Below are 70711 nucleotides of genomic sequence, written 5' to 3'. Positions count from 1 at the left end.
GATCTAGAATGAGCACCCAAATCACAAGAATTCTCCGTCCTTACATCCGAATCAACTCTCTGAAGTTCGGTGAAAACTAGCAGCAAAAAAGTCAGAAAGAGCCAAGCTGCCCAAGGCCCCAAGCAATCAAACGAATCGAAATGTGCTGGAAATGGAAATGGCCAGAAAACCACGGGCTCAGCAGCCGAGTACGGCCGCGCGCGCTTGTCTCACGCTATCCTTTCGCACTGCCCAATGCTAGAAAAACAACAGCCGTTGCGATCATCTTTTGGCCGTGGCCGCCATCGGTGACAAAACGCCGTGCCGGTGGCGCCGTGATGACATATTCAAGTACCACCGTGACCGCGAGTGCGACACCAGCGGCAGCGCCATAGCGCTGAGGTCAAAAGAAAAGAGAGATATGCTCACTTCGCTGTCACGGGCTATACTAAAATGGCTCGTCCAGTATAGGCAACGGTGCCGTGACGCTGGTGCGTCTCATGACGTTGAATGATTGCTCGAGTCTTTGCAACATCGCACTCCAAGGTTACAACGCACAATAGACTAAACAGCACACCATTACTGCTCACGGTTTATGTACTTACCAGTACTAAGCTAGTAGGAGTACTAGAAATTACAGTAACTACTAGTAGAGCTCGAACTATGTTACAGGGTACGCCAAGTCAAGTCACCAACAAGACTAGCAAAAGCGACAGAATCTTTTTTTTTCCGGAATAGAAAGTCTTTTATAAATAAATACGGCAAAAATACACATACACGAATGATTCAAGTTTAAAACAAAAGTGAGGAGAAAAGAACACTAAATATATTGATGTTAAAAAATTCCTCTCCTGGTCTAGTAGCCAGTTATTTGTATTTATATTGTCATTCGAAATATAAACATATAAGTATGTTCTTACAAAAATAATGGTACAAGTTACCATCGTACTACAAGATCTAGAACCGATTGAATTTACATAGCTCGAGTCTCGGTAAAAATACTTTTATCTCTAGCTAGAAGATATTATCTATTATAACAAACATAATAGTGCAAGCAACCATAAGGATGCAATGCTAAGACGATCGTCAATTGTGGTACGATACCGTACTGTCCCGGGTGTCAGGATATTTTTTACTTATATTATTATTAACTGTCGATCACTTTGTATCAGATAACTAAAAGATATCTTTTTTTACTAATATTTTCTCTCAAAATATATAGAGAAAGAGCAATCTGATAAGCTTTTACGGTCTCCGAAGATTGTAATCTCGATGAGAAGCCTCGACCGACGACTTTCTGATAATGCATATGGGCTGAAGCATTTCCTAACACTTTTTTTACTGTGACAGCGACTGTTTTATTCACCTTCCGCCGGAGAGGCCGGACACGGCAGAGAAGCCGCTGGAGACGGGCCTGACGCTCGATGTGGCCATGGACGGGAACGACATGACGAACGAGTCGAACCCGTCGTTCTGCATCAGCGCCAGCATGGTGTAGCTCACGTACGTCGGCGCCACCTCCGGCATCGGGGCGTCGCCCACCAGGTACTGCACGACCTGGCGCATGCTGGGGCGCGCGTCGGGTAAGGGGTGCGCGCACATGAGACCCAGCTTAATCGCCATCCGGGCCTCGTCGGCGTCGTACTTGCCGCACAGGCGCGAGTCCACCGTGTCGAGGGCCGCGCCCTTGCGCTCGTGATCCTGCACCCAGTCTAGCAGCACGTTTTGGTCGTCGGGCGCGATGCACTGGAGCGGGCGGCGCCCGCAGGTGACCTCCAGCACGAACACGCCGAAGGAAAACACGTCGGTGACCGGCGTCGCCTTGCCCGTGCGCAGCAGCTCCGGGGCGAGGTACCCCATGGTGCCGACGACGTGCGTCGTCTGCGGGTCAACGCTGTGGTCGTACAGCCTCGCGAGGCCGAAATCGCCCAGCCTGCCGTTCATGTCGCCGTCGAGGAGCACGTTGCTGGCCTTGATGTCCCGGTGGATGACGACTTTCTCCCAGTCCTCGTGGAGGTACAATAGGCCGGACGCGATGCCCTTGATGATCTGAAATCTCTGATCCCAATCGAGAACAGGCTTCTTGTTGTCGTAGAGGTATTTGTCGAGGCTGCCGTTCGACATGTAGTCGTACACCAAGAGCAGCTCCCCTTGCCGCCGGCAGTATCCGAGCAGCTGCACGAGGTTCCGGTGTCGGAGGTGCCCGATGCTGACAACCTCGGCGATGAACTCCTTCATCCCCTGCTTCGAGTCGTGCGACACCCTCTTCACGGCGATCTCAAGCTTGGACTTTGGGAGGACGCCCTTGTACACCCTCCCGAAGCCACCGGTGCCCAGAAGCTGCTTGTTCTTGAAGCCCTTGGTGGCCTGGTAGAGCTCTTTGTACGAGAAGCGGTGTGGGCCGAACTCCACCTCCCAGTCCTCGCGCACCTCGGCGTACCTCATCCGCCTCCGCACGAACAGGAAGACGCCGATGAGGAGCGCCAGGACGAACGCCGCGGTGGCGATCGGGAGCACGATCTCCAGCACCTTGGACCGGGGCTTCGGCCCGAACCGCGGCAGAGCTGGAAGCTTCGAGGTGTCCAGCAGCGGGGCCGCGCCGTTCACGGCGAAGCTCCAGCCAAGAACGTAGTGCCGCGTGTAGACGACGCCGGTGGCCGCCGAGAACCCGATGTAGGCCGTGTCGGTCACGACCGCCGAGAGGTTGACCGGCGCGGAGATGAGGGGCTTCTTGGGCTTGAGCACGCCCAGGGGCGCCATCGTCACGTCGAGCTGCGTGGTGGCGCCGTCGTAGTCGACCCAGACCTGCATGGGCTGGCGGCTGATGAGGCTCAGGTTGTTGAACGCCCCCGTGGCGTCGTCGTAGTACCCGGCGCTGTGGTTCTGCAGGGACTTCATGCTGTTGACGTTCACGCCGAGGTGGTTGCTGTTCATGTCCTGGAACTCCGGGTTGAGCATGGTGTCGAGCTCGACGAAGAAGACGCGGTTGTCGGCCTTGCCGTTGTCGCTGACGTTGAGGATGCCGAGGTACTGGCCGGCGTTGAAGGTGGAGAGCCTGGTGCTGGGCGCGACCAGGAATGCCATGCCGTTGTCGCTCAGCACGGTGAAGTTGGACACGATGGCGAAGACGAACGCGGCTGAGAAGGACCGGACGGCGCCCCCCGCGCCGTCCCGCAAGCGGAGCGGCTGATGGTGGAACGCGTGGCCGGCCATCTGGTTGGTGCCGTTGCTGAGCACCAGGAGGCCGTTCGGCGCCACGACGGACATGCCGTCGAGCGTGAGGCCGGCGCTGCCGAAGCCATTGTAGGTGAACTCGTCGGCGGCGAGCACGGCCGCGTGGTCAAAGCAAACGACCGCGAGGAGGAAGCATGGAAGGAGGATGAAGCGGAGAGACCCCATGGCGTGCCAGCTTACGGCGTCCGGTAGCTGCAAGCGGCTCTCCACGGAAACAATTGGATTGAAGTAGTAGCCAAGTAGTTTACGGCGAGCTCAGTCTGGCACTCTGGCGTGTAGTGAAGGCACTAGGCAGTGTGAACGATGTGATGCTTTGACCCGTAGTCCCGGACGGAGAGTCGTCGTTTCAAAAGCTGCCGAGTGCCGATCAAGCTCTTGAAGGGCGCTGGTAACTAGGGCTGGATAACGAGCCCTAGTTTTTTTTTTTTTGAGTGGAATCATGAGATTTATAGATTAAGGAGAACTATTGCACTCCGGAACAACTAGTTGGGCAATACAAGAGGGCACTTGCCTCAACCAGACAGCCGAATGTACATTCCTTCTAGCCAACTGAGCTAAGACATGCGTTGCTGAATTTCGCTCACGATTTACCTGAACGAACTGCACCTCTTGAAGCAAATGTACCAGTTCTTTGCCTTCTCTGATCTGGAACGCAATCTCAGACCTGTCCTTCATCGTGCTTTTAAAAGCTTTGACCACTCTTGAGCAGTCGGATTCTAGCAAAACCGGCAGATGAACCCATTGAGACGCAAGCCTCAACCCTTCAACACAGGCTCGAGCTTCCGCTTCGACAGGACCCGAACAGTGGAACATGACACGCCAAGCAGAAAAACAGACCGTACCTGTATGATCTCTAGCCAGCATACCAATCCCAGCCTCCCCAGTTTGCTCAATGTACGCGCCATCAACATTTACTTTTACCCATCCATGCTTCGGGGGTATCCATGCTTTCCTAGAGAAGTCCACCAAAGGTTTGTGCATCAGAAGAGGATTTCCCCCTGAAATCCAAGCTAAACCTTTACCTTTCACATCCTGGGAGACGTTATATTGGCTTATATTCATTAGAGATTCCCGATACGACAGCAGGGAATGGATTGAACTATCAACTGAAGTAGGACCAGAGTTATGCACAATATTGTTGTGAACTGTCCAAGCTTTCCAGAATAAAAGTCTGAGCAGGTCACGTTGTTCAACCGACACATTTTGGAGGAGTAAAAGAAGCCAATCAGGGCCCGAGGAGTTGAATAGCTCTTCATCCGGCAACGGCCAAAGCCCCCTCAAAGCCTGCCGGAGTGCATGCGCCCTAGGACAACGGACAACAGCATGGTGACTATCTTCAATTGCAGTACCACACAGATTACAGATACTATCCACTTCTAACCTTCTTTTATATTTGTTATGCTTCGTTGGAAGGGCATCTCGAGAGAGTTTCCAAGCAAAATTTTTGATTTTCTGTGGTAAGTGACCAGACCAGACATGGTGCCACAACTTTCCATCACCAGCAACTGCAGAAGTGGAACTCCCAGCCATGGAGGCCGCATTGCGTAGCTGTAGGCCCAGATTATAAGCACTGCGAACTGTGAAAATCCCCGTTCTTTCCATATGCCAAGCAATGAAATCTTCAGATCGCCTTTGTGGGAGAATAATTTTTGAGATAGCCTCAATATCAGCCGGGTTAAAATATGCAGTAAGCCGGTCCTTATCCCAGTCTGTTCCATTTGAATCCATCAGCTCGGAAACCCAGTGAAGTCTGCATCTCCGTCTTGTTGTTGTGACCCGAAGAGTATATTTCCTTGGGGTCCAGGGGTCACGCCATATTCGAACCTGAGATCCAGAACCAATGCGCCATATGACTCCTTATTTCAATAATTCAAGTCCATGGATAACAGCCTTCCAAGTACTTGAAGCATTTGAGCTGAAGGCTGTGTCGATTAAGGAGCCTCGAGGATAATACTTGGCCTTTAGAAGTCTTGCACACAAGCTGTCCGGAAAGTGAATAAGACGCCATGCCTGTCTTGCAAGCAGAGCTTGATTAAACAATCTTAGGTCTTTGAAACCAAGTCCACCACAACACTTCTTCTGAATCATACGATCCCATGCTACCCATGGCAATTTCCTATGGCCATTTTGTGTCCCCCACCAGAAGTTTCGGATTACACCTGTTAACTCATCACAAAGACCTTCTGGGATATGGAACACAGACATGATGTAAGTTGGTAGGGCTTGTGCTACTGATTTGATCAAAACCTCCTTTGCTCCACTTGACATGCACTTCTCGGAATAGTCACTGAGTCTCTTATCAAGACGTTGTTTGATAGATTGAAATGTAACCTTTTTCATGCGCCCTGAAGGAGTGGGAAGGCCTAAATATTTTGCTTCAAAAGAAGATATCTGCACCTTTAAGATTTGTTTAACCTGTTCCTGAAGCACCGTATCACCGTGTTGATTAAACATGATAGAACATTTGGTCGGATTAACCAACTGACCAGTGCACCTAACAAAGGTGTCTAGCACTTGCTTCACCATCAAAGCTTGTTCTGAGTTAGCTTTGAAGAATAAAAGAGTGTCATCCGCAAATAAAAGGTGAGAAATACCCGGCGCGCCGCGACATATTTGAAGCTCCTGTAAGGCTCTCTCTTGGATTTTCTTATGCAGAATAGTAGTTAACCCATCAGCCACGAAGAGGAATAAAAACGGAGACAGAGGATCACCCTGGCGCAGACCACGGGTTGGAGTAAAGGATGCCATCGGCACCCCATTGAAGCGAACTGTGTAACGAACAGAGGAAATGCATGACATTACCCTCTGAACCCATTGACCTTGAAAGCCCAGCTTCAACAACACCTTTTCTAAAAAACTCCAATCCACACGATCATAAGCTTTGGATAGATCCAACTTGTAAGCACAAAACTGACTTCTTTCATCTCGGGTAGTATGAATTGTATGTATGCATTCAAAAGCAATAAGGGCATTGTCCGTAATCAAGCGACCCGGAATAAATGCACTCTGATTTTGGGAAATAATATCCTGCAACAACGGCCTAAGTCGATTGACTATGCATTTAGAAACCACCTTATAAATAACATTGCATAAACTTATCGGCCGGAAATCCTTCAAGCTCTCTGGAAACACCACCTTTGGTATTAGCACAATGGCCGTATCATTAACCCCCAGAGGCATGACTCCAGTGTGGAAGAAATCTTTGACCGAATTAACAATATCATCCTTCATGATCTCCCATTAGTTTGGAAGAAACGAGCAGGGAACCCATCAGGGCTCGGGGCCTTAATCGGTCCGATTTGGAATAGAGCATCACTAATTTCTTCATTGGAGTAAGGTTTAGCTAAGGACAAATTCATATCCTCTGTTATCTTTGATTGAAACAGGGCGATCAGCTCCTCAGGTTGAACGCTGTCATCCCGAGTAAACAGCTCACAAAAATATTTTTGTGTCATGTTTCTCATTTCAGATTGATCTTCACACCAGGAGCCATCATCTTTCTTCAACTTCTTTATTCTATTTTTTCTTGAACGCCAAAGAGCTTTCCTGTGAAAATAATGTGTGTTTCGATCACCTTCTTTCAACCATGAAATTCTTGAACGCTGCTTCCACATCATTTCCTCTCTATAGAGTAGCTCATCTAGTTTGAAAATTGTATCTCGAATGCTATCTCGGTTGCCCACCGGGTCTGCTCTTTCCAAATGAGCTAGCTGAACTTTCAATTGAGCAATCTGCTTTGTGACGTGACCAAAATTGACATGACTCCAGTTGCGCAAAGCACCCATCATTGATTTCAGATTCTGTGCCAACACACCTAGATCAGTACCTGGGTTTCGGCGCTCCCAGGAATGCTCCACCTCCGTTGCCAGAGAAGCAGACCGTTCCCACATAATTTTGTACCGAAATATTCTAGAGTGGTGAGAAGTATTTTGCTCTTCTTTCATCCGTACTAGCAGCGGCTTGTGATCAGAACGGGATGAAACCAAATGCTGAACTCTCGCTTCTGGAAACAAATTAATCCAACATGTATCTGCAACACACCTATCAAGACGCACTCTTACATTCCTCCGTCCCGGTTGATTATTATTATATGTCCATGGAATCCCAACAAAACCCAGATCATGCAAATCACAGTGACTCAAGACCTCTCTGAAATCTGTCATCTGACGCTCCGCCCGAGGAGTTTCAGAGAAATATTCATATTGCCACATCGCTTCATTGAAATCTCCAATCACCATCCATGGTTCCGGCCCGACCCCCCTAAGTCTTCTCACCAGGTCCCACATATGTTTGCGGTTCTCTACTCTTGGCTCACCATAGACAAAGGTAGTCCGCCACCAAACCTGAGTAGGGTCCTCACGAATCATGACGTCAATGTATCTTTCCCCTAACGTCAGCAGGTTGATAGAAATGCTCTCATCCCAAAATAAAGCCAGACCACCACTAAGACCATTGCTGCTGACAGCTAAACAATTATGCAGGCCCAACCTCCACTTTAAATTCTTAACACGACTTTCACTCATCCTCGTCTCTGAAAGGAAGAGGACCTTGGGGTTTTGGGACCTAACAAGGCCCAACAGCTCCTGAACTATCCGGGGAGTCCCCACCCCCCGGCAGTTCCAACATAGGAAATTCATTGCTCCTGACAGGGCTCATCCTGAGGCCCCGTCAGTTCCTCGGTTTGACCCATCAGTGCTTCTGTGTTCAGAATTACCAACCTCTTCTTGTTTTGATTACTAACATGTACTCCCTGTTCAGCCTCCATTTTCCTCTTTCCTCCTTCCTGAGCAGGTAGAGGAGGGTTGCTTGTACCAAGTTGTCTCACTATTTTCTTATATGTTCTTACAAAGTGTTTTTCCTTTTCCAAATTCAGAGTGTTATTTTGGTCCAGGTAAACGCTTTGCTCCTTCAGGTGTAGGGCATTAACAGCATTGTCCCCTGGGCCAAAATTCTCTACCTCCATTGGTTCCACCTGCACATTATCATTTGACATAATGAGACTTGTCTTGTTTTGTTCCCTCTCTGCCACCCATGTTTTATTATCCCTGAAATTTGGACCCACATTTTTACAGATTGGTTCGTCTGCTTTGTCCTCTTCGCACAAACCGGCCGAAGATTTATGCTCTGACTCCTGTACTGAGCCACCTGTGCCATTAATCCTCCCATCGTCATCTCTCTCCAAAGGCCAAGATCTTCCTGAAATAGTATGCTCTGTCCCCACCTTGGGTTGGAATGAATGAATTCCGGTTGTCCCATTAGAGTGCTTATTTACCTCATTCCTGCGCCAAACACCATCAGCCTTGCTCCTGATATTATCACCCTTTTGACCCCAAGTTCTCCCGCCTTCAGTCCAGCCCGACCTTCCATCACTGCTCGTCGGCATTGGAGCACTTTGTCGACTGAAACTTTCAGGAGGTCACCGGCGAGCAGGTGAAACACGCAGGTCATTGCTGTAGAGCTTTTCTTTGTTCTTCCAATCTTGCAGTTCGCAATCACGGTCAATGTGGCTGAGGATTCCACACCCATGACAAAAATTTGGAAGGAATTCGTACATGAGGGGGCACCAGATGCTTCTGCTCTCTCCCGCATCCTCTCCTTCAACCACCATCGTAACACCTCGAAGCAGGGGAACTCGGACATCTATCCGAACCTTGATTCTAAGGAAGCGCCCAACCGCCAATTCATCCGCATCCGCGTCCACCTCCAAGGTTTTCCCCACATGATCTCCGATCTGCTGGCCTGTGACCTTGTTCATCATTCCAAGCGGCAAACCCTTCACTCGGATCCACACCGGAATCGACGTGAACTCGAAATCCTCCACCCTCTTCGATCCCTGATAATTGGTGACCACAAGAAGATCATATCTGAACTCCCAAGGTCCATCCTCAAGGGCACGCCTGAATCCCCCAACACTTGGAAAAGTGAAAAGGAAAATATTGTCACCCAGATCTTTGCATAATAAATCCTTCCCTGGACACCAGGCTCCGCTTAGAGCTTGAGCTATCCCGTCTGCAAAACCTGGTTTGCCTGCATATAGCTTTCCCACCACCTGGAAGACCGCGGCCTTCTTGCTCCCTTCTGGCATCTTCCCCACCCGAATCTCCTGCCGTTCTGCTTCAGAGAGACGGAGGTTGCCCAAAAGACCATTGAGGCTTGACTCCCCATCCATTCTTGACTTCTCCTCCAAAGGGAAATCACAGGGAAAAATCGCGCTTCAAAGATAGATCTCGATAAAGAAGAAACTCTTAGAGACTTCGAACAGATTACTCAGCTCTTCCACCTCTATGTACTTTTTTATTTTCTTTTTTCCAGCTTTTGTTTTGTCTTGTTTTTTTCTTCTTTTTTATTTTTTCTAGTCCACTGTACCCCCGGCGCCGCCGAGGAAGGCGGCGAGGACAGCGGAAGCTCAGCCTGATGAGGTCACGCCGAACAGAGAGCTAGGCGGGCATCAGAAAAGCGAGAAGCGAGGAGAACGATGAAAAAGGGGAAAGACGAAAACGACCGGCTCTGAGTCGCGTGGGAACCGCCCAGTCGCCAGACACAAATCGTGAAACGGAACTCCGCTCACGCACTCCATTAACGAGCCCTAGTTAACAGGCTGGTTTAAGTAACGAGCTGCCTCGTTTGGCTGGTTACGGTTCGACTCGTTTGGCTCGTTAACAATGCTGGTAACTGGACGAAGAGTCGCGGTTGTTATGGTTCGGCTCATTTGTCTCGTTTAAATAATGAGTTCGTTCGGCTCGGCACAAGAAAAAAGCTAGTTTAGTTCGGTTCGTTTGGCTCTCGAGTCAGCCCGTTTAGCTTATAAATGGCTTGTTATTAAGATAAAAAGAATATAAATATTTATTAAAAAAATGTATCGATAAAATCATATAATAATAGTAAGACATCTAAAAAATAATACTTTTTGCATGTTTTAATTAGAGGTATAATTGTTGTAAGCTGAATCTCTTCTAAATATTTTTCAAATCCATATATAGCACAACAGCAGACAAATCCACCTATATATGTTCTGCTACTGGAACAAAATATTCCTCCAAAAAACATATGAACAATGTCCCCCCCCACATTCATCTATACATGCAAAAGCTGAATGAATGATCAATGAAAGAAGACACAAGATAAGAGTCACAACGTAATGAGAAGCTAACTAATAGAAAGTAAAGTAGATTGGTAAGGAGTCTCTCTATCGAAAATGAAGATGACCAATGAGCAAACTGATAATCACAGTAAAAAGGAGCGATATGATGCAGACGATGACCCTAGCTCGTTTGGCTCGTCAGCAACTCACGAGCTAGCTCATCATCTAAATGAGCTAAAACTCTGACTCAGCTCATTAGATTTTGGAACGAGCCGAGCCGAATCGAGGCGAGCCAGATACAAGCTGAGCTAGCTCGCGAGCTTTGAGCTTTTCGTCCAACCCTACTGGTAACCATGGGGTAACAGTTAGGGATGGCAATCCAGAGCACGGCATGCGCGAGTAGAGCTATTCTATACTCGTACTTGTCAAAAATAGAATAGCCTGTAGGTATGCTTGTTAATAGAGACGAGTAAAGAATGGAGAATATAACTATCACCCGCGCGCTCACCAACATCTCCCAAAGCGTCAACGGCCATCTCCACCGATGAGCTCTACGGCCATATCCTTTCGTATGCGCACCGCGAGAATATTTTGCCCGACGTCAACATGCCCGTGGTAACCGCCAGCACTAGGGGTTCTGATGGCCATGCAGCGAAACACAAGGTGTATACCTGTACAACGAATACTTTGATCTCGATGGATGGGCGACAGACTGTAGATGGGAGGTGAGAGGGTCCTCACCAAATGACTCACCTCTGAAATTGTCACCCGGATTCGGCCCCTCCGCTAGCCCTGCCCCCACCCAACGAACAGTAATAGCCAGAACACCACCGATAGTAACACAGCCACACCACCCTTCCTCCGCCACCGCTCGCGTGCCCTGTCCGATGATTGCTACTGCGCCTCGCCAGTGTCATTCCCCATGCTGCACTATCTCAAGCATCGCAGTCGGCAACTGTTGTCGCAGTCAACAGCAGCCACCGCCAACAATGAAGAGATGGGGCACCCCGCCATTGTCGTCGCCGAGAGCACCATCGATGGGGTTTGGATTAGGGATTGGGATGGTGGTAGTGGGATTGGATTGGAGAATGGAATGGGCGGCGGAGGGGCGGGGGTTGGATTACGGACTAAGCCCACTTGTCTCATATATATATATATATAATTTATAGCTAGCTATAAAATATGCTATCCTACATCCAGGGTTCCTATCATGGCTCTCCTGGTTCCTGGAAACTGATTCCGCATCGAGCTAGTCCTGGTTGCGTTGTAGTCGAGTCAAGCCGATTATAATTTACTGAGATTGGTCATCATAACTTACGAGCGCCGAAGAAACCATATCTGATTAGGCGGTTCAACAACCGGACATTTTTTCATGCCTTCTATTCACGAGCTGAGCCAAAGGGATCCCGCTAATTGGCGCTCGCTAGCAGCGCTCCGCGAGAATCTCAGGTAGCAAACCGACAAAAAGCGCTTGAGAGTTTCCCGCCCCCTTCCGTTACGTGGTCGTGCACATCGGTGTCTCATGGTCTCACTCGTCTCACCCGACTTGATTGGCAGCCAGCAAAGCAACAGTGTGCCGGTGGCTCAAAAGTTTTGCCTCAAATATTTTGAGAAAAAAATTTGGCTGAAAAGAGTTTTCAGAAAAAAGTTTGTATCAAAAGTTTGTCTCAAAAGTTTACCTAAAAATTTCAAGAAAAAATTTGGCTCAAAAGTTTTGATCAAAAGTTACCGAGAAAAGTTTGGCTCAAAAGTTATCGAGAAAAAGTTATTGAGAAAAGTTATAAAAAAAGTTTTTTAGCAAAATTATCGAGAAAAAGTTTTTGAGAAAAAATTATCAAGAAAAAATATTCAGCACAAACTTTTTTCAATGAAAATATCAGCCCAAGTCCTCTACTCCTTTAGGCCAGATTAGCCGCGCGCGTTCTGTTTTTCCCTCTTCGGGCCGCAGCAGCCCAAGCCAGCTTAGAGGCCCCCCTCCACCACTCCTTTCCACCATCGCCCGAGCTGGCCCATAGTTGGTCCCCCAATCCAGCACAAGTTCGTCCGTGGGTTGCTCGGTCAGCGTCGTTCGCGACTTGGCCGCTCGCGGGCACGCTCAAAATGGTTTTTTCGAGCCAACGCGAGCCGATGGAAACTGGTGGTCCAATCATAATTGTCGTCCTGATCGTGAGGATCAGTTAATGCTTGATTGCCGGGTCTACATGAATCAAATCAGGGCCCCTAAAATTGCCGACTATATTTAATTGTGTCTGCTGCAGCAACGAAACCAATGTCGACTATATTTGGATCGTAACTATCTAGCAGCATTTATTATCCTGCTGGCCACCGTAGCTAGCCCCATCTATGAAACAAAGAGATACATTGATTGTGTCACCGTAAAATTTCCGCACCTGTTACCATGTACTGACAATAAAATATTTCTTTTCCTACTACAAAATGCTGCTCCATTTACTACAAAAATGTAATAGTATGGTTTGAATCAAATTAGCATAAGCACAATATACATAACGTACATAAGTCATTAAGCATCATCCATGAACCATGAACATAAAAAAAAAACCAGACTTCCGTTTTCGTCCGACTCAAACCGTGACCAACTCGGCCTCAGCTAGTCTGATTGCCGCACACCACCAATATAGACCAGTTGAAAGTCATCTGATATTTTATTTACCACAAAATGTATATCAGTTTACCGTATAAAGTGAAGTGAATTATGATATTTAAATGCAGTCATGATAACAATAAAAGCTAATATCAATTACGACAATGGAGTGTGGTAGTTACTACATTTTATGTAGTGGTTGTATTCGTTTTGGATGTATATAGGATACCACGGGAATGAATTGGGAATTGAGTTACTACAAGTGATATGTTGATTGACAATAAAATGATATATCACTTACAACAAAAATGTTGTAGTGGTTTGGATGAAGAGTGAAGCTAGAGAGAATATATTTATGAGAACATCATATAGTGTTTACTACATTTATGGTCGGGTAATTATGACAATAAGTAGTAATTCAATTACATGTACTCCGTTCAAATATTGCTCTGAGTAACATATTTTAACTGTTAGATGTTGAATAAATTATTATAATAGAGTGCATTAGTTACGACAGTTTTATATTAGAAATAGTTTACACTGCCATGAGATGCAGGACGAAATTGTGTCCAATTACCAGCTATGATGATAAAAGATTTGCCATAACTGCAATGCAGAATGAATGTGTAGTGATGTAAAATGGACAACAATTGCTAAAATGGTAGTAATGAAAATAATAGAAACGTGCAAGAAAAAAATGCCATAGAGAGGATGGTAATTGACATTTAAAATTAGAAGGGGTTGTGGACAAAATAAAGTGTATACACAAAGTACGCGGATATACACGACACACAATAAAGTAACTAGAAAGTTGCATTACAATCATATGAAAATTTTAAATAAAGTTGTGCTATGAACATTGTTGAGGGATTTGGAGCATAAATGGGATCAAGGTTTGGGCCTAATTATCTCCTGGCCACTAGGAAACTTCTTTATCTCATTCAGGGGTGGTAAAGCATGTAGAACAGAACCTCAACTCTGAACAGTACGGCCCTATCCTGCAATAGTGATGTAACTATACTGAGATGAATAAAAATTAAAACTACAAAAATGGATGAATATAAACTTCGTTGAAATGAGAGGAAATACCAGAATTATTAGTGTCTCGAAAGCTTTGACCCTCCCGTAGAGCTGCTAGGGAGGATTCATCCCTAAAAGAAAATTATGATATAAACAATAGTGTTGTGCTAAGCTCCCTAAAGACAATCAAGTGAGTTGCGCACACATTGTATGTCTGAGTAATGAACCAGCACTATGCAGCACCTATAATTTGGAGGGCAAATTACTGTAACAGAACAATGCTTTTTTCAAAAGCCCAATTTTAGATTACGACAAATCAAATTTACTAGAAGTATATAACATCGAGGTAGAGATTTACTATAAGCCTAATCTAAATTACAATATTGTTCAAAAATTAGGATTCTCCACATTCACAAACCAATTGAGCCATAAACACAGTTGACATGCAACTAATTAATCGGAAAAAACAGCGAAACTAATATGACCAGGTGACATGAAAAAGAAAGAAGTACAATGGTAGGCTTAGATCTCCAAAATCATCTTGGCGTAAAGTAATCTGTTCTATGCAAAATCTAACAAGAACAACGAAACAATAGATCAAGAACCTAACCTCGCTGAACAATAGTGTTAACCTAACCTCCCTGAACAAGAAATCTAACAAGAACAACAATAAAATTGAGGTTGTTGTATGGGATGCGCTTATGCGCGCATACTCACCTAGAGAGGTTTTGGATCGAATCCGAGATGGCGGTTGGCCGGGCACCCTAGCGTCAAGGATGATGGCAGCCATATGCTGTGGGTGCTTGAATCCCATTGCTTCCGGGATGGAATGGCAGACGGAGGTGACGCGACTTGGAATATGGAAGGCGTTGGTGGAAAATAGGGAGGATGGAAGGTCCACTGCCGTGATGAATTGATGTCATGGCCTCAGCGGTGCGATTGCGGTGGTTCTGAACAAATCGAGGTTTCTGAGAATGGGGGCTCAATTTGAGGAGCACTCAGCTGGTTCCTTCGTTATGGATGAGGAAGATCGAGAGAACCAAGCCGAGTCAGGATGTAAAAGTACCGAGTCGAGCTGGGATGAATGGATCAGAAAAACAACGAGTCTGTTAGGTGGTTGGGCTAGGACAGGATAAGATCGATCAGTCAAGTGAGCTCGCTTTGGGTGGCTACAAAATTGGTTATTCTACAACCGGGTATATATATATCACGAGTAAACAGATGCCACATGTATAAATAAGTCTTATCTATATCCGTACCTATGTCTCCATCAGATAGTAATTTGATCTAGGACCATTTAACTAAGCCGTAAATAAAAAATAAATCTGATTCTATTAAAATATATATCTATAGTTAAACAGTTAAAACTGCCCTCTATATACCGCGAGGATACGGAAGTCATCTGATCGTCGTCACAGACTCACAGTACGAGGACAAATAATACGACGCCAGCTGCTTACCTGACGGGTACGTAATCGCAGAGTCACGCTCCTTTCAAGCGCGTCCCATTAAATTTCGAGGACACTGCTGATCAAAGTCAAGGAAACGCCGATAAAATATCTTAAGCGGAGATGACAGGACTGAGTGGTTAAGTGTCGCCGTAGTACAATACGGCATGACAGGGCATTAGGCAGCGAGTAATCGTGGCGAAATGGCTGAGTTGGTGTCATCTGGTGAGTGGGCTCTTTTGACTCATCCCCAACTCGCTTTATGTATCTTATCTTATTACTCCTTTCCAATCCCAGGGTCTTTAAGGTTTCTCGATACGATTCAGGACCGCAGACAGTCAAAAGGCCTGACATATTGTACGGCACTAAAATCTCGAAGCAAATCGATGTGATTGTGAATCTCTTGGTGGCCTTGTGCTGACTCTGCGTCTTCAAGCACCAACCATCAGCCAACAGAGAAAAACGAGCCGAGCGGAAACGGAAACAACGGCAAGTGGGGATGCGAGGAAGCTTCCTATGACCACGAGCGCCGCAAGCCGCGCCACGGCTGCCAGTGGCCTGTGGACCGGCGCGGTGGCCCGCGCGCGGCAGGTGAGCGAGCCGGCGAGAGGGTGAGGCCAGGGGAGTTATTGTGCTCGCGTAATCGCGCCTCCCGAGTCGCGCCGTACTCGATGACTTGGATCCGTGTGGACGCGACAACGGAGGCTGGAAAGGTTGACTCGGCTCACCGCTGACCTCTGGGATCGGATCAGCGTGTGAGGACTGAAGGACAAGGCACATCCGCATCACGGCGCAAGGCAGAGGCGTCCACACCACCACACCTGTTGCGATCGCAGCATGACTTCGCAAGGCAATCTAAAGGGGAGCAACTGCGGCGGCCGGAGATGATAACTTAGAATAATTCCAGCCCACTTGCTAAATCTCACTTTTTTACATCTCCATATAAAGAATCTTTTTAAAAATTATATCCCTATTTATCTACACGCTCCAACTAATCCCTGCATCCCGCCATCCGCCAGCACGGCCGGAAACGAGAATTTTTACTCCTGACGGGCACGTCTGGTCAGTTTGACACCGCCAAAACCCAAAAGGTTCGTGTTAAACACCAGGAGCACTGACGCAATAGAGGCCAAACCATTCGGCGTTTGCTTCAGCACTCTTCGCAGTTAGCTCTGGTCCAAGTGTGGACAGAGGCCAGCCATGCCGCTCCTCGTCTTGCTTCTCTTCCTCGGCCTCGGTGGGCTCCTGCCCGCGGCGTCGGGCGCCAACGAGCAGTTCATCTTCAACGGGTTCACCGGCGCGAACCTCAGCTTCGACGGAATGGCCACGGTGACGCCGGACGGGCTGCTCATGCTCACCAACGCCACGAGCCAGCTCAAGGGTCACGCGTTCTACCCCGCGCCGCTGCAGTTCCACAGGGCGCCCAACAGCACAGCCATGGAGTCCTTCTCCACGGCATTCGTCATCGGCATTATCGGCGCGTTCGAGGACCTGAGCAGCCACGGCATGGCGTTCATCATCGCCAAGAGCAGGAACTTCACCTCAGCGCTGCCGGGACAGTTCATGGGCCTCGTCAACTCCGCCACCAACGGCAACGCGAGCAACCACCTGTTCGCCGTGGAGTTCGACACCATCCTCAACTCGGAGTTCAACGACATGAGCGGCAACCACGTCGGGATCGACGTGAACGGGCTCAACTCCGTCGACGCAGACAACGCCGGGTACTACGACGACGCCACCGGCGCGTTCAGGAACCTCAGCCTGGTGAGCCGCAAGGCGATGCAGGTTTGGGTGGATTTTGACGGCCAGAGCATGCAGGTCAATGTCACCATGGCGCCCCTGGATGTGGCCCGGCCCAAGAAGCCCCTGCTCTCCACCACCGTCAACCTCTCCTCCGTCATAGACGACACCGCGTACGTTGGCTTCTCGTCGGCGACCGGCATCCTCTTCTGCCGGCACTACGTGCTCGGCTGGAGCTTCAAGATGAACGGCGCCGCCCCGGCGCTTAACATCTCCTCCCTGCCCTCCCTGCCGGTCACGAGCCCCAAGCCGCGGTCCAAGACGCTGGAGATCGTGCTGCCGATAGCGTCTGCGGTGCTCGTCTTCGCGGTGGCCGTTGTCGTCTTCGTTTTCATGCGGAGGCGGCGCATGTACGCGGAGGTCAAGGAGGATTGGGAGGCCGCGTTCGGGCCGCACAGGTTCTCGTACAAGGACCTGTTCCATGCCACCGACGGGTTCAGCGACAAGCGGCTGCTTGGCATCGGCGGCTTCGGGAGAGTGTACCGGGGTGTCCTGGCGTCCAAGATGGAGGTCGCGGTGAAGAAGGTGGCGCACGGGTCGAGGCAGGGGATGCGGGAGTTCGTGGCCGAGGTCGTCAGCATCGGCCGGCTCCGGCACCGCAACCTCGTGCAGCTGCTCGGCTACTGCCGGCGCAAGGACGAGCTCCTCCTTGTCTACGACTACATGCCCAACGGCAGCCTTGACAAGTACCTCTTCGACCAGAGCAAGATCGCCCTGAGCTGGGGGCAGAGGTTTCGCATCATCAAGGGCGTCGCGTCCGGATTGCTGTACCTTCACGAGGACTGGGAGCAGGTGGTGGTGCACCGGGACATCAAGGCCAGCAACGTGCTGCTCGACAAGGAGATGAACGGGCGGCTCGGCGACTTCGGCCTGGCGCGGCTGTACGACCACGGCACCGACCCGCACACGACGCACGTGGTGGGCACCATGGGTTACATGGCACCGGAGCTGGGGCACACAGGGAAGGCGTCCAAGGCGTCGGACGTGTTCGCGTTCGGCGCCTTGATGCTGGAGGTGGCGTGCGGGCGGAAGCCCGTCGTGCAGGACGCGCGGGACAACCGCCTCGTGCTGGTGGACTGGGTGCTCGACCGGTGGCGCGCCGGGTCGGTCACGGACACGGTGGACTGCCGCCTGGTCGGCGACTTCGTGGAGCACGAAGCGAGCCTGGTGCTGAAGCTCGGCCTGCTGTGCTTGCACCCGCTGCCCCGCGCGCGGCCGGGCATGCGGCAGGTCATGCAGTACCTGGAAGGCGACGTGCCGCTGCCGGAGCTGTCGCCGACGTACCAGGGCCTCAATATGCTGGCGCTCATGCGGGACCAGGGCTTCGACCCCTACATCATGTCGTTCCCAGTGATCTCGGCGAGCGTCAGCACCATGTCCGACCTCTCCGGTGGGCGATGAGTCGTGGTCCTCAGGGTCCTTGTAGTTACCCGGTGTCTAACTGGAGTTTCCTTTTGTTTTGTGAGTTCAGAACCTTCTTCCTAGTTCGTCGAGCATGTTAAGTTCAGAACCTGGTGCGTGTGCTGTACATGTATGCTGTGTGGATGACCTGAATTTTAAGCGCTCGTGATAGCCTGATATTTAGGTATATTTGACAGAGCTCTAAAATCAGTGAAATTAGTAAGGTTAGAGTTATAAATATATTGATGATGTTTGGATAAACTATTTTATTTTTATTTTAGTTTAAAAATAAAAACTTAAATTATTTTATTTTAACTTACAAACTCAATATCTGATATAAAACTAAGAGCAGAAGTCCTGCTAATCATGGCCTTCGATGCGAAACTACTGATCACAATCGGGTTGGAGCTTGATCTCCAAAATCCCAGCTTTTCTCCTAGTGAGCTTGCCTTGAAGCGAAACTTCAGAACTTACTACACACGTCATCTCTTTGGCCTGCATTTTCTGGCTTAGTGGCGGTTTGCCACACGATACTTTCCGATGTGGGGTGGGGCCATTTCGATCCAAGAAAACTGAAGGGTAGGTTTGGCTTGTCGACAAAGTAGGTCATGAATGATGAAAGATACTTAGGTAGATAGTCGCGCTGCCCCCTTGTTTTTATTATACAAATTCATAGATCATAATACGAAAGTATAAGAAAGATTAATAGCGTTAAGTGTTAGATTGATAACGTTAAGTGCTAATGTATATCGTAGTTGGTACAACCGTATTGTTGATGATTTTAGAAAAGGACGGGTAGCGGGTTATCATAACTGATTCATATAAAAAAACCAATAGATCCATACCGGTTTTTAATATAGCTAATAGTGATATGTGACTGGATCTGAATTTTATTTAAAATACAATTTTGCTCTCGGTTAGCGTGTCCGAAGCTAGTAGGTTATCTCTCCCCCTTATCTCTCTCCACAAGCACGCGCTTTCTCTCTCTCTCCCTTATCTCTTCTCTAGAGACGTGCGCTCCCTCCCTTATCTCTTTCCTCCACATGCACTTCTCTCTCTCCCTTATCTCTTGCTTCTCTCTCTCCAGCAGAGTCCAGCGCAAGCACCAGCCCTCTTTTCCCCGATGCCTCTCCTCCCGTGGTGGGTCCACACCGGTCCTCTCCTCCTGCGCCAGCTTTCCTCCCGTGGTGAGTCCGCGTCGGCTCTCCTCACGTGGCTGGTTCGCGCCGGCCCACTCCTCCCGCGATCGGTCTCTTGCTGCGCTGGATCCGTGTCAGTGTTCTGCTCCTGCTGTGCCCTCGCCTCTCACACATCGGCCCTCTTCTCCCGTGGTGCCCTCTCCTCTCGCCTGCCGGCCCTATCCTCCTGCGACGGTTCTGTGCGAGGCGGTGCAGCCTGGCAGTGACAAAGCGGCGACACGAGGCACGACGGAGCAGGGCTCGAGGATCTCCGTGTGTGGGTGGGTCGGCGGCGGTAGCGTGTGGCCGTTTCTGTGATGTGGCGGTGACCTTCGTGCCACTGCGTTTCTGCATGGAAGGTGTCGCAGTGGTGGGTTCCACGATGGCGAGCACAGAATCAGCAACAGTCGCATCCTTGTCCTCAGTGGCAGTAGTACCTGTGGCGAGGAGAGCAATGTCTTCGATGGTAGCAGCGTGTGTGTGTTGTGGTAGTGGCCTTCGTGCCACCGCAATTTTCTGTGCAGGTTAGGGTGGTGTGTCGAGCACGACGACAGCGGCGATGCAAGAGGTGGCGGGGGTGAGAGGATGCGTGCGAGAGAAACGTGGAAGAAGGTGGTAGCATGCATGTGTCCACGACGACGGTGTCAAGGCTCGTGCGGCGTGGGGCCGATGGTGGTCAAGTGCGTCCACTACGGCGATCAGGCATGCAGCCATGTGTGCGTCCACTGCGGCGGTCAAGCGTGCATCCACGGTGGCGACCAGGCATGCATCCACGATGACGACGGCTGGGCTCATGCGACGTGAGGCGTGCGTGGCGACGACGGCATCTAGGCATGCACGACAGCATATTGTCCTGTGTGGCAAAACAACCGGCATGTGCCGGTTCAAGAACTATGCTCACGAGCCAATGATTAGTTGAAACGTGGCAATATGCCCCTTTTGTGTAGAGCTAAACCGATGACTGGCGTTGGTGAAAATCTAAGTTGAGTAACCGTGGTCATAGTTGAATGAGCGTTAGAAACTGGGTCCTGCCTATCATAGGTTTGCTACCAGAAACTATAGTAGCTCAACCCCCTTGGAGGGCACAGAGGCCTAGACTTTAGTATATAGTATATATTTCTGCTTCTTGAAGATGGCTTCCACACCAATAATTATTTGAATGAGATAACGTTACCTTGTGAAATACTTAGCTATTACTCTCTCTAGTTAGATATTTGTTGTTTTGATCCATATACAGTCAAGCTTTTAAAACTTTAACTGTAATAGTTTCCAAAATATTTAGTTTGAAAACATAAAAAATCACATATATGGATTTGTCTTGAAAAATACTTTCATAGTATTATATTTTTATTAAATATTATAACTATATTATAATAGAAAATAATAATCAAAGTTGCACATCAAAAACCGAAAAAAGTCACAAAGTATTTATGCTTGGAGGAAGTATATAACACGTGATGTCATGGCTGATGAATGCATTGCCCATCCAGATCCAGAGCATGGGAGGTAGAATTGAGCCCCACCAAAGATGATGTGCTGTGAGATCAAGTGGATTGAATTATTTTCCATTTTAAGCAAGCAGGTAGCAACAAAGGTTGGGTACAACTGTTTAGGGAGTAGAGTGCCAAAACATCTCCCCTTCAAAGTTAGTTAAGCCTAGTTAAAGAGGAAAAATGCAAGTCATTGTAAAGGACTGGCTTTGACAAGTACACAAGATATAAGCTCTGAGCAGACATTTCGTATAAGCACACTGCTTGAGGTGAGGCGCAAACAATAAATAGGCACCAGGCTAAATACCATGAAAACTTTAAACATTTGGGACACCATCCGACCGTAATAATACAAACAACATATCATGGTCTACTTGAATTACCAAAGAAAATTATTTCCACCAATAATACATGACCCACAGGCCACAGCCTTCTATGCTCCGAAATGCCGAAATAATTTAATATTAGCATCAGAAAAGAATGGTTGTTTCTTAATTCCAGGTATGGACCTATCTATTACCAGTACAAGAGAGAGATCAACAGCCCCTGTCCCCAAAAAAAATCCACAATTTGTGAATCCTCACTGGACCTAGATCAGATAGCTACAAAGCACAACCAAAACAACAAACCTCGTGTTCTTTGGTGGCAGGATGGATTCCTCCGAAGTCCATTAATAAAAGTGAGATAGGAATCCAAGCAGGAGCTGCAAGGGAACTTTCGACTTGGAAATATAGCAAGCAAAACGAAAAAAATCGTTAATAAGTTAAGGGGCCTATAGGACTTCCAAAAAATGGCAATGCAAATAAAGTACATGACTACATTAGCCAATCTGGAGCTAAAATACCAAACTTCTAACCCACAGTTATTCACAGGATGGGGTGCCATTCGTAAGCTGGGGTTTGCAGTTAAAAATCATAAGTACATCTCATGGCAAGTAATGCAGGTAAATTTGGACTTGTAGAAGTGGTGCAATGCAAGTTGTATTATGCATCGGTGCTTGTATTTGTACATGTACATGAGAGGCCGGAGGTCACAACTGACTAACAAACTCTAACCGAGTCAGCTGAAAGCTAGGATCGTTGCTGAAGAATAGGTCTTGTACAAGTTCGCTGGCAGGACTTGTCACATTGAGCTCAGCCATTACTTTCTGTTGTTCTTCCTAATACATTTGTCGGAGAGCCTCAGATTGGTTAGGCAGGCATATAGGTTCACTCGTTCATGAAGTTGAGAGCATTGCTCCATTTTGCAGTGATCGCTGAACCGCTTTTGTAAATATTTTACTGTCTGTCCTTAAGAAACTTTTTAAAGTTGCAATTTCAGAAACTTCTGATACAACATTAAATGTATTATAGCAAACAATGTTCACAACAACTTTCTTCAAGTTCCAGATAGATTTCACCAGTTTTGCTTGGTTCTGGGGAAAATACCATAAAGTTGAGCCAGTTCTTAATCAATATAAGGCAGCCACAAACTCTACTTCCAATTTATACATTACAGAGACTGGCAGGGACCAGTTAAGATGTCATGGGAAGAAAAGGCTGCCTGGCCGTGCAACAGGAATGGATACAGTTTAGGTTTTGAAATCCTGGTCAACAAACATGATTTTTTGTGCACATAATTGTTATTTGCAGGAACGAACTTCCACACAACACGAAACTATAAACTTTCAACAACGTTCCTATAACATTTTCTTTCCTTTTCACAAGTTTTAGAACAGATGTATATGAAAATAGATACCTGGTTCACATGAGAGTTTGCAACATCAGATTGTGTTCATTTTCTATTTGAAACAACAAAATTATAGTAGTCCTCCTCCCTGTATAGTCTCCTGAAACATTAGAAGAAATTGATCACTTAAATGAACTGACAAGGATATGTGGACAGTACATATTACAAATGAGCAAGATAACTCCAATAATGCAGAATAGAACGTGATATCATGAAAAATCATCAATGTACGAGTATTTAATAGAAAATTCTGCTGAGTTTTCATATAAATCGAGATCACATATAACGACAATTCCAGGCTTTATGATATGGGTTGCAAAATTCAAGGAACTAAGACAATATGAAGCCACTAGTTTCAAAGAGGGAAGAGTACAAGAAAAATGCCTTAAACAGGTTGCTAGCATCCAACAAATTTGGATCCAGATAAATGGAATAATGGCATAACAAAAAAAAAGGTATTTGGCATGGGCGCATGGCACGTATTTTAGTAATGCGAATGGACCCATCCTAAGACAACAACATGGACAACACTATCCATGAGTCAACTAGTAATGAGTTGCAAACCTTCTAAGTAATGTCAAAATATACTGCTTAGTGAACACGTCATGTGCAAAAGAAAACAAATAAAAGTTGGCTGAACTTACGCTAAATCTGCTGATGTATCACACTTAATAATAACTTTCCCTTCAGATAGTTCAAGGCAAGAATAGTGCATCATCATTTCTTTCAAGGTATGTTTCGTGCTCTTCACATCATTGTCCCACAATATGCTCTGCTCCACAGAGTAACAGTGTAATATGATGTCAGTAATCAATGCAAGCAGAAAAAACATGCAACTACTAGTAACTTTAATGGAAGCTCATAGAAGTATAAAAGTTTAATATGCTTTTGCACCCATGTGAAGTAAATAGGACGTCCTATAACAAACACGAAAGCAAAATCAAATACATTCCTTACATACTCTCTTTTGACATCCTCCCAAGGTGTTTTTTGCCTTTGGCACAAAAGATAGAGGCATTCCACATGGCACCTCTAGCAACCATCACAGAAGCAGCACCTAACAGTTATAGAAACCAAGATATCAACTATCACCTGAAATAACAACAAACAAAGATCCATCTGCCAATGCACTCCAAGTTATTGGTTACTTCAGATGTTTAATATCATATAGCGTTTAGGAAATGATTGAAGTATTGCAGCAGTCCTAATAAATGCATATTTGCATTTGGGCAAGAGAAAAGGCAATTTCAAGATTGTTAACTGATATAGGTGAAGCAACCCATACTGAACAGAGCAAACTGACAAATGACAGTGTTAATTGAAACACAAACCTGTAGCATCTTTAATTCTTTTAAAATCCTCATAATCAAAGACATCTCCATTTGCTATAACTGGAATCGACAGTGTGGACACAACATCGGCAATTTCATCCCACTTGGCAGGATCTCTTGGCCTGTCTTTGATCTTTCTGCATTGTTAAAGGAGACCAACATAAGGGAAACCAAAAATGAAACATTGATACTTGACATTATTCCACGTCATATTCAGTTTCATTATTGTAAAAGTAATGACTCGAAAAAGAAAAATACTAGATAGTCAATAGAAAGCAGCTCCCCCCCCCCCCCTTTTTTTTTGAGGACTTTTACAGTACACCTAAATGAGTGCATACCGTCCATTTTCTTCATCCGGTGGTTTAGATTGGCCCAATGATACTCTATCGCCCATCAGTATCATGAGTATCATTAAAGAGTATCATGTGTATCATAAGGGTAGGATTGGAAAAAAAATTATGATAAACTTGTAAATTATATGTTTAATTAGGGAATGTCAAAATATTAGTTTATTCTTCGCATAAGCTTTCACTTATTCTGTTCATTTCATTTATTAGGGTTTCCATCCTCCGTCGGTCGGTCGATGATGGGTAGCGAAGGTCCGAAATCCGATCAGTCAATGACGTCTATACCCCTAAGGGTATCAAGATAATTACAATAATACCTACTAAAATGGATGGTTGGATCACAACAATGATACTCTCTACTATCTAGTATCATAGTGTACCGTAAAGGTTCTCTTTTTTGGGGGGGTATGATATATATATATATATATAAGCATGAACTCTGCCATTCATTCGTGCAACGTCCCGCACCCCCCAGGTCTCCAACGAAGATCGCGTCGTGGGGAAGCGCCAATAAAATTGCGGACGAGCATGGAGGCATGGAGCTCGGTGGCAGCGCTCCCGGATGGAGCTGAACCGACAGGGGTTCGAGCCCCCGTCCCGCACCCCCTAGGTCTCCGACGAAGACCGCGCCGTGGGGAAGCGCCGATAAAAAAAATCAAGGAGAAGAGAATAGAACACCAAAAATCCGGGAAGGAAATACACCGAAACACCCACCCCAAGAGGAGCAACACCTAAATCAAGAAAAAACAACCAAACACAACCACCTCACCCACTTTGCCACGCATTTGGAGTCTCATACCCAAGAATTTAACTAGGTGGACATATGGATATAATTGGAAAATGGAGATGGTAAATTGCATGCTTCTAGACTGAGTGTGAGAATGGTTATAGTTATCTACCAGAACTCAAAAGTAACTCTATGTGTCTTTACCTTCCATGGACAGCAAGAGCAGGAACACCAGTTTTCTCAATCCGACGTGCCAACTCTACAGTGTCCTGAGGTGTGCTCAGAAGACGGATTTTGCATGTCACTGTTGCGATCAAAGTCCTCCGCAATGCTGTCAAAATCTACATGGCATACTATGCATAGCCTGAATAAGTGCAGTGAATTTACGGGGTAAAAATTAAAATAAAACAATAAGAGCAAGTACATCATGTATAAGCTCAGGTTTGGAGAGTAATGCGGCACCCATTCCTCCACTACGAGAGAAAGATTTTGGATAACCCATGTTGATATTTATAGCAGCAACATCACGGCACCTTGTGAGGATGAAAACATATGATTAAAGAAAGAAGCAAAGCAGATTAAACAAATTTAGGTAGCAACCCTGGCTCTAATAACCCAGAGTAATTTCAGTTAACATACTTCAGAATTTGGAGACTAAATAGTTCCAGAAATAAAGCTTACACTATCTGAGCAGCTTTAATTGCCCTAACAGCATCTGATGTGCCCATTTGGAATACAACTCTACCCCTTTCTTGTGGGCAGGTTCGAAAACCACATTATCAGTTCCTTTCTCCAAAAAATCAGTAGTCCCAAGAGATTCTGGACAACATAGCACAACATTATTTGGATGAATGGAATCATACCACACAAAGCACAAATCCAATAAATCTGACAACACATGAAACAAAACAAAACAAATCCTGGGAGTGCTAGAAGGTGCCTAGCCTTATGTGTAAATGAGCTTTTACTTTGCTTCACAAAGCATTACTAAAGTTATCCTAACATCTATTCAATCCTTCTCCACTACAAAGCTTTTATCATCCAAGAATCATTTAACATAAATATTTCCAACCATTGACTTCAGATGCAATATTATTGGGGTAAAGTTATTTGCAATGATACTATGATATGCATCATCCTTAACGGCAATTGATGAGTAGGCTTAACCACTATTGAGGACATAGTTGTAAGATCGATAGATTATATAAAATGCCAAATATCAATTGAACTATAATACCATTTGTAACACGTTCACACTTCAAGAATTTATGATCGATTATTTCTTCTCCATAAATAATATCAGCACCATATTCAGCAGACAGTAGCCTAAATGGTAAGGTGCCCTGCAAACATAATTAACAAAATGAGGCAGATGCTAGATAAGAAAGTAAGTTTGGAAAGGAAAATTCAGACACAGAATAGATCAATCAAAAAGTTTCTAGGCATGAGATATACAACATGACCCATGCTAAAGGGAGTTCTGGTGCTCTTGAGCTCAACATGTTGAGCAAATCCTCTGAGATCGTGGAGGATTACTACTCTATTCGCAGCAATTGTAGCATGGGAATTCATCGGTCAAGGTAAATAATGCCAATTCATTTAGTGAAAGGTATCGTCAGCCCACATACTTATTCAGGAGCAGAAATACAGGAGAACAATCTAAAGGCCCCTGATATTAGCATCGGCAAAAATAGTAATCACCTAACTTTTATTTGATTAATTCAATACTTGTTTGATACAAAATTAATTGGGCAGCAGAACAACACAATTAATCGTCTCAAGTTTTTCGGTCAAGGCATGAGAAAGGTAAATTTGTGTAATCAAATAAAGCTGCAGGCCTGCAGCCTAGATACCTTAGCTCTAGACACCAAGGGCCTGTTTGGACGCGAAGGACTTTGATCCAAACCGTAATCCCGTAGCAATCCCACGAGTCCAAACGACCCCTAACTTGTTGTTTCTAATAGCTTACTTGGGCGCCAGAATCCCACATGTCCAGCCATCAACGGTTTGCAGTTTCAATACGTTTTTTTTTTTACAAGTGCGGCCCCAAATGCACGCCCTTCATTGGAGGGCAGGGGCAGGTGCGGAACGGGTGCCAGAATCCCACATGTCCCATGGAGCGCTCCCACTGCGCTATGCGCACGTCCGCGTTTCAATACGTATTCACATTAAATATACTTCCAGTGTCACATAACTGATTCAAATTATATGAAAGCTAAAATACAATCGAAGAGCTAAAATCAATACACTATCCCATAACTGCAGTCATCAATTGGACAGCACGCCTACCTACTTCTGAAACAAAACGAAAAGTGAACACGATCATCTATGCTATGTGCTTCCAACTCTAGATCCTGAGAAATTAACTATTCATCCGGAATCAGAGACCCAAAACTAGAGATCCAGAAGCTTGAGAGCAAAACTCAAACCCAAACTCGAATTCATCCGCCCTCGAAGGGGAGAGAAGGCTAGTAAATCCAGTGCACGGATTCGAGGGGGAGCTCGGGTAATGAGGAGATACCACGCGAACCATGGGCGCGAGCACAAGCTTGTTGCGGTACTCCATGTCTCCATCCCCCCGCGCGCCGCGGCTGCCTCCGCCTCTGACTCTTACCCTTTCCCCGCGAAACCTGGAGGCGAGCTTGGAGACGTACGCGGTACGCGCTTGTCTACGAGGACAGCCGGACGGGGCACCCGTCTTCTCCAGTCTCTTCGTCCCGGTCCTTGGTTGGGCCGGGCCTCTGAAAAGTCTCCAGTCTCCAGAGCACATGAACAGTAATTCGCGACGAACAGTGCTGTGAAATTCAATTTCCTCTCATATCTTCTCTATTTAAAACAATAATGTTCTGTTGCTCCAAAACTTCTATTTTTTTTACATGTTCCATAATTAATTTGAAACCAATTTTAATTGAATTCACCAAAAAATTCTGTGTATAATTTAAACTAAAATTCTCCAAAAAATGCTACTTCTATAAATTCTAGCAATTGTTAGAGCTCAAATAAATTTTTAAAAATCTGGTAAAATTCACTAATATTCTTCTTGGATGATTTGATAATTTCTAAAATTGTTTTCATCCCTATATTATATGGTAAAAAAGTGGATTCCTTTCTAATGCACCATTTATATGTATTTTTATAATTTTATGTGATATTCTTCTTTTAACTTAATTTGAATTAAAACATATATAAACCTACTACTAAAAATAATTTTAGAAATTATCTCGTCACATAAGAAGAATATTAGTGAATTTTACCAGATTTTTAAAAATTTATTTGAGCTCTAACGATTGGTAGAAGTTATAAAAGTAGCTTTTTTTTGGAGAATTTTAGTTTAAATTCTACGAGGATTTTTTGGTAAATTTAATTAAAATGGGTTGCACATGAATTATGGAACACGTACAAAAAAATTAGAATTTTTGGAGTAACAGAACATCATTGTTTTGAATAGAGAAGATAGGAGTAGAAATTGAATTTCACAGCACTGTTCCCCGCGAATTACTGTTCATGTCGGTAAGAGCCGGCTACCTTTGCAATTTGTTCCATCAGAGTCTATTTATTTAATTTTTTAATCGAAAAAATATAAAAATAAAAAAACCTCGAGCTTGGGAGCTATGTGAAATTGATATTTTGTAATTTTTAGTTCTTAAAATTATTTTATGAGAGTTATTACTTAGATAAATTAGATGTCGTGAGTAAAAAAAACAGCTCCTCTTAATACACTTTATACATAGAATCGCTTTCTTTATAAAATTTAAAATTTAATTAAAAAATTACTTTGAACTTTAGATTCACTTTCCACATAAAATTTAGTTCACTTAAAGCTAAGAGTAGCTCCAAATTCAAGCAAAATTACACGTGTCTGTGACTCGTGTTGTAGTATGGCCTATGTACCTGGATGCAAGCTATCCCATGTCGTATCGTCTGAGTCATGTAATTCTGGTGCGGATTGTGATCTGCCTATTGAAAGACCGGTAAAAGTTAACGTGAGACCGATGGGGTCAAAGTGGTGGACAGCAGCAAAATGCGGTAGCACCGCTTTTGAAACTTTCAGTGTGGTGCAATGCAAGCAAGGTAGCTGCATTGTATCTACAGGGTCGTAACAAAACTGATCGGCTCATTCCACCGAGATATCGGTAACATTGTGACCTCATGGTGATGGACTGTTAGCATCGGATCATAGGAAATGACCACGGACCACCCAAATGTTGGCTTTGATGACTCCAAGATAATGTAGGTAACCAGTTTACATCCGATCACACAAGCGACTCGATCAGGTGAGCGAGCAGTAGTTACTCGACCACCTTACCCAACTAGTCTGAGAGAACAGCAAATCCAACCATATGAACATCTGATGACACAAACATTGCGATCATGTGAGTCACCCAGTGAGAAAGCAAGCGAACAACATGTCAAACAAGAGCAAAGAAACTCGACGAGAGTAAAGAAAGAATATAAGCTTTTCAAGGCCGCGACAGCTTAGGTTTTACCTTTTCTATTTCTCTCCTCTCTAACTTACATTGAGTATATCCGAATTCGCTGAGTACTTCATCAAGTACTTCTGAGCTTCTCAACTCGATATCTCAACCCCTATTACATGTCTTTGCTTATATAGCCCTGAGTACCTGACCAGCCAGACAAGTTATCTTCGACTTGTATCTGAACTTCATACGCCTACACGTATACTTTGCTAAACAAGCATATAGACTCCAACTTAAACTCTATAGACCCTTATCGTACTCGACTTTAACACATGCACATGCATAAAACTAATCGAACTTGATCAGCTGCCGTGTATTCCATGAACTCATAGACCTTCTATACGAATATGTTTACGGCAACTTATGAACCAAAACTTTCCTAGATTCTTACGTGCATGCATCGACTTGCCTATACTATTGATCTTAACTTATCTAGATATATCAAAACAAGATTAATTTCCAACACTCCCCCTAATCTTGTTTTCTTCATGCTAGAATAGTGTCAAGTAGTCATCCTCCTATGCAACTATGAACAACGTCTTCTCCTGTTCTTCAACTTCTCGCATTCCCACTAGAAGTGTCCATAATCATTACACTTATAGCACCTCACTTTAGCTTTATTGAATTTCCGATTCTTGTTGCCTCGTCCACCGTTGTTGGAGGAGCCATCACTAACATCCTTCTACTCATTAGCCCTCCATTGTTCTCGGGTGAGCAATAGATACTCATCTTTATCCTTCTCCTTAGCTCTCCATTGGATTTTGGTAAGCAGCACATGATCAGCATTGCCATCGTCGTCGTCGTAGCGACACATCCTTTCTTCATACTTGCAAACTTGCCGAGTAGTTCACCGAGTAGATCTGAACTTGCTGAGTACTTAACCGAGTACTTCCGAGCTTCTCGACAAATTCCAACTTTAATCTTCACCTAAGTTCTGATACCAACTATTGACTTTGGCGACTCCTAGGATAACATGCGCGACCAGTTCATGCCCGACCACGCAAGAGACTAGCTCATCCTCGACCAGGCGAGCGAGCAGTACCTGTTCGACCACCTTGCCCGACTAGTCCGAGTGAGCAGCAAGTACGACTACGTGAACGTCCGACGACGCGAATGCTACGATCACGTGAGTCACCCGGCGAGAAAGCAAGCGGAAAATACGTCAAACAAGAGCAAAAAAACTCGACGAGAGCAAAGAAAGAACAAAAGCTTTCCAAGGCTGCGACAACTTAGCCTTTACCTTTTCTATTTCTCTCCTCTCTAACTTCTAGCGAGTAGATCCAAGCTCGCTGAGTACTTAACGAGTACTTCTGAGCTTCTCAACTCGATATCTCAACCCCTATTACATGCCCTTGCTTATATAGGCTTTAGTACCTGACCAGCCAGACAAGTTATCTCCGACTTATTTCTGGACTTCATGCACCTGCACGCATACTTTGCTAAACAAGCATACAGACTCCGACTCGAACTCTACGGACCCTTATTGTACTCAACTTGGACACACGCACGTGCATGAACCTTGATCGGCTGCCATGTATTCCATGAACTCATAAACCTTATATATGAGTACGTATATAGCAATTGGCCAACTAAAACTTTCCTAGATTCTTACGTGCATACATCGACTTTCCTATACTATTGATCTTAACTTACCTAGATATATCAAAACAAAGATTAATTTCTAACACTCCCCCTTATTCTTATTTTCTTCACATTAGAGTAGCGTCGAGTAGTCATCCTCATCTTCAACTATGAATTTCATATTTCTTCCACTTCTCACATTCCCACTAAAAATACCTATACTATTAATCTTAACATATCCAGACATACCAAAATAAGGTTAATTTCCATCACCAAACACATAGGCATAACCAATACCGCAACGCGACACGTCAGTATGTTTGTCTCACGATTAGGCATTAGTCACATGCAATTCCCACGACACAAACAGGGGTTAGATTCGCTGTTTTTTTCACTGTGTCAACTGATCACCTCTCAATCAAGAATCGTCATTTTCCTTTGCCTCACTAATCAAGAGCATCCTTGCGCACTTCAGAGCTAGAGAACCGTGGTATCTGAGGGACCTGTAAAAAAAATCATATTTATTAATATTTTGTTTGAATTTTATATAGTATATCTGATAATTCATATTTATCGGTGATCTTTCATAAATTTTATTTACTGATTAAAAAACCCAGCTTGGTGACCCATGTTAATAGCAGCACACTGGCGTGACTTCCTTTTCAGTTCCTACACAAACCTAGGACACAACACATCAATGGCACACGCACACATGACACATGAGTGACACACCTCTCCTCATAGTCCAACGCTAGCTCTGCCCGGCTGCGTGCATCCATACAAACACTGCATCTTCAAGCCTGAGACACCTCCTGCTCCTCCCAGGCCAGGGCATCCTCCCTCTCACTACCCATCTCTCCCACTCCGAACATGGAGAGAGACACGCCCAACGTACCACCAGCCATGCTACTGGCAATGCTTCTTCTGCTGGCGACCGAGCTCGCCACCTTCAGCTGCGGCCACAGAATTCCCAGAGGGGACGTAGCAGCCTGGAGGCACGGGCAGGCGGCGGCGGCGACAACGACGGCACAAGCGGCGTCCCCCGCGACAGCCGGGGACGCCGAGGTGGAGGCTGCGGCTGCGGCGCTTGGAGAGTCCAAGAGGCTGGTGCCGCAGGGCTCCAACCCGCTGCATAACTAGCTACCACAGGTTTCTTCGGCTTCCATTTTCTATTGCTCGCTGCACAATACAATCACATATACACAGTGATGATGTGCGCCTTTAACTGTAATTAGTTAGCACAGTAGTAGAGCTAGCTCCGAATCTAATCCAACACAGAGTTTGTACTCCATGCAAATCACATGTCTCCTTTGCATTGTTCTTCCGAGCAAAGATTTTGTTCATTGAGATAGCACAGTGATTGGGAGCTGCATCTTTTGTTGCCAGAGTTTGAACAAGCAATGAGGCTTCCAGGGAGTTTAGTGTCATTTCGCTCCGGTGAGATAGTAGCTAGTAGCAAACGGACATCGGAGTCAGGAACTCAGGGCTCAGGACAAGGTGGTGCTTTGTCGCGCCTCTGCTAAACTATGATTTCGACTTACTAGCCTTTTTGTTCTCTTGTGAGAACACCATCAACAGTAACCCTTTCATATCTTACCCCTCACATGGCAAGGACCGTCGTGTGCAAGATTAAATAATCTTAGTAGCTTAGGCTGATCTATTGGCTCAGCAGGAAGATGGGGAGGCAGAGAGATACGGTCGCCATGTGCTGCTGGGAGGTCAAAGAAGAACCGCTCTCTGCAGCTGCGTGACCATTAAGCCATAATTTGTGTTAGTCTCGTCATCCAAGGCATGCATATCAGTGAAGGCATTGTGCTGATTATTACCGTGCATGAGATGATTTCATCGTGTCTCAGTTGGGCACCGAATGGACAGCCTCAGAAAAAAAGAGCAGACACAGACAAATGACCTTTTGCAGCAATCACGGCCCATTGTAACTACGACAAGAATGAGACCTGATGAGCCCGGTTGGTTCCTCAGACCAACTCTCAGGTGGGTGATCCGGGTTCTAGCTCCAGCGCTCATTTTCAGAGACGCTCTCGATCTTCTATAGCTAAGGTGTGGATCTTTATAATGAAAAAAAGTGAACATCAAGAATGCGGTTCATCGGTAGTTCATACTTGCCGCAAACAGCATTATTACAACTTTTAGTACAGGAGAAGACAACGGTATGGGAAGCTGCAGGCTTTTACATAGGCTAAAGCACACGACTTGGTCGCGGAATGGCAGTAAGACATCGACGAAACCTGCTGCTGCGTTTCAAGACGACTGCCTCCACCCACCTAAGCTCTCCTCGGAGAAACCCTCGTCATGAGCTGCCTGCAAATAGAAGAAACATCTCAGCAGGTTGCAGATAAATTCAGAACCAAGACCAATTCGTTCATCTTCAGGCTAATCATGGAAAGCAACAGACAAGAGGATCAGGATACCCACTAGCACAAAGTACATTTAGTTGCCATAGACAGAAAATAGACATGGAAAAGCAAAAGGAGGTAGAGCGATCATCTATAGCCGGGACAGAAGCTGTGAAGTTGCTTGCAAACAGTAGTCTAAAAAATTTGCATGTGGCCTTCCTTTCTTGAAAAAAAAAACTTGCGTATGAGCGTTTATATTTCAGGTTTTATGAGGAAAATGTATACATTTCAAATCCAGAAGCTTTGTGGATGGCTAGTACGTATTTAAAATGTACACATTTTTAACCACACTACGAACATGAATGCGAGACGATTACCTCTGGAGTGAATGTGAGACCAACTTTGATTTCTCCACGGTATTCTTCATCTTTCACATTATAAACAGTTAGAGGGATGCCTCCTTCTGAATAAACTGCTTCCAGGAGAATCCTGCAAGAATAGGGCACTCAATTGAAATGAACATCGCAAACGTTTAATTTGTAAGATTTGAGCTATCACTTCTAGTATATTTGGACTTGGTGTATCACATTGTACTTGGGCTGGATTTACGAGTAACGCGATGAACTTACCTTGCTTCCCCCAACAAAGTCGTCATCCGTGCCACCATCACTGTCCAGGAGTATGATGATGAGCTCTGTTGCGCTGTGGGAGACGCAAAGGTTTCGTTGCATTCAGGGTCACATTCTTTGCCTGCAGTGCTCAAACAGATCAAGTTAATTACAAGTGCTAGGAAACTCAAGGACACACAGCAACAGCATTAGCACTAAGAAACCATCCATATGGTACATGACCGTTATTAGCATGTCCACAAGATATCAGCTTGCAGCTGTGAGGAGCAATTTCATTATCCCTTCACCCTTGCTTTCTTCTCTTTGGAATGTTTGGTGGTTGTCGCACATAAGATTGTTCGAGAAAAAAAAAGTCGCACATAAGATGTCACAAACAGAGAGATGGTAACCAGTTTTACTGGTCTGAACTTAGTCTTTCTTCACAGCTTCAGTTGTAACCTTTCAGGATATCTGTTGTTCTTCAAGTGTGCTAACATATTACTGGCACAGTGGTATATGTCTTAGTCTAACCACATGTCGATAACTTAGGCATGGTAGTATAGTTTCCATCAGCACTGCCGTCGCATGGTTTCCAGGTAAAAGCAATGCCACCGTGACGGCGTGATGTGTAGTTTTGCAAACTAACTTCCACAGGTCTCAGGATGAGAGTGATTGGTTGCGCTATATTTGGCTGCTAATTACTGGACACGCCGGAACTGCACCAAAGACCTGAACTACTGTCATGTTATCACTTCGATGAACTCCATCTCTTTTGCCTGTTTTCTATATGAAAGCGTAACACAGCAAATTGAAGGGTTTTTAATAGCAGAGGATGCAAAATGTAAACGAGAATAACACTATGACATAAGTTAATTAAAAGGTTACTGAAACTAATTAGGGGAGGGGGGGGGGGATGTGTCATTCCCCCTGACGCCTGAGCCCCCCTGTTGCGACTCGGGGGACGACTCGACCCGTAGCCCAACCTCCCCAAACCCTAGCTTGCTCCGGCCGTCGCCGCCGGTGGCGGTGGCCAGCGGCGGCTCTGAAGTCGGACTGTCACGGCCTTCTCCCTCCCTCAGTTTCCCCACCTCTTCCCCTCCCCCTCCCCTCTCCTCCCATACCCTCGGCCCTTGTTGTGAGCTTGCTTTGGCCGGATCCGCCAGCAAGGTGGCTTGCTCCGGTCGAATCCATGCGGTAGTCCACCGGATCAATCACTCCCCACTGAATCCTTTCGATGGCTGGCCTGTGTATTTTGCTCGTCCCTCTACCTGCCTGTGGCTCCAGCGGGCCTGTGGGCGCATGGGCTTCCTCCACCGCCGTCTTGGCCACCTCTGTCTCGCACTCTCGGTTAGGACTTTGGCCGACCGTGCCGCTCCGTACTGGTGGCGGTCGTCCGTGACTTTGGCTGGCTGCTGGCCCTCTGTGGCCCTAGTGCACCATATGCTTGCTGATGGGTGCATTTCTACGGCCTTCTTACTCCTCTATTGTGTGTTGCTACTTTCCCTTTGCAGGTTCTTGCTATGTCGATCCGGTGAGCCAATGCGTTCACTGGATTGTGCAGTCGTAAGGGGAATTCATGAGCGAAAGCCTTGTCGGGCACCATTGCCAACGATCGTGGCACTCGTGGGCGTCATTACCTCCTTGGAGGGGTCGTGTCGAAGCTTCCCCCTGTGATCTCTCTGGGTGAAAACCCTGTTCGGCTTCCCGGACGAGCGACAACAGTTCTATTGCCGCTTCGTTCCTGAAGGTGTCATTTCGGATAATCCCGCTGCTATTTGATGCTACAACTAGCAGCACTCCTTGCCGGGCTCATCCTGCGTTGTTGTTCTCCTATTCAGCTAGTCTTCCCACCTCCTCTTGGTGCTTCACGTCTACGGTTGTGTTACGACGTCCCAGGATCTTGTCTGTTGTGCTTGTGGTTTGGCGAGGGAGTCACCGACCATGTTGGTAGTCAGGTGTGGGAGTAGGGCTCCGCCTGTTGGGGTCCTGGTCGAGGTGCTAGATGGGCATAGTTGCTTGCGGGGGTGCTTGCTTGGTGTGGGTGCCACTTGGCTGGGTTGTATGGCGTACTGTTGTTGTGTGTGCCGGGTTGTATGCTGCTTTGGCGAACCTTAGCCATTCGGTTGCTTAGGGGATTGGGGCTTTCTTTTTTTCTTTCTGTGTCTTACATGCGAGCTGCGCTCCGCGGGTTGTAATATATTATTGTTAAGGTTTTCGGGCCCGATTTTTCTTATAAACTGGGTCACTTTCCTTCTTAATGCAATAGCGTGTAGCTCTCCTGCGTTTTTGAGAAAAAAAAACTAAATGGGAGCACATAACAGATGCAACGCTACTCTTCTTCTCCTGTGAGAGACATTTCAGAACCGCGTAGTGATCCATGTCACCTGCATGCATGATCAGTCTCTCAAGAACAACAAAACAACTTCACAACCATTCCGGAATTTCCCAACCTTATGATCAAGATGTTATTTACAACCAAGCTGATTGATCACGAGACAGGCAAAGTTTGCATCAAAATTCGAAAGGGAAAAGAACCGAAGAGTACTCAGGTAATCGGTGTTCTCGAGATCCTTGCCTTGGCTCTGATGAGCAGCACCTCCAGCGTCCCCTAGGCCATCTCCCTCTGGCCGACCTACCTGATCTCGCTTCGGTCCTTGGTGGCATCATCATCTAAGCTGTCACACACATGAGCATTGGGGACTCCCCTCTTTATGATATGTCACCGCTCCACGGTCAGCAGCTCAACTATGAGGCTATGACGCTCGCATAGAATCTGCAAACCGTGCTAATGCTTCTTAGCCACCTGCCGGTAGTCGTATAGGAGGGTTCGCCATCGGCACTATGGCTACGCGACCTCGCCCTCTTGGTAGAGAACGTCCGATGCCAAACCATGGTGCTAAACACCACGTCTGTCGTAAGGACTGGTGATGGTCATCATCTCCAAGAATTGCAGCATGCCCTATGGCAGGAAAGATCTCATGCTCCCTCCGTAACAGGACGCACTCGGAGACTCCCATCGCATCAGGACAACCGACCTACTGACATGCGTAACTCTCTTCACCAATGCGACCTCCGCAGTGTGATCCAGGGCCAGAGAGCCGGCCAGGAGCAGGAAGATCATGCTCGGCAGGAACAAGAAAAGGGCAAACAACCCTACAATTCACCCCTCAATCGCATGAAGGCATCGAACTCCTCCACCAAATCGCCAGGGCCATCAGACCATTGTCTCTCTCCTCGAGAACTCGTCGCCACACATCAGCGAGTGACTCCCCATTACGGGACATGGTGCAATACCTTTTCGCCCGGCTATGAGAGGTGTGTTGGCCGGATAAGTTTCGGCTGGTCCTAGTCGAAAAATAAGATGACTCGACCAATCCCAAGGAGTCCCTGCAGATTTACAACACCATGGTGCAGGTCGCGGGAGGTCATGGGAAAGTCATGGCCAACTATTTCCTGACCGCCTTAGCCGGTTCAACATAGTCATGGCTTATGAACCTTTCCTGTGGATCGGTTCACTCCTGGGAGGACTTGTGCGACCAATTTATCGCCAACTTGCAAGGGACCTACGCTCGACAAGAGGTCGAGGATGACCTATACCAGGTCAGACCGTGACAGGGTGAGTTGCTACAATACTACATCCGATGTTTCACCAAATGCCGAAATACCATTCCAAGGATCACGAGTGAGTCCATGGTCTTAGCATTTCGGAGGGGGTTAGAGACTAGAAAATGGTCAAAAAGCTGGCCACCAAGGAAGTCCGGAGTACTACCGATCTCTTCGAGCTTGCAAACAAGTGCGCACAAACCGCTTTAGTATATCACATGAGAAATGAAGAATATTAGTGAATTTTTCTATATTTTTGGGAATTTATTTGAGCCATTAATTTTTTTTAGAATTTATAAAAGTAGGCCTATTTGAAGAATTTTAATTAAATATTAGCTCAGTCTTTTTTATCATACTAATTAAAACGAGTTTCTAGTAAGCTCTAGTTTGCTCATAAAAAAGTTTAGATTTTTTTGACTACTTTTATACTCCAAATAAAATCAGAAGTTAAATAAAAAAATACAAACACATTCGTACAAATACAATCAGTTAGCTTCCTTTCAGCGCGGTGCACAAGCGGCTGTATCCGACAACTTACTTATCGAATACGATCCTGTACACTATATTCAGCTTTTGAGATGCCAAATTGAGTGTCAAAAATAATGAGGCCGACGAGTTTTTAGAGTATGGTGTACCGAAAATTTATTTTTGATAAATAAAGTATCGAATACGTATACTAAATTTATAATATAATAATATATTATCTATTTTGATAAATTCGATCGGATATATTATTTATTTTTAGTTTTTTTCCCTGCTAGCAGGGTAGCAGTGGCACGCTTACCCAGCTAGAGTAGTCGAAATTTATTAATATAATAATATATTATCTTAATAAATATGATTGAATATATTATCTAGTTTTACATTTTTTTTTCCCACTGGCAGGGTAGCAGTGGCACGCTTGTTCGCTGGTACCAAGCAGCTAGAGCAGTGCTGGTCTTCTGGGGCGCGTGCGCGCTTGGCGTGGCAGCATGTCGGTGCCTGCCCATCCTTCGACCGTCGGTGCCGCTTTTGGAAGTTTTGTAGACCAAGATCGAGACGGGATCTCCCGTCTGTTTTCAGCAGCAGCAGCAAGTTTTTGCCCAATCAAGTTTGAAACAGCAGCACAATGGCGTGCGTTGAGAATTGAGACGGGGAGAAGAGCTTGGATCCATCAGTCACCCTGTCTACAGACCATATAATGCTGAAGCCTGCATTTCAAGCGACCTAGAGTGCTGTACTCTGTGACACACTGCTATGTCTTGGCAAATGGCAGGGACCAAGGTAGTAGTAACTCGACGTGGTAAGTTTTTACACTGCAGTTATATCATCCCACTATCAGATTTTCAGGATCATTCACGCTTTGGAAGACTGAACCGAAGAAAAAACAACTGTAGTAACGGAAAGTAGTCTTAAGTCTATTTCTAGCACGTATTCTGAAAAATTTATTCTCTATAATACTATTACAGTATCTTTTAATACTATTATAATATTTTTCTATTTTTTAATCTTCAGCAGATACTTTATTTTCCAACTTTCATTACTTTGTAACCTTTTTAGACCCACAACATCATCTATGAACAGTAATATTGACAGAAGAGAGCAATGCATGTGGAAGCTGCTGGAGCAACTACCGATCCTCAAACCTGTCGGCACATTACACAAATAGGGATGCTGATCAGTTTTGCTACCTCTGCTGGAGTCAGGCAAAGCTTTTGTCATGCTGCTTGTTTGCTCCACTAGACTATCAGTGTTAAATGTCGCTTCTTGCCAGAAAGCCGCATGAGTCAAAATTTTGAAGCTATCAACAGACAATAAGCCGTTTATAAGATCTATACAAGCATAAATCAAGCAGTAAAGCCAGCACGAGCATGCGCGGCAGTCTGTCTATCCCAGAAAGAAAAAGGAAATCATATTTAGACCATCTGTTTTGACTTTAACCACCACCTGTGCCTGCTTGTCACTGCTGCCGTAATCCTGCGCAAAGCAAGCATTTCTGTCGACAACATCACGCTCGCACGCTACCGCAATCGAGTGAGTGATCACGCTCTTACCAGCAACCTGATGGTAACAGAGGAGAAAAAGGCAGAAAGCAACTGGACCCTTTCTTCCCTCTCTCGCTCGCGCACGAGAGAAGCAAAGAATTTTCCTCCTTTACAAAGATCCACTCGAGCACTTAGCAACAGACCATCCATATGGCACCAAAAGCTCCCACTAATCAAACCGTCCGTGGATCGGGCTTTAAACAAAAGCGGGAAAATCAGATCAGATTCCTGAAATTTGGAGCCCAGATTTGAGATTTGCGCCACGAAACGGCATCCTGATTAGCGTTTCTTTTTTTCTTTTATTTTTTGAGGGCAAAACGACATCCAAGTAGCTGTGATCAAGGAATTTAAAAATAATACCAGTACAGTATTACACAAAGCTTTATCACATTTCCCAAGAACCTCTGATGTACCATAACCCTTTCCAATTCCAGACGCCGTATTTTATTCCCTTTCTACAAATCTTTACCTGCGCTATTAGTATTATACCATACCATTATGGAGTAGATCCGCAAGAATCTAACTCAACAAATAAAGAATAAAATCTAATAAATCTATTGCCCCAACAGGCCAAAAAATAACAGCTGTACAGCCCATGGATGCATCTCATCTCAGCCACCCATCCGCCACCAACGTGTGGGCCCGGATGTCAGTACCGACGGGGCCACCCCAACCAACGCCATTGCGACTGACAACATGGGCGCACGAAGAGGACCCATCAAGCGGGACGGCGTCGGTGACTCAGCGCTCCTACGCCGACACCCACCCGTAGCCACGGCGAAGCGAGCAGCCAAGCCATCGAACGCGAGCAGACCGATCGCTCCAGCGATGTGGGGCCCGCATTGTCAGGCGACAGCGGCGAGGAGGTCGTCGCGGGCGCCGCGGCGGCGGCGGAGGTCGTAGGGAGCCCAAAGCGCGTCGAGCGGGCACAGCCGGCCGGCGTCCAGCCGCAGCCACGGCTTCCCCTTCCCGCTCCAGTGCAGCAGGCTGACAGGCCCCGGGTGCAGCTCCCGACACTGCCCCGCCACGTTGTCGCCGCCGAGCCCGTGCTGGTTCCACCGGTGCTCCACGGCCTTCACCTCGCCGGCGAACACCAGGAGGAACGGCGGGAGGGAGCCCAACTCATATATCCTGGCCTCCTGCTTCTGCACCTCCATCCAGTACTCCAGCTTCGCGGTGTACCCGCCGGCGCGCCACCTGTGCAGGTCGATGACCATGACCCCGGTGTTGAAGTAGCACGGCGCCCGCGTCCGGTTGGCGAAGATGGAGGTGTACTCCGGGTGTCGCCAGAACGCGTCGGTGAAGTAGGAGGTGAAGTTGGCGTGGCAGTACTCGGGGGCGGCGAGGACGGCGTCGGGGCCGAGGTCGGTGGCCCAGAGGCGGGCGACGTCGTCGACGAGGAGGAGGTCGGAGTCGAGGTAGAGGACGCGGGAGACGGAGCGGGGGAGGAGGTCGGCGAGGTAGATGCGGGCGTAGTTGAGGGGCTGGTCGAGCGCGCGGCGGACGGAGGAGGAGATCTTGCCGCGGACGAGGCGGGCGTCGAAGCGGTGGACGGTGGCCGGGAGCGTGGGGAAGGCCGCGGCGAGCGCGCGGCGGAGTGCGGCGAGGCGCTGCGCCGGGGAGGCCGAGGAGGCGACGAAGTGGAAGGCGATGGACTCCGGGCAGGCGGCGTGGCGGAGCACGGAGAGGACGCCGGCGAGGGAGCCCCGCAGGTAGGTGGCGTCCAGCGTCATCGCGATGTGGATCGTCGGCGCGTCCGCGCAGGCCGCGCCGTTGCGGAACGCCGGCGCCTCCTGGAACTCCGGCAGCTCCCCGCCACCGCCCCCGGCCGCCGCCGCCGCGCACGCCGCGGCGAGGAGGACCACGGCAAGGACGCGCATTGCGGAACAAAGAATCGAAAGAATGGATTCCCGACGGGTACGGGTGGGGGGACGAGATGGGAAGGGGATGATGCGGAGTTAAGAGGAGGCGGGACCGGAGATGGGCTGGATGGAGGCGGACGTGTGAGGTTTTACGGGTTTTTGGTTGGGTTTCTGCGTTCCCCCGGACGTTCGGTTGGTTGGTTTCGATGCGGAGGGAGACGGCCGCGCGGCGGGCTCTCGCCGTCCCCTTTGTGCTTCTTTTTATGCTAGCGGTTAGGCCCAAGCCCAACCGTTTCATAGTGTCATGGTTGGGTCTCGACAGAGGTTGACGCGCTATGTATCTATCCTTGTTACGTTATGGTGTTTCATGGTGTTATGGAGGATTTGCGATTGTTAGCAATTAATTAGCACGTTTGTGCGTTATATTAGATTCTACTAGCTCAATGCATAACACCATATATATATATATATATACACATGAGAAACTTAGAGCTATACGATACGTTTAAATCGAGTTTCACTCGTATCTAACTTGAATGGATACAGACTGGATGAGTTATGATATCAGTAGGACACACTCGTTAGTCTCAGATCATAAGATTATTGTATTCATTCATATAAATAATTAAACATCTTCATAGGTTCACTGCATTCGTCATTATATTTGCTCATACAACTAACTAAATATTTTTCTTAAAAACTATACGAATTCTTTTAACTTATATTCACTCAGCTAGGCTATACAATACAACGCATTTTTACCATCAAAACCCACCCTTACGGTACTCGTTTGGATTTTCATGGCATCGGAGAAGAGCAGAAGCCACCATTTTTCGCAAAACAAAAGGACGGGCCAGGCACGGTTCAGTTCAGGCTGCTGACTCGCTCAAGCCCAACCTGGATCCGGCCTTGCTCAACCGACAACCGGGTTTGTTGTGCTCAGTTTTGCCATTTTTTAGACAAGAAAGGATAACTTCCCGTCTCTATACTAATAGAATGTTAAGATGTTAATGATATATATTGTCACTTTATAAATAGTTAGTTTACCATGAAAAAGTTTTATTTAGCTATTTTGCGCATAATGTTGCTTCAATTTAGCTGGCTAACCTGGCACACAAATCATAGTCGGCTGCAATAGCTACTATAACTGCATGTGGGTAGTCCATACCATGTAGTTGCATTGGCACTACTAAACCGAGCCACGAAGAGAATTTTTGGTCATGAAAGAGGAAGAAGAAGAAAAGGAAAAGAAAAAGAGGAGGGGAGGAAAAAGAGGGGGAATCCGTAGCTCTTGACTCTAGATTCGCCATTGGTTCCCAATAATTGCTCTATATATTAGCGTAAGGTTTTTAGGTAGATGAATACACTTACTTGAGCCCTGAATGCCAGTAACTATCCGGAAAACGAGAGCTCTTCATATGACAGCATAACCTTGATGCAGCTCATGTCAAATCTTCCAAGCTTTTAGTAAAAAATCTGAGTTCCATACCTGTTAAACGATGTTCTTCAACTATGCAAAATGAGCAAGGTCTTGTGCTGAAAGTCGTGCGATCCATGTCACGCGGTCGAGATTAACCAGGGGAAGAACCGAGCGCTCTCCCTCTCGTCGTCTCGCACCTGACGCGTTGTTTCGCGGGCATCGCACACAGAGTGGATGGGCTACTCCAATGCGGTGTTGTGCGTCGCTGATGGCTGCAACCATCTAGACTATCACGCGGCCCCTTCCGTGTGGTCTTGGTGGACACGAACTGTTGGAGAATTGGTAGGCTAAGTTAGTGTAAAAAAAAATCGTCGTATTCACTTAGGAAGTTATGCTAGTAGAAGATTATAGATTATTACTATTTGATACGCAATACAGCGAAAGAAGAGTTACAGTAGATCAATACAACGTAGTGCATGTTAAACTCCTCGAATAGCATTAAGGTAAACAGCTAACGTCGATTGTGATAGTTGACAGCGAACGTAGATTGTGATGGGGAGAAATGCATTTCGGTGATTATCTATTGTTGTGCTCCAATAGTCATGTGCATACCTAGTGGTGAACTTGGGTGAGGTTCGAACTGCGTGGAGTCTGGTCGTTCCAGACTTGGCGTACACGTCGACCGATTTGCTAAATGATCAGTGCTAAAAAGAGCTGCTACCATTTTCTATTCTTATAAAAGATAAATGACTTTAGCACTCGTTCTAGCTAAGATCTTCAGGTGGATCGATGTGGCATGCCCTTCTCCTGCAGTTTTTATTATCGTGCAGTCACGACTCGCGATGATAATTGTTGTTGGGGTGTCCCTTTTTTTGCTGGTGCCCCCCAGGGCATACTAAATTTTATGATAGGATCATCAATCAATGTCTACCGCTGAATGGATACGTAGCAATCTGCGAGGTCGGAGGAGGGACCTGCTCGAGTCATCGGTGACTGGGACTGCTACGTTGTTTTCCGAGGGAGCTGGGTATTTTGAATTTTTTATAGCTCGTGGACTGAGTATGATGTGTCGAGCTTTTCATCACAGTAACATACAAAGCCCAGAACAAATATTGTACGCGGAGCGGGCCAGCTTCATCCAGTGCCTGGAGAATTTCGCCCCATTCAGTCAAGCAGAATCACAGGACACCACTTCAACCATGTCTGTGGAACGTTTTTCCCTGAAAAGATGGCAGGAGCTCTGCGGATTTTGTATTAGAAGGAATAAAAGGGAATTTAAAAACAAACTAGAATGAGAGTCCTTTGGCACCAGACAACTACCCTATCAGGGTCAGTGAATTAGCCTCATGCTGAAAGGTGAAAAAGAAAACAGGAAAACACTAACAAGCCGAGGATAAGAAACTAAAACTACTAAACCCTTTGAGAGCCTAAAACATCGTTGGTGCTCTCATCAACATGAATCCTCAGATCCTTGCCGAAAGCTCTTCTTCTTTGGTCGATGTCCTCTTTGAATTTGACCGCTACTTGCATGGGTGATAGTTTTATTTAGGAAGACTCTACGGTTGCGCTCCTTCCAAATATTCCACCAATAATAGATTGTTATTCCGTTGAATTCTTTTCGCATGTTCTTGTGAACCTCTTTGTTTGCCGCCTGTCACCATCTCGTAATCGTTGAATGGTCCCTCAAGCTTGGGAGCCCTATAATGTGAAGCCAATTAACAATCTCGTTCCATACATCAGACGTGAAGCTACAGTCCTTACAAAGATGGGTCGGCGTTTCATCCGTCTGACCACAGAGCTTGCACGTTTGATGATTTAGCCAGCCGCGCGGTGCAAAGTTATCAGCAGTCAGGATCTTGTTTTGCAGGAGCAGCCAAGCGAAAGAATTTACATTTAGATTCAATTTCTGCAGTCCAAACAAGTTTCATATTGCGGCTTTTAATTGTTCCTTTAAAATGTACACGGTACGTAGACTGCATGGTCTATTACCATTCCTCGTCGAGCGCCATGTGATAGTGTCCTGGGTGTTTGTATTCAAAGATGACTCATAACTCTTCCCATAGTCTCACGAGTTGGTCTAACTCCTGATGTGCCTTTATTTGTCCCAGGCTAATGATCCAACCAAGGGATTGATGACATTTTAAGAGCAGGGTAAATTAAGATATCTAAAAATTAATTGGTTCTAAAAAAACTTAACAAGATAAACCTATATTAATTTTTACATAAATATACTTAGGCTCATCTAATATGTCTACTTACAGTTCAAAGGTTTACTACTATAGTAAAATCTAGAAAACTACTCTATAAAGATAAATATGCAAGGATATATTGCAAAAAGTAAATGCAAAAAAGTAAAGATAATAGATAGAGCAAACTTAGCACAAGAGATTTTTATCATATGATATTGATGGCATAAACATCACCTCTATCCCATGTTGGAGTAGCTAACTAGGCTATAACTCTCGAATAGCACCTAGTCACAGCCTTTGAGCTACTTAGGCCTCAAATAGGTTGAGCCATCAAGGCAAAACCACACCGCAAGCCTCTCTTTCGGTCACTTACCGTCATCTTCACTTCGAAACTTGAGCCAACAAGATAAGGATCTCTGCGTCCCCGTACAAGAGTCTTGTCGCATCTCCACCCTAAGTCAGAAAGTCAACAAGCTTGAGCCACTAAGGCCTAAAGTGTCGGCGAGTCACCAAGACTCTAACGTTCCGGCGTACCACTTGGTATAAGCAAGGATCACTCCTTAATCCCTTCTTTAGGTAGCAACACCTAGACACAACTCTCTCTAAGATTATTAGCACTAATTACACTCTAATCATGTGCTTAATTATCTTGGATGATCACTTTAAGTATTTTGGTGGCTTGGATGTCTTCTCAAGTGTATGTGGGATTCTCTGGACTCCAGCACACTCAAATGACTGAGTGGATGGGTATTTATAGTCTCAACCCCACAGATTACCCGTTGCCCCAACGGTCACATTTTGTTGTACTCACCAGATGATCTGACGTGTGCAACATCACTGTAGGGATCAGTGACGTCCTAAGAGAGGAGGGTGAATTAGAACACTAAAAACTAATCTACTATAAAAACTTCACAAGAAAAATCTATATCAAATTCTATCTAAATATGCTCTAAGTTTATCTAGTGTGTCTACTCTATCGTTCAAATGAGATTGCAACATATCTAGAAAGGTAAATTGTAAGTTGTAGAGGGTTAATCCCTGATAATGATTCTGAGGTATACTAGTCGACGGGCACGTGAACAACGCTTGAGATGTATGTCTGTTTGTGTGTGTGATGAACTCCAAAACACAGGAGTTATCCAAGTTCAAGCCTCCCGAAGGATAACAGTCATACGTCATGTATATTTGGTTATGAGTGTTTTTCAACTGGTTACAGATCAGTCTCTCAGACTTATCCTTCTTTGTTCCTTTACAAACCGGATCCTTCTCTCTTTATATACTAGAGATAAGGAGAACTTAAAAGTGGGTCCTGCTCAGCAGACCCATGCTTGGCCAAGTATTCTACTCTTGGATCATCATCATGGAGAACCAGGTGAACCTAGCTTGCCCTGAGAGCTCTGCATGCCCATCCCATTTGTGGAACACCACCGGACCTGCTTCCCCCGGTCGCCCGACCTATCCCATCACCGTGTGCTGCAAATTCATCTGCCAAGCCATCCTGTCCCTACGCTATACGAGTCTACCTACAAAAATCATCCACTTATCTGGTTGTTCTACAGATCCTGCCCCATCCGTCGTGTGGCGCAAGTCGGTCCACAACACCCCACTCCGTAACAATTAACGCTACAGGATGGGGCACTGTCCATCTGCACCGGCAATGAATTTATTCGCTGGAGGAGGTACATCGGGAAGGAAAATACTTGAGTAGACATCAATAAATGTGATTAGACAAGTTATGTATAGGCGTCCCATGACCATCAAGGGCTGATCACGAGACCATATTATATTGCAAGGAGTCTGGTCGTGTAAGCCTCGCGCCAGTCTTGCGAGCCAAGGGCTAGGCGCACGATGGGCTAGGGTTCAAGAAATATCCCCCGCCGATCACCACATTCCTCGTGGAGTCTGTTAGCCAGGATGTTCCCTTACTCAATACTCTAACAGTAGCCCCCAAGCTTCCCCATGGCCGTATTCAGGTCTGGTCATACCACTTGGGCCCCTAGGGACTTTAGGTTCCTCATGTGCGGCCCCTTGGATTTCAGGCGGTTCTGATGTCGCACCGGTTGAGGTTTCTCAATACTTCCGAGAGTGAGGTGTTATGATGGGATGTGTATAAAAAACTAAGGTGTTGGTGCCCAGACGCTCTTATGCATGCATGGGTTTGACCGGGGTGTGTCCATAAGCCCCCCAGGGTAGTAAATGAAAGGATCGAGGACATTTTCCACGATGATTCTGCCTTCCATCCTAGGCGTGAATCAATGGCTAGCCAGGCTATAAAAGTAGGAGTTTACCTAGCTGGCCACCCATCGAGGCTTTTTGCAAGGCAAGAAGGCAACTCTTCTTGTGGTTCATGGCATCCTCTTCCCATTCTTCATCGGGAAGGTCGATGATTTTGGAGGATTTGGCAAGGGTCAAGTTGCCTCTGATGCCAGTTCTGCTTGCTGTGGTGCCCCCAGGGGAAGATAATCTCAAGGTCATGCTTGCAGAGTTAGAGTCGACCACGAACTCTGCAACCATCGTGCTTCCCTCGCTACGGAGAGAGTCTCCCCTTGCTGCTCCCGCTCAATCTCCAGCTCGAGCGGTTGCCCCGGTCGAGGTTATTGACATCTCCAACGATGAGGAGGAGATCGACTGGGACCTTTTAAAGAAGACTGATGAAGAGGAGACAGCGAAGGAGGAGTAGAAGGAGGGTCAACCGGGTTCACAGACGCCGATCAATAGCTCCAGCAGTGTCTTCGCGTCGGTTACCCTCCTCAGCCCCTACGCAGGCTATCATCCGATTCGCGGTGCGACCAGCTGCCGCCCTAGGGAAGAGTATAAGAGGTTCATTGAATCGTTCAATGACAAGTAGGCATCCGCATACTTCTGAACTCTTGGAGGTGGTGGATCTTCACTACTTGTAAGAGTTAAGCGGATCCTCTCTATGCACCCTGCGCTAGCCACACGAGTCAAGAAGGGAAGAAAAAATATGTAATAGGATAGTTAGTCTGATCGAAGGTAATTGACTCGCATCTAACTTATCTTGTTTTTTAATGAAAATTTTGGGGTCTTATGATGTCCGCCCTTGTTCTGGCCCTTTCTGAAAGTCTCGCTGATGGTCAGAAGGCTACGCAGGAGTCCCACAGTTTTTGGACTGTCTGGTCCGAACCACTGTTCGAAGTTTTTAGATAGTTTTCCCTGTATTTTCATGGTGAGTAGGCTCTGATTGTTCTGCCCTGCTTGTTAGTTAGGCTTTTGAAGCGCAAGACAACCCTAAGTACGACAAGTCCCTCGGTGGTGACTAGCACCTGACCCGAGCAAACGTTATCCCGAGCCGTTCATACCTTTAACATTGTGCGAGCAGTGATCCCGCATTGTTCTTGAGCTCTCAACCATATGGTCATTTTAACTTCTTGATCACTAGGTCCCATAGTGGCCGTTGAGCGTTGCCATGTGCAATGGTTGGAGAGCCAATCTGGCTGGGCTCCGATGTTGGTCGTGAAATCCTACAAAACAGAGAGTCTGGTCTTTTGAACTTAAAAACTTACAAGTCATATTACATGCTCGTCCGGAAGGTTCTGCAAATTAGAGAAATAGGACCGCCTTCGCGCAACCCTACACATAGAACTTGTGCAACAGGGCGATGTTCCAGGAGTTGTGTAATTAATGGTTGTCCTCCATGGCTAGCTTGATCGCACTAGGTCGGGTGACATAACCTACTTTGTAGGGCCCTTCCCACTTAGGGAGAGTTTATTCCGACTGGTTTTATTCTAAATTTGCCTAAGGACGAGGTTGCCTATGATTAGTCTCTGCTCCCGCATCATGCGATTATGATAGCGTCTAAAGCTTTACTGATATTGGGCAGCTCAAATTAGAGCACTCTCATAGAGCTCTTCGATGAGGTTTACATCATCCTCTCGTCGCGCCATGTGATCATTGTCCGAGTATTTGGCCATTCGAGGCGACCGAAGGGCGATCTAATAGTTTATCATTAACCCGTGTGGGAGTCTATTTTCAACTTCTAATCCCTTTGGTCATGCCGATGGTCATAGCGTGACCAAAGACTCTTGTCACACCACATGCATTTTCGTGACATGGCACACCATGTTGGCGTCGTAGCCAGGTCACTATGACGTGTCTTGGGCATTGTCGCGCCATAGCACGTGGCGCGACAAGGTTTTCACGCCAAGCAAGATGCCGTGACAAGGCTGGATACAGAGGCCGCACCCGGCTTCTCCTCCCTCCCTCCTCTAGTCGAGACCAAGTTTGAGTTCCTCACTCCTTCTCTCATTCCCTCAAATCGTTCACCAAATCCATTGATTTGGGGCACGAATCGAAGTAAATTTTATAGGAGATTGGCCTACTTAGGTAACTCTTGTGTTCCATTCGTTCAATTTGCTTCATCCCAATTGTTTTAGATGGTTTTAGGGTGGCTGGAATTTATAGATGAGATGATGGAAATGTTGAAATTAGTGTTGTTCTTTTAATTTCTTTTTTTAAGGTATCAAATTCGTGCGATGAATTTGTGGTAACCCTTGTGTACTTGGTAAAATTGTTTGCATGCAACATAGTTAAAATGAATTGGGTAGTATATAAATACATTTACTTAGGCCAATTTACTCTAGTTTGTTGATTATGTTTTGTATTATTTAGGCTTGAATAAATATGGGTGACTTGATTTGAGGAACCCTAGAGGTGGGACAATAGAAACTATCACACCGTAAAAGAGTGGGATGCCCAATTGTCTCATGCTCTTCCCATTCCTAACTATGAATGTGAAGTTTCTGCCTAGGTCAAACAGTCGAGGCATCCTTTTATAGCTGCACATGCTTACTACACTTGTGTGGATTATCGTGTAAGTACATATTTGTCGTTTGATAGGAATCATGGTCATGGTTCATTTTACCGGTCGAAAAATTGTTCGTAAACCTACCGGTTCTACCGGTGGCTACTAGTAAAAAAACAAACTAGGCAAAAATTTCATAGTAATTTGAGTCTTAGAGTCATATAATGTTGCACAAATTCACACCTAACACATTGGTACATCGTGTGTTGCTTCAATAGAATTCTGACATATACCTCCTTACAATTGCCCCACAATAACTACATTGTGTGTTGTTTCACCCTCCATGCTTTTCCATACTTCACTCGGTGGTTGGTGAAACTGACTATGGATTCAATGATAGAAGACGCAGTAGTGTCACAATCCGCACGTACAATCTCAATGATGTAGCGTCCCAGATACCTTGCCGTGCAATGTGAAGGCCTAGATAAACCACAAGTGTGAGGCTGGTGCACTTTGCTTAAGGCGAGCTCAAATGGCGTAGCCACAACCTCTGGCAACGAACTATGTACCTAAGCTTTACATCTGAATGCGCAACATCGTGAGGTCTGTGATGCCACACTGAGTAATCCTTCAGCCAAAACTTCAATTCTTCTATAGTATTAAAGATCATGCCCTTTCGGATTTTCACATTCTCACTATTTGGTGCACCTTCCATACTTAACAAGCCATTATCACGTACAGTCTTTCCTAATCAAACTTATGTCCTTAAATAAGCGGATTTATGTCCAACCCAACATGACACACCTTGTCACACCAATACATACGGCGTGACAAGAGTCTTTGGTCACGCCACTATCGGCGTGACCGAATGTGTTAAAAGTTGAAAATAGAGCATCCCACGGGTTAATAATAAAATGTTAGATTAAAAAAGGTTAAAAAATTCGCTTTGGATTTCATTTTTTTGATATACGAATTTCAGTGTTTTGAATTTGAACTGGAGAACCATGTGAGCGATGCACTTATGCAAAGAATCCGGAGCCACAACTCAAGGCAAAAACAAAAAGGCATATGGTGGATTAGTCAGCAGGGCATCTTCGCAAAGCAACATCACTTAAACAAGATGAGCAGAGCAAGCAACCGACAAGGAATTTCTGGTTGCAGGTCCAAAATAAACTCCTACAAAATGCCAAGACATGGCTAGCCGCAGTTATCCAAAAGAAACCGCGCATAGACCGAGCCAGCAAGCAATCAGTCGATTTGCTTGTCCTAGTCAGACTGTCAGACACCCGCAGTTCGGAGACTCCGTCCCGTGGCAACACTGGAACGGAGTAGTACTATAGCCGCTTAGGCTTAGCAAGCGAAGCAACCCAGTTACCCAAGTGTCCGACAGAATCCCATTCCCATTCCCACCTAACGGCTAAGTCCCGCCATGCTTCTCGCCGTCCTCTCCCTCGTCTTCGTCTGCGGCGGCGCTGCAGGCGCCGCGGCGCCGGCGAACGCGCGCCCGTGCGCGTCGCCCGATGCAGCGAACGCCTACCCGTTCTGCAACGCCTCCCTCTCCATCCCGGCCCGCGCGCGCGCGCTCGTCTCCCTCCTCACCCTCGACGAGAAGATCGCACAGCTGTCCAACACGGCGGGGGGCGCCCCGCGCCTCGGCATCCCGCCTTACCAGTGGTGGTCCGAGTCCCTCCACGGCCTCGCCGACAACGGGCCCGGGGTTAACTTCTCCTCGGGCCCCGTCCGCGCCGCCACCGCCTTCCCGCAGGTCATCCTCACCACCGCCGCCTTCAACCGCTCGCTGTGGCGCGCGGTGGCCGAGGCCGTCGCGGTGGAGGCCCGCGGCATGCACAACGCTGGACAGGCGGGGCTCACGTACTGGGCTCCCAACATCAACATCTTCCGCGACCCGCGGTGGGGACGCGGCCAGGAGACGTCAGGGGAGGACCCCACCGTCGCCGCCGCGTACTCAATCGAGTATGTGCAGGGGTTCCAGGGGGAGTACGGGGAGGAAGGTAGGATCATGCTCTCCGCGTGTTGCAAGCACTATACAGTGTATGACATGGAGAAATGGGAGGGCTTTGCGCGGTACACGTTCAATGCCAAGGTGAAAAATTCACGCCTGATCGTTTCTCTGAACTTATATAAAGTTTCGAGGATAGCCATCAGCCAGTTGTCTATAAATCCGCGCACAGAGAAACACTGAAGTATATAGAGTAACTTACATGAGTTGAAAGCTCCAGGGAGTATTTTCTTTTGAACTTCTAATGCAAATTGTGATAGTAATCCACTGCTAGCAGGTAACTGAGCAAGATTTGGAGGACACGTACCAGCCTCCTTTCAAAACATGCATCCAGGAGGGTCGTGCTAGCTGCTTGATGTGTGCATATAACCAGGTCAATGGTGTGCCAATGTGTGCTCACAAAGATCTTCTGCAGAAAACTAGGGATGAATGGGGATTTCAGGGGTACACTACTAGCTTTTCCTCTGAATTTGTCCGTGTTGAGCCTTGGACCATTGGTTATGCCAGAGATGACAAGGGATATCATTGTATCACCCTTGTATTTGCATTATTGTTTATGTGTGCTCATTTGATTGTCTGAAGGTATATTACATCTGATTGTGATGCTGTGGCAATAATTCACGAAAACCAGACATACACGAGTACAGATGAGGATTCGGTAGCGATTGTTCTTAAGGCGGGTTAGTACTCTGAAACCTTCTATCTTTTTCTGTGAATCACATTAAGGGATTTTATTAGCATCTTTCTGTCTTTGTAGACTAGAAGATTGACTTCTTGACAACTTCTCTGTTCAATAGTTAAAAGCAGATACTAGGAGATTATAGACAAAAGGTTGTCGATCCCAACTAATTTAAAACCCTGTTGTTCTAACCCCCAAATTGGAAGGATAATTACAGAATTGTTCCATAATGAGGCTTCTCACTTCCAGCTATTCCTTGAAAATTTTATCTTTATGAGGCTTCAACATCTCGTCGAAATAGATTTCTTAGAACATCTATATAGTCTTCAATATATCAAGTATCAACCAGTCTTTTGCTGAGATCTTAATATTGATCTTTTTTTAAGGAATGGATATCAACTGTGGTTCTTTCCTAATTCGGCATACAAAATCTGCAATTGAGAAAGGGAAGATTCAAGAAGAAGATATCGACCGTGCCCTTTTTAATCTATTCTCTGTTCAGCTGCGTCTTGGAATTTTTGATAAGGCCAACGACAACCAATTATTTTCTCGATTAGGGCCCAACAGCGTGTGCACGAAAGAGCATAGAGAGCTTGCAGCAGAAGCTGTAAGGCAGGGCACTGTCCTTTTGAAGAATGACAACAGTTTTTTGCCTCTGAAGAGAAGCGAACTTAGGCATGTTGCTATCATTGGACCAGCTGCAAATGATGCGTATGCTATGGGTGGAGACTACACAGGTTTAAACCACTACCTGAATTAAACATTGTGCCTACCTTATTATATTGCATGCATTAACGCAAATCTCTATATTCAGGTGTTCCTTGCAATCCTATGACCTTCCTTAAAGGCATGCAAGCCTATGTTTCGCAAACAACCTTTGCCGCTGGATGCAAGGATGTTCCCTGTAACACAACAGATGGATTTGGCGAAGCCATTGAAGCAGCCAAAAGAGCTGATATTATTGTTCTAGTTGCTGGGTTGAACCTGACAGAAGAGAGAGAGGACCAAGATAGAGTGAGCCTTCTCCTTCCAGGCAAGCAGATGGACCTCATACATAGCATTGCTAGCGTAACAAAGAAGCCCCTTGTGTTGGTTCTCTTGGGTGGTGGTCCTGTTGATGTTTCTTTTGTGAAGCAAGATCCACGAATTGCAAGTATTCTCTGGGTCGGATATCCTGGTGAGGTTGGTGGACAAGTTCTCCCAGAAATTATTTTTGGAGAGTACAACCCAGGTGAGTAAACAACTTACACTTCTTGAAAGTACATATAACTAGCATGTACTGCAATAAAAAGCTTGTGGTTGCTGCTGGACTAATCTTGTGGGCTGTAATGACAGGTGGAAAGCTGCCTATAACTTGGTACCCTGAATCCTTCACTGCTGTTTCAATGACTGATATGAACATGAGAGCTGATGCTTCACGCGGTTACCCTGGAAGAACATATCGATTTTACACTGGAGATGTCGTATATGGTTTTGGATATGGTTTAAGTTACTCCAAATATTCGTATAGCATCTTGCAGGCTCCAAAGAAAATTAGCCTGTCACATTCATCAGCTCCGGACCTTATCAGTAGGAAGCCTGCATACATAAGGAGGGATGGCCTAGACTATGTGAAAACTCAAGATATCGCCTCCTGTGAAGTCCTAAAATTTTCTGTTCGCATCTCAGTATCGAATGATGGTGACATGGACGGGAGCCATGTTGTTCTACTTTTTGCAAAATCGAAATCAAGCGTTCCTGGTTTTCCTATAAAACAATTGGTTGGTTTTGAGCGTGTCCACACGGCCGCCGGCAGTGCAAGTAATGTGGAGATTACCGTAGATCCTTGCAAGCTTATGAGCGCAGCCAACCCTGAAGGCGTCAGGGTACTGTTGTTGGGAGCCCATGTTCTGATGGTGGGTGACGAAGAGTACGAATTGTTCATCGAAGCTTGACAAGGATGTACGTATCTTGCCATTTATGGAGATCAAATTTGGAATAATCTGATGACATTTGTAAAGGAACATGTTGTAAAGATTCATCGTTGGATTGGGTGCAAGTACAGTTGTAGCCATTGCAGCAGACGTTGCCAGAAATACTCAAATAAAATTCAGCACCGCATTCAGAATTGTAATTACATTGTCTGTGATTAAATACTCTTTTTAAACAAAGAAAAGACGTCGCGTATCCTAACTGCGATCCAAGAAAGTTGAGAATTATGCAAGCACAGTAACATTTTGATCGCATGGAAAATGATACTAGTACCATACCATGGTGTGTGTAATCGCCCCCTCGCCCTTCTACTGCTCGGCCGGATGGGCGACGGTGGACTTCCCAAGTTCCTGAACTGTGTATGTACACTGCCACGGGCACCTCCGCCGACGCGTGCGACGGTGCTATCGTTTGCTAGCTCCCGGTCGATCTGCCGCACCTCCTCCCCACCTCCCTGTCCCTTGGCTCGCGTGGTTCACTGAGGACTTGTTTGGAAACAAAGGGTGAAAACCCAGTGAAGAAAAGCCCCGATTTGAGTGGCACATGCAATCCTCTGATGAACCTAGCCTACCTAGGGGAGATAATCTCCGCGTATGATACCATTTGAAAACAAAGGGGACAAAAACCCTGTTGCTTCAAAAATATTCCAAAAAACCCCAGAAAAATCGGAAAAAATATGAAACATTCATAGACCCTAGAAAATATTGTCAGATCGAATGAGAAAACAAAAACACATTCATAATCATTAGAAGTAGTTCATAATCGTTCGATATGGTGCTCGTTCGATTTGGACCGTCAACCCCCGTAGTGAGCTTTCAAAGGCCACCGACATGAAGCTTTTCGTATAGCCCTCCGCCCCTGAGAAAAGCCGAGATCCCGCATGGATTAGATCTCCCAAACAAACCCTCACAGCTAACCACAGCCGCCGGGCCTGTATCCTCGCATGTGGCCCGACCCCCGGGGCGGCCTCGTGTAGTCCTGTGCCATTTCAGCTCCTGTGCCGTTTGCCCGGCGCGGGAATACGCAGACGCAGGTGTCGTGGTGGCGAACCGGAAAACGTCCCATTTCGGCCGTTTTTTGTCGTGCCAAACGAGCAAAAACCGAGCCACGGGCGCGTCGGCAATCGCCATCTACCGGGCCCAGCCGAAGAGCGCGGCGTCACCACACCACACGCGAACTGGACTGGAACTGCCCCACCTGCCTTTCTCTCCATCCCATTCCCCACCGGTCTCCCTCTCGCATCTCACTCGCACCACAACAAACGCGCCCCCAACTTCCTTTCCTTCTCGAACTCTCCCCCCGTCCCCATCTCCAATCACCATGGCCTCCGCCCTCGCCGTCTCCGTCCCCGTCCCCGTCGCCTCCCCTCCACTCGCCGCCTCCGCGTCCGCCTCGCCTACGCGCCGCATCTGCGCGATCCCGACCTCCTCCCGCAGCCTCAGACCCCCGCCACTCCGCGCGGCCTCCGGTCTCTCCGGGAACCGTCGGGGCAGCGGGCGTGGCGCGTTCGTGGTGTACGCCGCCCAGGGTCAGGACACGACCATCCAAGGTGTGTATGCGAAGGTGATCGGTCTCCCGCTCGCGTTACATCTTTGTATCCATCTGTTATGAGACTAGATGGTGAGCTACTGATCTGATTGGTGCATATATGTTGCTTCCTTGCTACGTAGAGATGAGATTCTGTTTGGGGTTGGGATTGCATACTGATTTTGTTCTGTTTCGGGGAGTCGGCCAATCGGATGCTGTCTCTTTAGGTGAGCCTGGTCTCATCTTTGGAGGCAAATGTCCGGAGTAGTTAGGGGATTAACACCAGCATGGGCACAACATAATGAATGCGAGGTTATGAATTTTAGTAGCAACTCCTGAGCAATATCTGGCGTCTTTGTATCTATGCCTATGTGAATGCCTTCGTGCATGCATCATCATGTGACGCATGCCTGAGGTAGACAGCAAATCTCATGCGCATGCGCTTCGAGTTGTGGTTGTGTTCCCCTGGGTTGATCATGCACACGCGTGTGTTCCACCTGTGTCGTGTTTGTGGCAGCAACCGTCATGGTGTTGGACTCAATTATATTGCCGTGCAACGGAACACCTTTTTTGGGGGCATCTAGAGTCCAGATATGTGCATGATCAAATCCTGGATTATAGCATCTACAATTGTTGATATTGTCGTACAACCATTTCCGTTTGTTAATGGGCACTATAATCAAAATATGGCCGCATATAACTGTTGCTGTTGAGCTAGTGGAAGCTTAAATTGTTCCGCAGGAGTTATAAGCATCGACTTACGCATGTATGCTTCACGTGGGTCATCTAGCATTTGTTATCTTGTCTCCTTTTTGTCATGGTGGGGTGTGAAACACTAGTACTCCCTCTAGTCGTAAATACTTGACGTTTTGGACAACGGCATGGTCTCCAAAATGTAGCATTGACTACTATTTTCTATTGGAACGATTTTATAAAATTCAATAAAGTTATGTCATCATAAAAGAACTTTTAAGACAAATCTATACGTACGATTTCCAAGTTCTCTATCTAAATATCCTACAGATATTGTTGGTCAAAGTTTCAAAAGTTTGTCAGGATCCTTGTTCAAAACGTCAAGTATATATGACTGAAGGGAGTACCTTTTAATTTAAAGGGGTTGTATCACATTGTTAAGCCCTGAGATAATTGAATCTATTTCCTACCATTCCCATTAGATTGACTATGTCATTTTCCCGTGTTCAACTAAGGCTTTAGATAAAATCTTCTTACTGTATTGATATTTGCAAAGATAAAACCAGGAATACTTATTACTTAGCCAAGTATATTGCTGGGAGTTAATTAATTCTGAGATTTATTTCTATAATCATGAAGAAGCTGTGATGTGCTTTTGAGCATTCTAGACATATTGGGATCAAGCATCTCTTGAATGCTGGCCCATTTGCCAATACGATTATGATTTTTGTAGATTCTACTGAGTATGAGCTCGTACATTATTTAACTTAGGTCCTCCCACGTTTGTTTTACAATGTCAGTAAATTTCCCACAGTGGACATGACAGGGTCTCACGTAATTTATTTTTGGGATTTGGGAGGGAGGGACTACCATACCATTTTGCATTGTTTTCGAGAAATAACAGAAGTCACCTTTTAACGATTATAAGTTGAATCGCTTGCAGTCAGAAAACCCTGACTCCGACCTTAACCATGATAGCTTACGTGATGTATGTGAATAAAGAATAAAAATATAAAGCTTGCAATATGTTATGCAGAATTGCAGATACTAAGAGCGACTACATCAATATGAGTGATTGCAATTAATACAGTGAATAATTTAGCTCTTATGTGTTCAAGGTAATACCACACCAAGTGAATATATGGCATGGTTGTAGTTTGTGCTAGTGTGTTAGTGGGACTTTTGAGTATCTAGCATGTCATACTAAGCACAGTAAACACTCGAAAAAGATTTCTTTGCAATTTTGCATAACATTCGAAGCATTGTTGCATCAGAATGAAAAGCTGGTTAGCCTAAATCATTACCTTTGACCAGCCTAGGATTGTACATCGAACATGAACAATGTGGCTGCTAAATAGTACAACGAATGTACTAATAATTCGATAAAATGAGAAAGCTAGCTTACTGCCATCGTAAAGAAGTATAAATTGGAGAATACCATGTAGTGTGAGGATCATAGCCGTTACGGCGATGCGGCGAGGCGACCCACCACCTTCACATCACTTATGGCGCGTGGCGTTATGACGCCATACACGCATCATAGTCTAGGATGTTAGGAAATTGTACTGCAAATGGTAGTATAAATGTAGCTCAAAAGTGATAGCCTAGAATTTTATGAAATCAAAATAGCAATGTAAATGTATCATAAAAGACATAGAGCTCATCTCTCAAAGGCCTCCGTGATTTGATCAGTCATATTCTGCAAAAAAAAAAAACGAAGTTGGCTGAGAGATATCTATTCCCCTTGTGATCAGATCATCAGAGTACTACTTGGTTGAGAGAGAGAGGCAGTGAGTACTACTCGGAGAGAGACTAAGGTAGTGTTTGGTTGGTTGAACGAAGTTGAATGGGATGAGATCGTCTTGTATGTAGATGATTATTTTGGATGAGATGGTACAACTAGGTTGTTTGTTAGATGTATGGGATGGTACGAGAATGCGTTTGGTTGGATGTATTGAATGATACGAGAACGTGTTTAGTTGCTTAAAAGCCATGTATTATATCCATGTATAATTTAATTATTTTACAAAAATAATAATGTTTATATTTGTTATTATCAACAAACTATGCTAATTAGTACTAATCATTACTAATTTCATTTAATCATAACTTAAGTTGTCAATAATCATCACTAACTACCCACAATAGTAATTAGTTATGGTTAATAACATCTAATTGTAACTAATGTTGAACTAAAAATTCTTAATAACCACTTATAGCCACTAATCATCACTAACCGCAAGTGATTAGCGGAGTTGACAGAACCTGTATGGGTCATTCAGTCGATTTTGCCGCACGGCTCGGTACAACATCTTCTTGGTATATTCTAAGAATCTAAGCTATCTTATCCTGGACGGAATGATGTGATTCGGGAGACGGCGGACAAGGGAGACGGTGCGTGGGGATCTAGGCGGGCAACGGGTGGCTGGTGAGGATTCAGGTGGGGGCAGGCCGAGGGCGGCAACGGCTGTTCCTTCCGGGTTGCGGCTCCTTCACTTGATTAAAGGTATGTTGTGCTCAGTTGCTCACTTGTCGTCGCCTATTGCGCCTGCCACACCTGGTGAGTGGAGAGGTCGCCACAGGTCGCCAAAGAGGCGCCACACCGATGCTACAATGCTATGGTGGACGCCATACACACCGGAGACGTGGCGAGAGGCGGATTACCGCCACAGCGATGTAACCATGACAACTATGGTGAGGATGGCGTGTGGGTCTAGGGACCTGGATGGTATTTCCAACTTGGTGATCTTTGTGATACTTGGTATGATTGGCACTTGTATGAAATTTGTCCCTCTAGTTGATCATATTTTCCATGGTGCAGTAATACTTTCTTGGAAACATTTATGCTCTTTTACAAGCTTTGTGTTGAAATTTTATTTCAATTGCTCATAAAGCTCTTATCTCAATTAGTGTGTCCTCATTTGTAGTTCCGGATGTGACAAAGTCAACATGGCAATCGCTTGTCATGGAGAGTGAGCTTCCTGTCCTTGTTGAGTTCTGGGCTTCATGGTGCGGGCCATGCAAAATGATAGATCCAGTTGTTGGCAAGCTCTCAAAGGAGTATGAAGGGAGGCTGAAGTGCTACAAGCTCAACACTGATGAAAATCCAGACATAGCAAGCCAGTATAGCGTCCGGAGCATCCCCACCGTGATGGTATTCAAGAATGGAGAGAAAAAAGATTCAGTTATTGGGGCTGTGCCTGAGAGTACTCTGATCGCATGCATCGAGAAATTTGTTGAGAGGTAAAATGCCAAATTGATCTCTTGAACACAGTTGCCATTCCAAAACCTATGTTAAGATCATTGGAGCCGTATGCACAACAGTCCTGTACCTGCTTGTAGATATTTGGTCTCTTGAACACAGTTGCCATTCCAAAACCTATGTTAAGATCATTGGAGCCGTCTGCACAACAGTCCTGTACCTGCTTGTGGATATTTGAATTATATTACTGTAGCATCCAATAAATGGCGTTTGAGGATGCGGTCTTTATGATGACAGTCGCATGATTGCTGTCCACTCTAGCCTGGTTTTATTATTCCACTGTTTTCATGGGCTGTAGATGTGTGACGCTGACGGATAACAACCATATTCTATGTCTTGTAAGAATATCCATCATTCCTTATGATCATTTTCCACACAACGCAATCTTCTTCGATTGAGATGTACACCTTGCTGGTGTGATTCCGTATTCATTTGATTTATCATATGTTGTAGATTGCTGTGGTGAGACGTCGATGCAACTGGTATAACAAAATAAACTAGTACCTGGTTTTTGATAGTAAGTTTCCCTCACTTCACAGAAGCCAGTGGCTCGAGTCTTGACGGTTTTAAGCTATGTAGGGCATATTCAATAGTTAGACATAGTGCTAGTTTTTAGATGAGAGAATATATTTTTTAAAATTTATATAGATTTTGCTGTTTATAATTCTCTATATCTTAGAGAGGAAATTCTCTATATCTTAGAGAGGAGAGAGGTGAGGTTTGCTCATACCTTATCACCTCTGTGAGGTATGAGAAATTATGAAATCTTTGATCTAAAAATTAGTATTGTCTTTAAATATTGGAGATGCGCTAAGTGCATTGCGCACAGGCTCTGCCTGTTTGTTGTGAGTTGCCCTCGCTGCATTGTGAGGTTAAGTTTCAATGTGAGCCCAAAGTTGCATTTATGTTAGATTCAGAATGGAACGCATTTACATTTTACACCCAGCGTTTCAGATAGACCTCTAGATCTGTTATAAGCATGTCCACGTCCTGATGAGATCAGTCGGCAATCCGTGGTCCGGCGCCTGAGCAGGTAATACGCGGCCAGCTGCTGCTGGAAACAATGGGCGGCTTGTCGTCCTCTAGATTCAATGCAGTGGACCAGACCAGGCTTCTCTTCGGTCCCATCGCCTTAGCTGCGACTGCATTTCCTGACTGTATGTGTATGACTGGTCGCACATATCGAACTTGCTACAGTCCTTAATTAAAGGAGGCACAAAGCTCTGCGCCTGGTGGTGCTAAACGTGCCCGATCCCGGAGATATCGACCACAACGCCTAAAAAACTCCAGCGGTGGAAGCCTCCGTCGTCGGCGCGGCCGGTCGCGACGCGTCTCTCCCTCCGCACCTACCGGACCCAACCCAAGGATTACTCGTGCGAACCAACAGGCGCCTCGTGCGCGCGCGGTGCCCATACCCTATCACGCCGCGAGGTCCGACCCACACAGACACGCACCGACCGTTCTGCCACTGGGGCCGTGGCTGCACCGGCCCCGCGACGCGCGGATCGGCGGCCGCTGCAGCCAAGGCGCGCGCACATGCAGTATGCAGGTTTCGCGCAGCCGGGCAGGAAACCCGAGGCTATCCAGATGGCTGGACGGGTTTACTTGGACCCCTAGTTTTTCACTCGGCGGTCCTGCTTTTGCTTTCCCGTGCTCGTTGGGCACACTGGTTTCTGGAAGCCGGAGGCCGGTTGGTCAGGAGTCCCTGCGCCGGCGACCGGGACAGCTCACTTGTGGGCCAAACTGCCCGTGGTACGAGTATGTACAGCTTGTATTCTGACTATTCTCCTAACCTTTTCAGCGTCAAATCTTGTGGGCGTCTGTGTTTACAATGCCATATTGCCGGAACCGGTCTTTGACTTACCAGAGGTAGGTCAGAGGTGATTAAGCAGTACTATAAGTTATGTAAACAGTAATCTGCAGTAATTTATTATCAGGAAGACTAGGGGTCGTAAAATAGTAGTATATATGAGAGTACTATTCAGGCAGTACTATTTACGAAATTACTGATTGTGGGTACTGTTCATACAGCTGATGTTCACGAAACCGCTGTTTACAGGTACTATTTATGCAGTATGCAGTAGTACTGTTTATCTCGTGACTTATCTCTAAGTAAGTCAGAGGAGCCAATTCCCGTATTACAATGGTAAGGCCAAACGCAACGAATGGTTGGTTTGCTTGTGTTTACTGTGAGACTTCACTTGTGACATGTGATGCCTCCTTTTCATAACGGGCCGAGCAGATCGCTAGTTTGTTTGAGCTCCTATCACCAGTCGCGATGCCACATTGCCATGGTAGCCATACTCTCGCTGAAACGGTAAGGCTGAAAAAAAAATATTCAGAATTTAACAAGAGGAGTCATGATTGCAGGCAACGATATATGGTGCTGATAGTGGCAAACAAAATCTTCCCTATATCTACTCGACTCGAAATAATGGACGCTTGCGCGGGCACGGTGATTGCAAAAGGGCCACGCCTGGGACGTCTTAACTTTCGTGTCGCCCAGCACTCGAAAAAGCAGAAATCGTGACACGAGAGATGGCAAAAGCCAAAAGGGGAGCGGATAGGCCTTATCTCCGTCCGAAGAGTACGAACGGAGTGGTTATGTTGCTCGTGAAATCTTCTTTTTTCTTAGACGTGAACCATTAGACCGTGGTCGTTCTTAAGATCCTTTCTGTTAGGACTACTACGGTGGATTATAGGGTAGCTGTGTTAGCACTGGTACCCCTAGTCTTGTCCCACGGCCTTGTATCGGATTTCATTCTCTCAGTTATGGCATCAACGTACACGGTGTCAAGAACGATTCATGTAAAATCCGTAAGAAAATAAAAATAAAAATAACTGTGGTCAAGAAATACGTCGGTAATGAACTATTTCGCTACGCTCGATCCAAATTCTTCTATGGACATTTTGTTTGGGATCCAATTCTTCAATAGGAAACATTGGCACCCTCTCGCTCATCTTGAGACTTTCTGAGCTTGTTTGGTTGGTTGTCACGTTTTGCCACACTTTATTAGAATTTAATTATTTAGTTTGTCATCTTAGTTGTGGCATGATAATTTTTTTCACCTTTTGGCCTTGCCTATCATATCATCATATACTCATATCTTTATGAAGACTTATCCAAACTTTAAGGATGTGATTGAAAGCTCCCACTCCAGGCTCCAAATCGGTGTTCTGGTCCTCCATCCAACAAGTTATCTATATTCTCTCTCAAAATTGCATCGTTCAAATCTCTCAAGACAACACTAATATTTGGTCTCAACCTTGGTGTCCCATTTGGCAAAATATTCATAGTATCTTAAACAACACCTCTCATGATGATCAAATTCCTAATATTGTTTTTGATCTCTGGATTGCTAATACTAAAACTTGGGATGTAAGCAAAATAACATACCTCTTTGGTGACAATGCAACATAGATTATTTCACAAGTACAGGTTGCAGATCATGAGAGAAGGGACATTCTCTACTGGAAACTCTCCACCTCGGGCATATGCACGGCTAAGGAGGCCTACCAATACTTACAGCAGCAAAATCCCAAACCAATCCAAACCAAAGGTGAGAAAACTCTTAATCATTCCATTTTTAATCTTTTGAAACGAATCTATGATCACAAATTGCTACAGCCAAGAATAAAAAACTTTGCTTGGAGGTTGCTTAGACAGGCCTTAGCAACAGGTGAAAGAGCGAGCAAGTACTCTACTCATATAGAGGCTAATTGCAAAAGGTGCGGTCATTAGAAACTGAGCATCACTTATTTTTTTACCTGTGACTTTGCTAGAGCTATTTGGTTTACTGCTAGCCTTGCTTTAAGAATTGATTCTTTGCCTCAAGGAGATCTGGGATTCAAACTCCGATCTCAGTCTTATTCCGGTCTGACACTTGAGATCCTTCTTTGCAAAAAAATTTACTACTCTTTGGTACATTTGGAAAGCAAGAAATGATCACAAGTTTAATAGAGTAGTGGACAGTGCAACAAATTCATCACTCAACTGAAGCTTTAGTTTCGGGTATAATTCAACATGCAGATGGTGCACAGGTTAGACTTCAGCAAGAGGTATAGATGGAGTAACAACATAGGCAAACTCAAGGAAGATAGCAGGTGCCTGCAACATCACAAAGCTAGACCCGATCACTACTTCCAGGTCCTAGATGCTACACTGATACAACCATTACACCGGATACACAAACAATGGCACCATGGAAAGGAGTTGGACTTTTCATCCACAACACTACATTAAGTCCAACATCCTCAGGTATTTTCTTATCAGTCGAGGTTTTTGGTGTACAGAGCCCGCTTATGGCGGAAGCACAAGCTATCACACCAGCCTTCGTGGTGGTGAAGCTTCTCAAATTCAATCAAGTTACCTATGTCACAGACAATCAGGTACTAGCCACTATACAGAAAAGAGGTATGATCGTAGCGACAGGCAGAAGCGACAGGTCACTGGAATTTGAGACCACATTTAGCTGATTTCATGAAGAATAACAAGGACCAACACTTTGAGGGGCACAAAATTAGAAGGGAGCTAAACAAAAACTTCACATTCTCTTGCCAGGAAGGCTTGGAGATTAGCTGATAGACCTGCTTCTGTTTTTAAGATGTACTCACATCTTCCATGATCAACAGTGCCCTTTACTAGAGGCATTGCATGACGTATGGTGGGAAAAAAAAACTATGAACGGAAGTTCCACTGGTTTTCCAAAGTTGGATCACTAGGTGACCGTGATGACTTATCCGTTTAGCTTGTTTGTTAGTTAGTCACACCTTATCACGTCACGTTTTAGATGTGTCATATATTTTTAGATAACTGTTTAGTTGGATGCTACAGTGGTGCCGTACTAATTTTTCTTAATCCTTTGTCCCACCTGCTATAAACTCATTTTTTCCCTATAAAGTACGATGACTATTTTATTTATCATATTTTTTTATAGGGGTCACATCTTGCTTAAGTTTAATGTGGCAAAGTTAGGCGACAAAGCCTAAATCCATCATCATCGTCTAACGCCTTTTTTCTCAATTCCCCACTCGTTATATATCCCAGACCGAGCCATTCTTCTGAAATCCTCCTCCTGAACTTTGGTCTTCTCCTCGTCGTCTGCCTCCTCGTCCCAAATTCGCCTCGCCGGCCACCGGGTCGTCGCTTCCTCCTCCCCGCTCCCACTTTCTTCGCAAGTGCCGCGCGCTCACGCCACCATCACGCGAACCCTCCTCGCTTGGCCGCGCCGCGAACCCGTCTCCAGGACTCCTTTCGCCGAAGCGCGTCCCCTCGAATTCTTGCCTTCTAGTCGACGTTGCCACTGTCGTCCTCCTTTCTGCCGATTCTGGACTGGAGGGCAGATCCATCCGGGCTCGGATTAATTTCTTCTTTTGTTGGTAAGGAACCCTGTTGTCATGACCTCTGTTCTTCAGTTTTGTGCTTGAATCATTCCCGATTGTGACACCTATCTTGCTTGGATGGATTGTTCTTTTTTTCCTTTTGTGGTAATTGGATGGGTTGTTCGAAGACTTGGTTTTCCCTTTCTAAATCAAATCTTAATCCTTCGTTCCGGATGGGTACTTCAATCCGCCCAGTTTGTCGCGGATTGGTTTGCTGCGTGGTGGAGTTTCAATCCCAGTTTATTTTCCAAAATGTTTGGCCCGCCTTTTGTTTCTGGGGCTAGAAACTCGCGTGAATTCGCATACTCGTTTGGTGATAGCATCTAATGCCTTGCTTGAAGAAATTGCTCTTGTAGGTGGCTATGTTTAGCACCCATGTGAATTGTGACTGTGCTATCTGTTATGAATTGTATGTTCTTTGTAACAGATTAGATGGGGAAAACTAGATGGTGCTTTTCTTGGTTCTGTTATAGCTTTCATCTGTACAGCTAAATGCATCGCAAATACATATAACATATGTAGAGCATCTGATTCGCTGGCTTGCCTGAACTTAGATCAAACTACTATGGAAATGCGCTAGTATGGTTGCTGATACCATCAAACTTATCAGCTAGTTTATTTCGGGAGTTTCACATCTTTTGTTGGTCAAGCACATCCTTCAGTATCAATTCTTAACATGTATTAGCCATATAGCAAAACTAGAACCCTAGGAAAATGATGTTATTTGAGCTTCATATTTAGGAACTTGATGCAATTAAGGTGTGTTTGGACTTAGAAAAGACTTGCTGTAGCTTACTGGCATAATAATGTGAGTACATATGGGGCCAGAGTGATTAAGAAATTTCCACGAAGCTGTTGGGCAAACTTTCATTGTTTCCCGATCCTAATACAGTAGGTGCGATTATCTCTGGGTTATTCTTGTTGTTGATGATGACTAGATATGTTAAATGGTGATCTTTTCGGTGTATTTGGTTCCATTAAATATGCCGACTGCTCTAGCTAATCCATCATTGTCGCGGTCCACATCAGTACCCCCACTTATTATTGTTTTTCAATAATGCTCCTTTGGAAGGTGCTCTGCAACAACACAAATATCAACATGTCACGCAAGCTTATATCGGAGATTAGGACGGATGCCTTAGCCAATGCAAGTATTCCATTGTTTATTCAAAACTGCTCTTTTGGTCTTCCGCTGCTCTTTTTACCTGAGTATAGAATGTGTAAGGGTCAGTGTTAATCAAGTCTGCAAACTGCAGGCCGTGCATATAAAACATAAATTGTTTTCTATGTTTTTTCTTCGCTAGGCAATTTCGAGCTGGCAATGATGGTTCTTGCCTTGAACATGCGGCCAAGTCTTGGAGTCAATATTATGCCGTTGCGCACATTGGGAATAAGCTAGTGGTTTCATTTCCTTGCTGACTCAAGTTCCCTAACTGCTGATAGATACATTCTTGCATAACATGCCAGTGACACGCAAAGTAGCACGGGGATAAGGCCATCTCCAACCGAATCCCTTCACGGGAAGAAATAAAGAGAATGAGAATGGGGTGAGGAATCAGAAAGGGAATAAAATGAAGGGAATATGGTTGGGATGGTCTAAGGATAACAAAGGGGATAAAAAACGAAGTGCAGCAGATGTGTCCCCAATACTAAATTATTGGAAATCCGTGACTGCTGACTCAGGCTACTTGGAAAGATGATAGATTCTTCGGTGAAAGTGTAACTAGCTTACTAACCAGGGTAATATAGGCCAAGTAACATCGTTTGGAGATTTACCTAACATGTGTTTCAGTTATCACACTTGTTCAATGTATTCGGATAGACTCTCCAGGACAGGATGATGTGGTGTGGGCCTAAAAGCTGCTTGTTTCATGGATCCCTCTGTGTAGTTTAATTGTTGTGTCTGTAGTCTACAACGTAGCTCCGCATCTGCCTCAAGATTTAGCATATATTATATACTACAGATATATAGCCATGTGGTTTGCTTTGTTCCTTCCAATATTATTTCTTGAGTTTCTGTAATCCTTCGACACAGTTAGATGGGTGTTCGCACCTTATGGATGTTTTAAACGCCTTAACTCGCTCTTATCATTTTGTGCGATGAGCTACCACACAATTCATGTTATCAGTTATATGTATTCCTACTGACCTACTCGGTTTCTTTCTTTAATTGCAGTACTCAGTAACTGAACTAGAACAGTTTGCAAGAGAGGATCGTGATTGCCATGGAAGCTAGGAGAATGGATCAGATTTGCCTGGCTGCTGTCAATAGCCAGCCTTTGGTAGCTGATGTTGAGCCAGTTAAGAAAGCCAGCGGGGACATGCCTGCGACAACTGGAAGCGGATGCTTCGACTGCAACATTTGCCTTGATTTTGCGGCGGAGCCAGTGGTTACTCTCTGTGGCCATCTCTACTGCTGGCCTTGCATCTACGAGTGGCTGCGCCCAGGGGTGGAATCAACTGCCGGTGACAACAGCAGTTCAGCAAGGCGGCAGTGTCCTGTATGCAAGGCAACACTCTCCCCGGACACGCTTGTGCCACTATATGGCCGCGGTGGGAGCTCAAAGAAATCGCTCAATGGCGTGGCCATTCCACGCCGTCCAATGGTGCACCGAGAGTCTGTTGAGCATCAGAATGCGCAGAGCAACGTCAATGACCATGACCACCAGAGCATGGAAGGCATCGATCTGCACCAGCCATTGCAGCACGCACACCACCATTCCGGAGCCGCTGGATTCAACTTCATCTACCCTCCCGCACCTGTTGGACGTGGTTTGATCCACTCAACGGCTGGAGGGGTGCTTGGAGGGATGGCAGAGGCCGTGCTTCCATGGGCACTCCGTGGCCAGCTGCCGGCGAGTATGTACTACACAAGCCCTTACCATGTCGCGGCGCAAAACGTGAACCCCAGGCTGAGGAGGCAGCAGATGGAAATCGAGAGGTCCCTGCACCAGATCTGGTTCTTCCTCTTCGTGTTTGTGGTGTTATGCTTGCTCTTGTTCTGAAACAAGACTGCTGTGCGCCTTCTGTAGATATTGAAACTGGAGGGGATACTAATGCATGGACGAAGAGTACAGTAAAGAGGGTAATGGCTGACGGTTTGGCCTGTATCGATAAGCATGTGCGTAAGCATGCTGATATAGAGTTGTAATATGTTGAGACATGGGGGTGAAATGCAGGTTTCATTCTTCTTGTCGTAGGGCATATTTGTTTGGTTTTCTGCTTTTAGGTTTTTTGAAAGGCTGTGTTTTTTATTTGTATGAAAAGTTAATTTTGAAAATAGGCTATTAGTTTTTACGTTTTAGAAAAAATATCTCTTAGCGAGCTTCTTAGTTTAGTTTATTTTTAAAAAAAATAGTTTTCTAGTTTCTTAAGCTACTTCTTCATAATCTTGTTTATTCTAGCAGAATTAGAAGCAGAAGCAGAAAATAAACAGGATTTTAGTTCTAGTAACTATTATCTTTTCATGCTTGAGCCGCTTACCTAACCTATCGGTCTGTTAGGCTAGACCTGGTCAAATAGGTCGTCTGACACAGCATGATCCGGCCCGACTAACTAATTAAGCTATGTCGTGTCAGCTTGTATGCCAGAGACGCGGTTCACAGTATGGCTCGTGAAACACAACATAATATCATGCTGGATCGATCCAGGTGGGGCGACGCAGGGGTGGGGCGGAGAGTCTAGATGGTGGAGCGGCAGGGCAGTCAGGGCGAGGACATGATGGATGGGCGACGGGGCGATCAAGCAGGAGATTGGGAAGTTATGCTCGTATCAGCTTGTCTAAGCCAGGCCATGTCGTGTCGGCACAGCGTGCTGCACACTCGGTCTAGGCACAGCACGACCCAAGCTTAGCCGAGTTGGACACGATATAAGGCGTCGGGCTGTGCTTGGACCGTGGTTATAGGGACGTGTCTTAGGTCAGCTCAGTATGCGTGATCCATTTAGACAACTTTATGTTAGGCTACCATTATCTATTAACGTTGTACAGATTACATCCAAATGTTTTTGCTAAAAAATAATTATATATTGTATTTTTCTTAGTCTCCTAGATCTTTATCCTTTTCTCATCATAATAGGCTGACCTAAGCGACCAAGCCTAACACGATAACGCATAACGGCACAATCCTAACATGATAAGGAGCTATAAGTTCTAGAGCTTTGATCCTCTTAAATGTGTATTCTCAGTTTCTCACTTTTAATTCTACAACAATATTATTGGTGCTTTAATCATAGTTTCTAAATAAAAGACAATTTTCATTCATCATAATTAATTTATGTGATCATATGATGTGTTGCCATTTACATTTCTTTCTTATTGAGTACTGATATATGAAATGGAAGACTAATGTGATATTATAATCAGAAAAAGGTACAAAATTTACTTAAATAATATCTTATTTATTTTATCATATGCTGTTAGATGAAAATAGCGATGCATTTAACCACAGTTATAATTATATTTTTATATCTATTTTCATATTGTGGATGAAAAATGAAGTAAATACAAGTTAGTGAGCTGTCTGTTTGTGCAAATTAACAAGACCATATTATCGCGCGACCCTCTTCTTTTTGCCACACGCCCCGAGCGTGCGACGTGAGCCGTGCCATGCATGTGGATCGAGCGGAATCGTATTAAGAAAAGTCAGAGGATAAACAGTACGTGACATTAGCTTTTTTGAACCGTTAGATCTGTAACGAACGTACCAGATTAACTGCTACAGTATATTTTGCTACAGTATATTTTGCTACAGTATATAATATCAGAGTACTGTTTTACCAGATTTATGAAGAATCAGAGGATGCGCATCCGGAACGAGCGGGGATGTGTTTTTGTTGCTGAGGGCGGGCCGGCGTGGTGCAACGCGTGGGCAAAAAGCTGTTAGCCGGATCGGATGACGTCAGCTGGTTTTGTGGTTGACTGATGATAACT

General features: G+C 45.7%; 6 protein-coding genes and 2 pseudogenes across 7 annotated transcripts; 4 read left to right on the top strand and 4 right to left on the bottom strand.

Annotated features, from left to right (window-relative positions):
- Positions 1 to 808: 808 nt before the first annotated feature.
- LOC133888780 (L-type lectin-domain containing receptor kinase SIT2-like) lies at positions 809 to 3599 on the bottom strand. Its single transcript, XM_062329141.1, has one exon. It carries the CDS (start codon positions 3376 to 3378, stop codon positions 1342 to 1344), a length of 2037 nt encoding a protein of 678 aa, XP_062185125.1. The 5' UTR covers positions 3379 to 3599; the 3' UTR covers positions 809 to 1341.
- A 12663-nt stretch (positions 3600 to 16262) lies between these two features.
- Positions 16263 to 18750, top strand: LOC133888587 (L-type lectin-domain containing receptor kinase SIT2-like). Its single transcript, XM_062328883.1, has one exon. The coding sequence runs from the start codon at positions 16565 to 16567 to the stop codon at positions 18563 to 18565; it is 2001 nt and encodes a 666-aa protein (XP_062184867.1). The 5' UTR covers positions 16263 to 16564; the 3' UTR covers positions 18566 to 18750.
- Positions 18751 to 23601: 4851 nt separating this feature from the next.
- On the bottom strand, positions 23602 to 28056 carry LOC133888535 (uncharacterized; annotated as a pseudogene).
- Positions 28057 to 33684: 5628 nt separating this feature from the next.
- Positions 33685 to 37004, bottom strand: LOC133889849 (elicitor-responsive protein 3-like; annotated as a pseudogene).
- Positions 37005 to 40419: 3415 nt separating this feature from the next.
- Positions 40420 to 42145, bottom strand: LOC133889848 (probable galacturonosyltransferase-like 3). The gene has a single exon (XM_062330330.1). It carries the CDS (start codon positions 41892 to 41894, stop codon positions 40860 to 40862), a length of 1035 nt encoding a protein of 344 aa, XP_062186314.1. The 5' UTR covers positions 41895 to 42145; the 3' UTR covers positions 40420 to 40859.
- A 9412-nt stretch (positions 42146 to 51557) lies between these two features.
- On the top strand, positions 51558 to 55059 carry LOC133888503 (probable beta-D-xylosidase 6). The gene is made up of 6 exons (XM_062328776.1): positions 51558 to 52351; positions 52545 to 52711; positions 52850 to 52947; positions 53333 to 53683; positions 53761 to 54177; positions 54282 to 55059. The coding sequence occupies exons 1-6, from the start codon at positions 51677 to 51679 to the stop codon at positions 54878 to 54880; spliced, it is 2307 nt and encodes a 768-aa protein (XP_062184760.1). The 5' UTR covers positions 51558 to 51676; the 3' UTR covers positions 54881 to 55059.
- Positions 55060 to 56102: 1043 nt separating this feature from the next.
- LOC133888169 (thioredoxin M2, chloroplastic-like) lies at positions 56103 to 60635 on the top strand. 2 transcript variants are annotated; one of them, XM_062328319.1, is made up of 3 exons: positions 56487 to 59643; positions 59720 to 59898; positions 60065 to 60635. In XM_062328319.1, the coding sequence occupies exons 2-3, from the start codon at positions 59751 to 59753 to the stop codon at positions 60382 to 60384; spliced, it is 468 nt and encodes a 155-aa protein (XP_062184303.1). In that variant the 5' UTR covers positions 56487 to 59643; positions 59720 to 59750; the 3' UTR covers positions 60385 to 60635. The 2 variants fall into 2 exon arrangements, with proteins under 2 accessions (XP_062184302.1, XP_062184303.1); XM_062328318.1 differs by lacking the exons at positions 56487 to 59643; positions 59720 to 59898 and adding an exon at positions 56103 to 56466.
- Positions 60636 to 65322: 4687 nt separating this feature from the next.
- LOC133888000 (E3 ubiquitin-protein ligase RMA1H1-like) lies at positions 65323 to 68973 on the top strand. Its single transcript, XM_062328074.1, has 2 exons — positions 65323 to 65778; positions 67958 to 68973. Exon 2 carries the CDS (start codon positions 68007 to 68009, stop codon positions 68784 to 68786), a length of 780 nt encoding a protein of 259 aa, XP_062184058.1. The 5' UTR covers positions 65323 to 65778; positions 67958 to 68006; the 3' UTR covers positions 68787 to 68973.
- Positions 68974 to 70711: the final 1738 nt, after the last annotated feature.

The sequence above is a fragment of the Phragmites australis genome, chromosome 13 (genome assembly GCF_958298935.1).
Source record: "Phragmites australis chromosome 13, lpPhrAust1.1, whole genome shotgun sequence".
Classification (NCBI taxonomy): Eukaryota; Viridiplantae; Streptophyta; class Magnoliopsida; order Poales; family Poaceae; genus Phragmites; species Phragmites australis.
This window is presented reverse-complemented; position numbering and strand designations above follow the sequence as displayed.

Bases quoted from the DNA above. Each gene is read 5' to 3' on its own strand.
- LOC133889848 (XM_062330330.1), bottom strand. From the start codon at position 41,894: ATGCGCGTCCTTGCCGTGGTCCTCCTCGCCGCGGCGTGCGCGGCGGCG.
- LOC133888169 (XM_062328318.1), top strand. From the start codon at position 56,238: ATGGCCTCCGCCCTCGCCGTCTCCGTCCCCGTCCCCGTCGCCTCCCCT. The intron at 56,467-60,064 runs GTGTGTATGCGA...CCTCATTTGTAG, and splicing joins TCAGGACACGACCATCCAAG to TTCCGGATGTGACAAAGTCA.
- LOC133888780 (XM_062329141.1), bottom strand. From the start codon at position 3,378: ATGGGGTCTCTCCGCTTCATCCTCCTTCCATGCTTCCTCCTCGCGGTC.
- LOC133888587 (XM_062328883.1), top strand. From the start codon at position 16,565: ATGCCGCTCCTCGTCTTGCTTCTCTTCCTCGGCCTCGGTGGGCTCCTG.
- LOC133888503 (XM_062328776.1), top strand. From the start codon at position 51,677: ATGCTTCTCGCCGTCCTCTCCCTCGTCTTCGTCTGCGGCGGCGCTGCA. The intron at 52,352-52,544 runs GTGAAAAATTCA...CACTGCTAGCAG, and splicing joins GGTACACGTTCAATGCCAAG to GTAACTGAGCAAGATTTGGA. The intron at 52,948-53,332 runs GTTAGTACTCTG...TCTTTTTTTAAG, and splicing joins AGCGATTGTTCTTAAGGCGG to GAATGGATATCAACTGTGGT.
- LOC133888000 (XM_062328074.1), top strand. From the start codon at position 68,007: ATGGAAGCTAGGAGAATGGATCAGATTTGCCTGGCTGCTGTCAATAGC.